Source organism: Pyrus communis, chromosome 11 (assembly GCF_963583255.1).
Source record: "Pyrus communis chromosome 11, drPyrComm1.1, whole genome shotgun sequence".
Lineage (NCBI taxonomy): Eukaryota > Viridiplantae > Streptophyta > Magnoliopsida > Rosales > Rosaceae > Pyrus > Pyrus communis.
The window spans coordinates 6,245,368-6,309,328 of NC_084813.1; the positions used below are offsets into that span (position 1 = coordinate 6,245,368).

The 63,961-nt window shown below is 37.2% G+C and overlaps 6 protein-coding genes across 10 annotated transcripts; 1 reads left to right on the top strand and 5 right to left on the bottom strand.

Annotated features, from left to right (window-relative positions):
- Positions 1–839: 839 nt before the first annotated feature.
- LOC137708476 (uncharacterized) lies at positions 840–4,204 on the bottom strand. The gene is made up of 5 exons (XM_068447559.1): positions 3,869–4,204; positions 3,390–3,522; positions 2,431–2,651; positions 2,064–2,237; positions 840–1,255 (listed from the first exon to the last, which is right to left on the bottom strand). The coding sequence occupies exons 1-5, from the start codon at positions 4,058–4,060 to the stop codon at positions 1,169–1,171; spliced, it is 807 nt and encodes a 268-aa protein (XP_068303660.1). The 5' UTR covers positions 4,061–4,204; the 3' UTR covers positions 840–1,168.
- Positions 4,205–5,151: 947 nt separating this feature from the next.
- LOC137708944 (uncharacterized) lies at positions 5,152–18,216 on the bottom strand. The gene is made up of 6 exons (XM_068448101.1): positions 18,190–18,216; positions 17,922–18,105; positions 7,562–7,694; positions 7,102–7,253; positions 5,897–6,434; positions 5,152–5,629 (listed from the first exon to the last, which is right to left on the bottom strand). Exons 1-6 carry the CDS (start codon positions 18,214–18,216, stop codon positions 5,461–5,463), a joined length of 1,203 nt encoding a protein of 400 aa, XP_068304202.1. The 3' UTR covers positions 5,152–5,460.
- A 4,311-nt stretch (positions 18,217–22,527) lies between these two features.
- On the bottom strand, positions 22,528–26,522 carry LOC137707768 (protein KINASE OF THE OUTER CHLOROPLAST MEMBRANE 1-like). 5 transcript variants are annotated; one of them, XM_068446685.1, is made up of 5 exons: positions 26,397–26,522; positions 25,143–25,528; positions 24,909–25,000; positions 24,355–24,828; positions 22,528–23,743 (listed from the first exon to the last, which is right to left on the bottom strand). In XM_068446685.1, the coding sequence occupies exons 2-5, from the start codon at positions 25,518–25,520 to the stop codon at positions 22,789–22,791; spliced, it is 1,899 nt and encodes a 632-aa protein (XP_068302786.1). In that variant the 5' UTR covers positions 25,521–25,528; positions 26,397–26,522; the 3' UTR covers positions 22,528–22,788. The 5 variants fall into 5 exon arrangements, with proteins under 5 accessions (XP_068302786.1, XP_068302787.1, XP_068302788.1 ...); XM_068446686.1 differs by having other exon boundaries at positions 25,143–25,542; positions 26,397–26,490; XM_068446687.1 differs by having other exon boundaries at positions 25,143–25,525; positions 26,397–26,436.
- A 660-nt stretch (positions 26,523–27,182) lies between these two features.
- LOC137709320 (uncharacterized) lies at positions 27,183–30,140 on the bottom strand. The gene is made up of 5 exons (XM_068448403.1): positions 29,566–30,140; positions 29,160–29,247; positions 28,979–29,078; positions 27,958–28,046; positions 27,183–27,701 (listed from the first exon to the last, which is right to left on the bottom strand). The coding sequence occupies exons 1-5, from the start codon at positions 29,780–29,782 to the stop codon at positions 27,386–27,388; spliced, it is 810 nt and encodes a 269-aa protein (XP_068304504.1). The 5' UTR covers positions 29,783–30,140; the 3' UTR covers positions 27,183–27,385.
- A 1,308-nt stretch (positions 30,141–31,448) lies between these two features.
- On the top strand, positions 31,449–36,139 carry LOC137708945 (U-box domain-containing protein 35-like). The gene is made up of 11 exons (XM_068448102.1): positions 31,449–31,644; positions 32,417–32,508; positions 32,836–32,963; positions 33,087–33,256; positions 33,365–33,395; positions 33,724–34,009; positions 34,196–34,297; positions 34,372–35,532; positions 35,636–35,721; positions 35,827–35,937; positions 36,049–36,139. Exons 1-11 carry the CDS (start codon positions 31,449–31,451, stop codon positions 36,137–36,139), a joined length of 2,454 nt encoding a protein of 817 aa, XP_068304203.1.
- Positions 36,140–36,142: 3 nt separating this feature from the next.
- On the bottom strand, positions 36,143–46,749 carry LOC137707827 (pre-mRNA-processing-splicing factor 8A-like). Its single transcript, XM_068446750.1, has 15 exons — positions 46,338–46,749; positions 45,546–45,669; positions 45,337–45,429; positions 44,814–45,204; positions 40,811–44,223; positions 40,422–40,675; positions 39,353–39,969; positions 39,168–39,274; positions 38,817–39,071; positions 38,228–38,701; positions 37,787–37,948; positions 37,453–37,650; positions 37,069–37,347; positions 36,685–36,927; positions 36,143–36,576 (listed from the first exon to the last, which is right to left on the bottom strand). Exons 1-15 carry the CDS (start codon positions 46,577–46,579, stop codon positions 36,385–36,387), a joined length of 7,044 nt encoding a protein of 2,347 aa, XP_068302851.1. The 5' UTR covers positions 46,580–46,749; the 3' UTR covers positions 36,143–36,384.
- Positions 46,750–63,961: the final 17,212 nt, after the last annotated feature.

The window sequence follows — 63,961 nt, forward strand, 5'->3', positions numbered from 1 at the left end:
AAAGGAGAGTGACAGAAAAGTGAGAAGAAAGGGGAGAGAGGTATTTATTATTATCATTATTATTATTATTATTATTAGAGATATCTTAAAATCACATTTGAATTTTTTTTATTTTTTTATTTTTAACAAATGATATTATCGGGAGAGAAAGTAGGCTTAACCTCACAATGAGCTAGCAATAACTGAAAGCGTAGGTTCGTTGTTGATTAGTTTGTGGCTATCACTTGGCAAAACACAAAGAAAATATATAAAGTCCTTGGCTGCAAGGCACATAAAAATGACGTAGCATAGACTTAACCACTTTATGGCACAATCTCTTGATAAGAAGCTTGATTTACTTGTGGCGCAAGTCAAACGATCTAACAATAGCATAGTACAAATCAATGTGTTGTTCTGGAATTTTAATAACCACAGTATGTATTCTGAGGTAAACCGTAAATCAAAAGAAGTGGGGTAATGGAAGCGTTAACGTCTAGTTTTGAGAGTTTGAATTACATGCATTTTTTGCCCTTAAATGTGAATCGGAATGTCTCATGTTCAGGCTCGGTCTGCGCTGAATCCGAGGCGTTACACGATCCTTCTTTGTTTCAAACTATACCGGTTTTCAAGACGGGAAAATTAATCAGATGTCGTTTTACAATTAAGTAAAAAGTACGAACAAAACGTAACATAGAATCATATTACCATGCCAAACAACCGTTAAAAATAAAACATATTTCATTGATAGTATCTTTCAATACTTCAAAACTGACCCGACCTGAGAAATGATAGCATCTGCCTGAATCTTGTAAGATAAACAGTGCTAATTGGTCTCTTAGGTCAATACCGGAATCACGGCATTAGAGGAATGCAACTCAACTATATCCACCAACGGTAATCATGTTCTCACTTTTACGTTAAATTCCATTACAAACTTGATAGAAGCAAAATACAAATTCACCAATATAAACCAAGGTATTCAGTTGCGGGATTTCGGTTTGACAAATTTCCACTGACCTGAGACTGGGAACATTAAAGACATAGAGCAGCAGCAATCTACAAACGCTACACGTACTTGGACAGACAAACTTTCAAACTTGGACGGACAACTTTCAAACGGCTCAAGACGCAGCATGTATTGCTGACTCTATATCATCAAGATGCTACATTTTATTTTTATTTCTTCAAATTAAAAGATGTCGGGGTGGAAACGTCCAGGGATGGAGTTGCTTTGCTCTGCCTGCTTCAGACGGATTGTCAGAGCATAGTTGTTAATCTGTCATGAAACCACAAATGAATTCTTATGATTAGTTAAAATGCCAAAACGTGATTTTCTACAACGTTACAATGAGATAAAATGCACCTTCTTTGCTTAGTCTAGATACAAAGGCAATGTTTTCTCGCCAGATAAGATGCTTTAGTTAATATGAATCATTGACCATGTGGATTCTTCCCTGAACTTGTGGTTCAGAGATTGGCAGTCTAGCAGGACTCTATGCAAGATAATCCCTTAGGACAAATTCCACAGCTTTCTCCTTTTTTGTCCTTAATTTCTGTCAACTGTTTTCACTTTTATGTTTCGGATCTCTTACTACATCAATCTTAAGACATAGGAAATCTAACAGTGATTAGTATTCATGGTCAGTAAGGTTTCTGTAAATCGTTATCATTTTTATGTTTCAGATCTCTTACTACATCGTTCTTAAGACATAGGAAATCTGACAGATATCAGTATCCATGGTTGGTAAGTTTTCTACCACTACCTTCCTCATACCGGCTTTAGGAATTAATTTTCAAATCATTCACAATAGAGGACCCAGCAACAACTTCTACTAACCAAATGAGGATTTAGGAAATAAATCATGCATCTTCAGATATTTTAAAAGTTCTACATTCCTTCAAAAGGATATAAATTTCAACACACTCAAACTTCTTATGTTTTGAACCAGGATTATGGATATTATATACCTTTTATGTGCTCCTGATATTAATGCCGCTAAAATACTTTCACTATCATGCTTCTAGAAAATATAAAAACAGTATAAAAAAAAATATTTGCGCAGCCATAAAGTTATGATTCTGACCTCTAGTGTTCTACACTGCTCCTGATACTGAGAAACTAGCTGCTTCAGATGCTGTAATTCCTGGTTCCTCTCTTCAAATTCTTTCTGACGTTCATGCTGGATAGCTACAGCACGCTTCAGAATGGTATTCTCCCTTACCAATCCTTCAATTTGTTGTTTCAGCATCATATTTTCCTAATAATTGTAAATCATAAACACATATCATTATAGAGAAAGATAATCATCCTTCATATAAGCATCTGATCTACACCTGTTATCCAGAAGCTACAGGTTTGGAGCAAAAGCATAAATGACACATTGATCAATTATCACAAACATGGCCAACACATACCAGAACAAGAAAAAGAATAATAAAAGATATACTCGCCTTCTGAAAACTTTGGGCTGCCTCAGCACCAGCACGTTCACTGATGGATTTTTCTAAAACCTCTAAAACTTTAGCAGCACGGGCTCTAGCATCATCCACACTACTGGCACTCATCATTTCCCTTACAAACAACTCAACCCATTCTGCACCATCTGCAGGAAGGTTGTTTTGAACCAATGGATTCTCAGTAGTGGCTGCAGCTCCATCATTAGACAATAGACCTGCAAAATTAGAAGGCAACAATAAAAGTCGTACCCTTGAAAAAGATTAGTTAAATGCAGTTTGAAGTATACCATTGGCAAACAATAAAAACTGTACAATAATTGATAAAAGAATGTTCAATCTAATGGAATTAATTTCAGGTAACAACATTCAAATTTTTAAGGAACAAGTTGAAATGACAGAAATAGAACAATATTCCTATGACTTTTTTCCTTTTTCTTTACTATCTTTTTTATAAGAAATACAACAAGCTGAAACATAGAATACTGCTTATAATGTAGCAAGATTTGTTGATTTAGAGTGATGTTTATTACCCTGCTACTAACAAAATAGATGAAAGGCATAAAACAACTGAAAAAGTGTTGAATTCAAAATAAAAACACGAAGTAATTCTTTAGAACGTTGATATAAAGAAACAATAAACGATTTATAAACTCCATTCACTATTCCACTGAGAAAGAACTTGACTGATTAGCAGTGTAGTAATCACAATAAATAGCAATACCCCTCACAACGAAAATATGCACAAGCCATTCTGCATCTTCAAGAGAGAAAGCAGTACGAATTAACCACTTTTACAATTAAGGCAATCATGCTAATGAACTTTCTCATTTATCAGTCCATGGTGGACCTTTTATAGCATCCCATCCCATATGCAGAAGCAACCACGAACTAAATCACAAGCCTAAACAACAAAACAAAGTATAGCACCAGAAAATGCACAAATGATATCATACCGTTAGCTACGGCATCAGCTGTTTGTTCAGCAGATGCAGAAGTTTCCTCCGCAGATCCTAGGCAAAGTTCATGCAGCCTCTTGATGGCAGCATCCATATCGTTGCCACATTCTTCCAATGCTCTCTCAAGAACCTAAGGATCATCAATGCAAATCCGTTATTGGTTTCCCAACATACAAAATGCTGAAATTAGATTTTGAAACTTAATTCTACATTGCTCAACCTTGTAATGGAAAATCAACCTTTATATAAACTGGACGGTCTAAACTTCAGGCCTACCGTGAATCGGAGAAAAAAAAATCCTTTTTATACCCAACACCATGAAATAAATCTAAGCCACTCCAAAAAATATAAACAAAATCCTACAACTCCAAAATTTCCAACCTTTCTTTTTCTCAGCAACCAAACAAACAATAGAAATCGAAAACTAAACGCAGCATCGAATCAAAACACAAGCACAAGGCAATATCTATTGATACCTGAGGGTCCATGTGAGGGAAAAGAGAGCGAAGCTGCTCGAGAAGATACGGAGCAGCGAAGCGAATGGGAGAGGTAGAAGACGAACGGCGCTGCCTCTTTGTGAGGACCGGCGACGGAGGAAGCCTCTGTGCGAGGGGCGGCGATTGATCTTCGAAGAAAGACCTCTTGCTTCCGCACACCGCCGCAGACATCCTTCAATCTATCTCTCAATTTCGAACGAATCAACCAGACCACCGATTTGAATCCGATGATTTTACAGATAAATTAGGGTTAGGGTTTTTTGAGGGATTGAAAGGGATTTCGGGTGCGAGAGGGTTTTGTCTTTGGGGATGGGTTTCCTGTTTGTGCTTTGTTTGGTTTGGCCTTGACGAAATACTACGCAACTTTACGTATTTATATATTTGAGTGGCGGAGGAGAAGGAGAGGTACTGCACGCGCTCTGTAGGCGCGTCTTAAGATTTTTGGTTTGATTATTTGAGAACTTTTTCATTGTGACGGGAATATGAGTGATGCAAGTGGTGGGAAATTTTTATTTTTAAGTTATTAACTTTTTAACACACATAATCCCACCATTTGTATGATGACACGTGTGTACCACCGTGTTCTGATCACAATTTGTTTGGTCAACAGTAATAGGGATCTGTTAGGAATTAGGCGTTAGACAATTGAATTAAAATTTTCGGGAAAGAAATCATATTTTTAATTACTTATTTATTGTAATTAGGGAAAGAAATCATATTGTAATTACTTATTTTGGCTAAAATATCTATTTATTTGTTTTTGGGTGATGATTCTTGCATTTTATTTCTTTTATCGTTACATGTGTGGTTTTGCCAAACTTCTTTCTTCTTAATGTAAAAATATCGATATACTAAAAAAAATAAAAAACAAGAACGTAAAAATCATTTACACTTGATAAATTTAATTATGATGTGGGTAAGTTAAGGTCAAAAACTCAGAATTGGACACTTGAATGGTTAAACGAATATGTAATGTTTTTTAAACCATAGCAATCTGACACTTATTTATTTTATTTTTTTTAATGCGGAAAAGGAAGATCGAACTCAACCACGAGTACAAAAGTGAACCTGCATAACCAATAAAGCTTAAAGCCGTTCACAACAATTTAACACATTTTAGTTCTTTCACAATCCAAACTAATCTCAATTTGTAATTTTTGTACAACACTATCGTACATGACATTTGAACTCCGGATCTCTTCTAACAAAGTAAAAACGAAGTGCGGCTATATCAAATGGTCAACGACAAACCTCATGTCAAATTTGAGAATGTATTAAACTATCTTCATCTTACAAAGCTTTATACATTCACTACAAATATAATATGTTCAACTTCCAATCATAGCAAATGCAAAATTCTCTTTCGAGTTTCCGCAAACAATGTTTAGACAACACAATATTGTCGCACAGGATTCTGCTCATCTGCTTCATTTCCGCCGGAGCTGACATGATGACAAGATATCATACCCAAAAAAACAGGTTCAGTAAAAATGGTAAGTTGGAAAGGTCTGTTATCTCTTCTTTCTCTGTTTGTTTCTGATTTGGCTAGAAGGTTTCACATCTCTTTGTTCTTAGCTAGACCCCAAGGACTTGACAGGCACCGTGACTGGACCCTTTTGGAACCTCTGGTTTGCGGCAAACTGGTGAATTGCTTCTTGAATTCCCTCGAATGCAACCAAGAACTCTGCCGCATCAGTTTCATTCAGTACCTTCTTCAACACCAACTCCAGTGCCTTGAACCTGTTATGCAGAATCACATATCTTGTAATTAGTTATAATGGCATGTTCATTTTAGAATTGCATATCAGGTAGGAATGTAAAGAGGGAAAGCCGAGACACGAAAACAAACACTAGCAAGCACAGCAAGCAGAAACCCTACAGCACATGTTCTGTCACGTATATTGTACTAGACTTGATACTAACTTAACAATGATCGAGTCTATCATGTTTCTTAAAGTCGTAACAGTTAAGTAATTCAGAAAAATAATCAAGGGAAAGTAAACAAACCTAAGTTGTTGAGCTTTTGTGATCACCCTTTCGATCTTCTTGAACTCTGACTGAACAGAAGCCAAGGCAGCTCCACCTGATTGGATGTTTGCCGGAGCAAATGGAAGGTAGAAGATACATGTTGATTGAATTTCAGCCATTTCCTCATCAATTATTGCCTCTTCAATCCGAATCTCATAAATGAGCTGCGATAAGAGCTGTTCAGTGCCACTAGAGTTCGAAGAGGATGATGATGATGAGCAGGAACAGATGGGCAAGCTACGCACAAGCTCCAGAATTGCAGAGGGACGCCAATCACCAAGCCAAGCTGTGGAGATCAGCTCATCAGGTGGAGTCCAATTGGGCATGAGCAGTTGAGCAACATCCTTAAGCCGGGTTGGGACCATATCCAAGTTGTAGTGGGCGTGGAACCTGTTCAGTTGTTCTTCAATAAGCTCATCAAGTTCCCACCTTATCCTGAGCTGTTTCTCTAGCCTTGCAACTCTGCCCTTCTGCTCTTGCTTCCACAGACATTTCTTCTGAAAAGAGAGCTCTTCACCTAAAGGTACATAATGTATTTTTCAATTTTTCAGTAATCACGAAAGCTGTCTTGTGGATTGAAAAAAGATACACCAAAGAAAACGAGCAACCTTTGCAGGCAAAGACGTAGAATGCATCATTCAGTGGAAAGTGTATATCGTGATGGTCTTCCAGGATGTGGCTTTTTTGGGTTGAATGCGTATTTTGGTTCTTTACAGAAAAGACTCTAAACTCTCCCATTTACCAAAAAATCGGGGTCAAAAGTACAAACGGGCCTTTAGATTGGAGACATTTTACCAAAAAATTTCACTTGATGTTCCTGATTCAATGACTCTTACTCATCATTTTTGTTGGACAATGTAGACTTTGGACAATGTTTCCAAGCTTACCACAACTAGGGTTCTAGTTCTAGTTATTCCAAGCAAGTACAAACACGGAATGCCCAGAAATCTTGTTTTTGTTTTCTTAGTCGAGAAAAGGTTTCTTTTTTTTACTGTCGTGGGAACAACGAATGTACGATTTTCTTGATCTAGCTTTTCAAATGTTCAGCATCTCTCCTCTTTCTACATACAATTTTCTTGATCTTCCCACACATACATGAGAAGGAAATTTATTGGCTTTTGTCTACTTTGATTCAAATATATCTTAACATCTTGATTTCGGACAAAAATAGCAGGGAGGGTTACCTCGTTTGGCAGCGTCTCGTTTGTGAATGCTCATGCACTGAAACTTGTCTGCTATACCATCAATTCCACGGCAGCCTTCTACCATGCCTCTCCTCAACAATCCTTCATTTTCTTCTTCTAGTTCGTAGTAGCCGTCTTCATTAGCGTAGTTCCTGTACAAATTCCAATTTCTTAGCAAAAATAATGAAAGAAAATAAAAGAACGCTTCAATTCTTCGGCTTAATTGTTATTTTCTTGGCAACAGAAATGAGGCAATGCCCATTTGTCCTTTGGTCAAGAAAACTTGAAAGAACATCTGGGTTGTCATTAATCCCACATTTTCTTTTGTCTTAATTGTTATTTTCTCGGGAACCAAACAGAAAAAAGAGTTTAGTTCTTCAGCTGTGGTGTTTGTGGAATTTTCTTTTCTTGATTCAAAAGAACCAAACAGAATGTGAGACGGAAGGAAGAAACTACTTACATGGAGGATTGAGATGGCATCATCCCCTTCATCGCTTCCCTTTCTGGTATATTGCACTTCTCTGCGTCGATCGATTTCTTGGACTCTCTCTCTTCCTGATCCGGGAAACTGAACCGTAAGCCTACAGTGACCACTGGAGGGAGAAAATGTAAAACCAAAAGAGAAGGAAGCCTTATAATTTATAACAAAACCAGGGCTAATTTTGTCATTCACTAGATAAACCGTAAAAGTCAAATTTGAGGTTCTAAACTTACTCCAATTTGCTCCAACCCTTAGATAAATATGAGTTTTAACCTAAAATTCATTTATGGGGCAAATTTAGCTCATAATTCTTCTTGGTTGGTGAGGCTGGCTCACCATATTTGTATTTTTTATTTATTTTATATTTAAAAATTCATAGAATCAACAGCTAAGAACTAATATGATCAAATCCAACCGTAAAAATAAAAAGATCCAATTGTCCAAATTTAAATCCAACGGCTAAATTAATTAAATTTTTTTATTTTATATGTTTCATATTCTTTCATAATGTTTCACGAGTTTCATGGTGTCAATTTAATAATTTTTTAATATTTATCGAAATCTAAATATTTTTAGGTTAAAATATTGATAAAAGGAGGTACGTGTCCAACTTTAGTTATGAACTAGGTTCATAAAAGGAGGTACCTGTATGAACACAAAATACAATATACAACTAAGTGTAGTGGATTTTGGTTGCTTGAGGAACTCAAGTGTGAGCACTCCGAGACTATGAAAGAGAGTCAGCAGTTCAAAGAAAAGAAATAAAATATTGAATCGTTAATGTCCAAAAATGGGCTTCATGCCAATAATTTTGGATGTCATATCAAATTAATAGACTGCTAGTCACTTTTAATTAATTCCATAGATCGAACAACACGAGGTCGATCGTAGAAGTAAGATAAAAAAATTGTCTAGGCCCATATATGATTGAATGTGGGAGGCAGGCCACACAAGAAAATCAGGCCCAAATTCGGCTCAGGTAGGCTGCAATTGGCAGCCCAATAATATGCAAAGCAAGCTGCTTGCTGCAATGTCACGGGCCAAGAAAATGAGCAGCCCAGCTCCAGGTAAGTAGGCCGAAGAAAAAGGAAAAAATAAGCCTAGTTGGGATTTGGGCCGAATGAACAGAAAGCCCAGAAAAAGGTGGGTTATCCTGAGATAAGGGCCAGCGAAGCCGGGTGTGGGATTGCCGAAAAAATTGGACGGCGCCGCCACAATCGTAGTGGTTTCAGACTGGAAAACTAGCTGGAGATATATGGATTCTCGACGTTGGTGGTGTTCTAAAATCAGTGAAATTCCACAAAATCTCCAAATCATCAGTGAGATTTCTAATTGAATCTCGAAGTTTCGAGGTCGGGGACGAATGAACAGAAAGCCCAGAAAAAGGTGGGGTATCCTGAGAGAAGACCCAGCGAAGCCGGGTGTGGGATTGCCGAAAAAATTGACGGCGCCGCCCGAATCGCAATGGTTTCAGACTGGAAACTAGCCGGAGATACATGGATTCTCCACGGAGAACCTTCTCGACGTAGCTGGTGTTCTAAAATCAGTGAAATTCCACAAAATCTCTAAAACATCATCGAGATTTTTAATTGAATCTCGAAGTTTCGAGGTCGGGGACGACTTCCAGTCATTGTGTGTGTGTGTGTGTGTGTGTGTGTGTGTGGGTTTTTGTTTTGAGGTGGTTTGTGTAGGGTACCAAATAGAGGATTAGGCGACACAAAAGTATGATGCAGATTCGGGGAGGCCTATATGAGAACGGTGGCTATGCCCAGTTGGGTTTGGGCCGCCCAACTTTCAGCCGCGGGATGCGGGCAAAATGATGAATCTCTATCCCATCCAATCCACCGACAAAGAGAAGGAATCACTGAAGACGGAGAACATACCAGATTCGTCCTTGTCATTTTTGCAGTGAAGTGTCTCGTGGTCAACGTAAGCATTACAAACTACACAAAATGTGACAACAGGATCCTTGAGAATAATCAGTTGTCCCTTTTTTGGTAGCTTTGGGGTTTTCGCTTCTGTGGTAAAAGCAATGTTTTAAAAAGCAAAGGCATGGCCGAGATGTTTCATAGATAGCACTGCATAAGCGAAAGCCTTTAGGCGTGAGGTGAAGTCTCACAAGATTTAAAAATTTTAAAATATATTATATAAGTTATATTAATTGTCATTCAAAAATGCATAAGTCGTTGACAAGTTTAACTCTCAAAAACAAATTTAATCAAGCAATCAAATTAATCAACAATCAAACAAATAGTCACACATTTAGAGTCTTAGGTAGAGTCTTAAGTAAGTCCCTATTTATATATGAGAATTTTGAGCAATATGTGGGCAGGATATATGTAGTCTTAAAAAAGAGAAATTAGAATAATATAATGTTTCTTTAAGAAAAGAATAATATTGACGTAAAAAATAATAAAAACAAAAAAATGTTTATCTTTTTTTTCTTGGGTTGTCATGAGAATATCTAATAAAAGATACTTATCTATTTTAAAACTAAATAAAAACAAAAGCAAAAACAAAAAAATGCTTATCCATCTACCTTGTATAGATTTGAGAAAAAACAATGTAAAAATTAAAAGAAGAACAGAAAAACATGGAGAGATAATAAATGTTAGTAAAGGGGATCCGTTTATATTTTAAAGGGAAAAAATTATAAATAAAAAAAACCAAAAGTCACAAAGAAAACCCAGCTCTGCAACTCAAAAAATTACAGATTCTGTAACTTCAAAAAGGAAAAAAGGAAGCCATTCAAACGCCTAGAGGCATGCCTCAGCAACCTAGACGCGCCTCGACCACGTCTAGGCATGTTTTCGCCCACTCCCGCTGAGCAAAGGCGATTTCATGGCCGCCCCGCCTCCGAAACCACCTAGGCGCGCCTCGGGACGAGTTTTTTAATACACTGTTGATATGACATGAAAATCTGGATTAATTGCAGTAAAAGTACTATGAGAGGATGCTATCCATATGTTTCGTTTTGTTTTCTGTTCAAGTATTAGTTGAAGTAGCTACGGATAGGATAAAATTAATATAGATCGAATTTATTTTCTAACCTTGCTGATTCAGACATGTACATATTTAAGTTTGTATTGTTAAATTCTGTAAAGTTTTGTTGGCTATTCAATCATTCAAGTGTCCCAAGTATAGCATAACTGATCATGTCGGAGTCTACTAAGTTTCGTATGTACTTATACAAGTCTGGCATAGTTTTAGACCTCTATAAAAGGCGCTGTTTACTACTAAAAATGCATAGACTATCATTTCTTGTCTATATGTGGTGCAAGTCATACCCGCTTTCCTATTTTATTAATGAATGCTTCAAAATTATTTCACTTTGTCCTTCATATTATTTTCTAATTTACGGGTGTTGTAGTATCAAGTTGGGTTATTAAATTGGTCAACAGTCTATCCTCATTTTCATGCAAGATGCATTGTTAAAGTAAACTTGTTCTTGTTTATATGCATAGATCCGCTGCTTGGTTTATGAGTTATGGGTAACAATATTGTTAATTATATTATTGCATTTGACATGTAGTTTGGGCAAGATTGAATGAGTTTTAAGCAGTGTTTTAAAAAACTCGCCTCTAGACGCGCCTAGGCGGCCTTGGAGGCTGGGCTTCACCATTTTTGCCTCTGTTTTGTTAGAGTGGGGAAATACTCGCCTAGGCTCGTCTGGGCGCGCCTAGGTGCCTAAGGCTTCAATTGGGCGTCCGTTTTTCATTTTTCGGTTGCAGAAATTTGAATTTCTTTTAGTTGCAGGGTTGTTTTTGAGTTGCAGACCAAGAAGCCAGCGAAGGAGATGAAGATGACAGCTAGGGTTTTTTAGGCTAAGTTTGTTTTTTAATTTTTGTCTTTAATGCTTTAAATGCCCCACTTTGTTAATATTTATTACCCCACTACCTTCACTTATTGACATTTATTACCCACCATCTCCTTACTCTTCACTTTTTTAATATTTATTTCCTTATATACAAGATACATATTAGATAATCGTTTTTTTATTTTTATTTTATTTATTATTTTCCTAAATATGCTTATTGACACACCTCGACCCGGAATGTTTGCTAAGACTCCAAATCGAGATGTGTTGGCCAACACCTGAAAGGTGACAAAGCCATAAAGTGTAGTGATGTGGAAAATATGAATAAATTTAAACCTAAAAGTGCCTAAATATAAGAGTGTGCTGTGAGCGGGAATGAACCCATTTCACACGTGATTACAGAGCATAAGTGAAGTACAGTAAGGTAAGATAAGGATTATACCATCATAGATAGCCACCTATACTGGGATATGTCAAGAATCCTCTTCGACACGAAAACTCAGCTACTAAAACCTGGAGGGGCGAAAAACAGAAAACGTGAGTGGGCAAAAACAAATCTTTTTTAAACCATTTCTCTTTCCAAAAATAATAACCCCTCATTGTAAAACCTGTATAATTTTCCAGAAAATAGTAATACATATGTATGTAGAAATCATGCTCAAGAGTAATGAAAACCAAGTATAGGTCATGTCAAGTATCTCAGCAATGCAATAAGTAAGCCAGGTGAAATAAATCAATGTAAACTGATATGTCAACCGGAGTCACCTAACGTGACCTGTACGGCTAAGCCTATAGCTCATCAATTAATTCATGTACACGAGTCGGAACCACTTAATGTGGTCTATACAACAGGTTGTGTGTAATTAGATACGCTTAAGTGCTACAATCACGTAAAGGTTGTGTGAAGTATTGCAAGTCACCTACAAGTCGAAACCACCTAATGTGGTATGTACGACAGGCTGTCACCTGCCTTGGATACCATTCTGTCATGTGGTGCGAGTGTACTGACGAGGACGTCGAGCCCCTAAGGGGGTTGGATTGTGGATTGTAACATCTCACATCGTCCAGGGGAGTAAATCTTGTAAGCCTTATATGTATATTCCTATCTCTACCTAGCACGAGGCCTTTTGGGAGCTCACTAGCTTTGGGTTCCATTAAAACTCCGAAGTTAAGCGAGTTCGTGCGAGAGCAATCCCATGATGGGTAACCCACTGGGAAGTTCTTGTGTAAGTTCCCATAAACAAAACCGTGAAGGTGTGGTTGGGGCCCAAAGTAAACAATATCGTGATAGGCGGAGTGGAGCCTGGGACGTGGGGGAGCCCGGGTCAGGATGTGACACTTATATTAGCAGGTAAAAAAAACATCTTTTTATTATAGTTTTAATGTTTTATTATTCTTTTTTTTTTCAAGTCTTTATATTTAGGGAACTTTAACGAAAAGTTCCAAGTACTGTTCACTTTAACGAAAAATCAAAATTTTACACTAAAAAGTCAATCCTAGTACTATTCACTTTGTTTTTTTCATTAAAACTCAAAGTTTTCAAGCCCTTTTTATTAGTTTTACTTTTTATCCTTATTTCTTTCTTTTTTTCTCGTTATAATATATATATAATAAGGACACTCTTTTGACCGTTGGATTACCTTTAATAAAATTGTGTGGTTGAGATTAAATCACATGCCACACAATTTCATTAAAATCAAATCCAACGGTTAAGAGGATGTTTCCATTTTTTTAGAAAAATAGGGATCCCTCTTGTTAAAGGATTCATATATATATATATATATATATATATAAATAGGCATTTACTTAAGTAGATGCTTGAATATTGATTAAACTTGGTCATGTGAGTTATACTTGTATATAACTTGTGCACTTTTGAATAACAATGAATGTTTGTTTTACAAAGTATTATAATATATACATATATATGGTACAAAAATTAAGTCTCGTGAGGCAAACACCTAGGCAGGACTATCCATCAAACGCCTCGTCCATGCCTTTTAAAACATTGGTTTTAAGTCACATAAGAGTAGTTTACTTTGTGCAGAACATGTTGATAGAAACTAGGTTCTGTAAATATGAAGAGAACCTGTTCATTGTTTGGGTTTTGTAGAGAAACTGTGCTGAATCTTTCTTTTTGGATTCATTTGCAGCACAAGCATGGGACTACTAATGTTGTTATAGTTGTACAAGGAGAGCTTATTCTTGCAATTGATTCAAGAGTTGCCAGTTTCCTACTCGGACTTGAATCCCATGAATGGGTGAATAAAGTCCGTTGTTTCACACGTAGCAATCTATTCATGACTTTGTGCGGAGATAGATGGACAGCCATGGCTCTATATAACTTTTTAAACAGGGTATTGAATACTTTATAACCTTGTGTTTTCTTTTGAAATAGTCAGTATCTTTATTTTATTAATTCTAATTATTATTTTTTCAATTTGACCAACAGTTTCATGGCCTAACTCCCTTAACTTCCGTGATACGAGCTCGAAGTTATATTAGTGCAGCAAGGAGATCTAGTTTAATTAGATCAATTACAGTGGAAACCTTGTTTGTGAGCTTTGCTGGAGGGGTATGAGAATTATGTCTTACTTTTAACTGTAAACCTAATTCTATTACATTGGTTAATGAACTTTATTTTGTGTTTGTAGTTCCTTGAAGTTTATGTTGCTACACAAGGGTTGCGAGGGTGACTACTTTTGAAGTAATTGGGTCTGATTCTCCTCACGCCTACAACATCTTGGCTCCTGGTTACAAGATGGATTTGAGCAGGGTTCAGAGCTTCCTTACCGAGCTATGATTAATACATCATTGGGAGATAGATGTACATGAGATGTTCTGAACTGCATATCAAATGGCTGCAACATTGATACATCCATTCATTTGGTATTGGATGCATACCTGACGAGATTTCTGGAGTTACGAGTTCTTAATCACAGTGCGTGCGTTGTATGCACTAGTTCATTTGATCTCAAACTAGTACTCTTTATTCATATATATATGTATTTAGTTTTGATATATGTATATACATGAATTAAAATGCATGCATTTCAGAGACGTCTTGTATTCCCATTGCCTCGAACTAGTGTGTGGAAATGCAGGACAACGATGTCATTTGCTTCGGATTGAGTTCGTAGACCAACGAACTGCCGTCTGCCAGTAGACTTTATATGATGGCAAGGAGTCATCTACGTCCTCAAATGTTGAGGAATGATGTGCAGTTTGGCTTGGATAAGATAACTCACTATGTTGAAGGCACACTGAAGAAAGATACGAATGGCAACTTCCATATTTAGTCCACGATGAACGATACTGAGTGCAGAAAAATTATCCCTACTAATCCTACAAATATGCATTCTGAATGGATTAAAAGGGACAGAAAAATTACCCCTACTAATCCCACAAATATGCATTTTGAATGGATTAGAAGGGACAACTCTTTTAGTCTTTAATTTCATATGTTAATTTGTGAATTGAGTTTATAGTTATTTCAGTTTCTTTTTTGCCCTCTGTTTAATGGAAATTACAACTTACAACCTAACGGGAATTGAAAATCAATAGAGTAGTGTAAGTATTTAACCCTAAACGAAAGCAAGTTTTTTAAACTCCAGATTGATAATCTCTTCCCAACAAGAGTGCACCCAAATCAAATCGGAAATTCCCAAATTGCAATGGGGTGACTGGAATTCCAATTATTTGGATTAGGAATTCCCAAATCCGAAACTTTTAACACCTAATGAGTAATCACAAACAAAAATCAAAAGCATAAATAAAAGTATGTCTGACTGGGGCACTTACGAGTAACTCGTAGTCCCCTTATCATCTGGTGTTCCACCATCGCTGTTAGATACACGCACAAAATTCAAAATTCAGGTATTAAATCAGACCAAATTCAGATTCCTCACAAACCCTAGTAAAACAAAATTAAAAATCGAAAGCATACCTGTCACGCCCCGATCCCGACATACGTCCAAGATCGACACGTGACGTCACCCAATTACAAGTATATCTCACATACCCCATCTCAGGAATATGACAAATCACAATTCAAGAATCAAATTGCAAAGAAATTTTTCGTTTATCTTATGGCTGCATCTAACCTCCTCGTTAGACTGCCTACGTACCCTCAATAGGGATCAAGTCATTCATAATTCACTATCACAAAATCAGACGTTTATTTCATTAAGTTCAAGCAGAAAAGCATAGTATTCCTCAATCATTCAATATAACCTGACAACATGTAATTCCTAGACTCAGACTACATAACCAATCCCCATGAAAACATGATTTCTCTCCCATTCAACATATAAATCATTATGTCTCATCATGATATTGCAATTCACAACACATATCATATTTAAGAGCCGACTAAACACAAAATCATCCTCTAGCCGCATTAATTAATTAATTTGATCAAAGTAATAACAATTATTCCCATATCTTCTAAATTCATACCTTATAAAATCATAATCGAATCATAGAAAACCCCGAAGGAGTCACTCAGACGTCCAACATCTTTTCTAACTCAATTCACAAGACTCTTGAAATCATTGACACAAATATATATATATATATATATATATATATATATATATATATAACTAAGGCTAGAGTGACACAATTAGGCCAAGCCTACTTCTCCAAACAATGGGATTTTAGGCCACTCCACGAAATTCAACAATATCGGGTTCCGGACCACTCAACGGAACCAAACCAAATATGATCGCCCAAAATGTACCATATACAACTAATCATCATCACCTCTAGAATGCGTATGGTCGCCCATCGCGGATATACCAAGCAAGACCATAGGCATAAACTCATCGTGCAGGCAGTGATCACCCATCGCGGATATACCAAGCATGATCACCTCTGAATACTTATGGTCCCCCCATCACGGATATATCAAGCAAGACCATCCATGTACCACAACTACGTGGTGCAATCTCATCATCACACATTAAACATAATTATACGCATACATGCTATCGATTCCACATATCGACCAGCATCTAGTCAGATGGAGCACAACACAAGGAATTCCCTTAATTACTATTTCTACTAAAAATCTAATAAAGTACCTAACTCATCTCCTGACTTCCATCTCCATCTCATGCTAGGCAATAGTGCCAAGTTCAAATAGGTATTCAGTTGACAAACATATCCAAATAATTATCAAACAATATTTAGATCCCATAATTGTCATAACATTCATCATAATTATCATTCACATTATTAAAAAGTCAATTAAACACATATATATCACAAACATCAATAATACACAAGCCAAATCATAGTTAATTAGCATAGGTCTATGGCTAAATATATAAAATTCACATTTCAATAGAAATCATAATTATAAGACCAATTCATATTCACAAATGATACCAATATAAAAATTTAAGATAATAATCATATTTCATATATTCCAGTCGTTATCTAACCAATATAGGCCCACTAGATTTTCACCAGTAATTCCCTAAGGTCCGTAAACCATATCTACAATAACATACTAAAATTTGGTGTCAATTCAATGGTAAGATCGTCAATTGTTAGAATATTCAAGTGGTGGACCTTATCGAAGATATACTCAACCAATAGCATTTCATAAATTGAATGTTACATATCGGAAAATTCAACTTTTTCCAAAAATTCTCAAATTTTACAAGAATGAAGATCTCAACAAGTAGAGTAAACTTTATACCTGCGGCCAAGGCCAATTTGGCTGGAAAACACTTCAAACTAGCCACGAACCACCAGAAACCTTAAGGTGGGTGTTCTTCAATTCGACTTCCTCGGTGTTCCAACGCCCCTACAACCTGTTGGGTCAAGTTCTTAGGTCCAAGGGAAGTTGATTAAGGGTGATGGTGAATGGTGATACTCTCCAGAACAACAATTCGTTGTCAAGAACCCCTGGTTTCTCCTGTGGAGTTCTACCCAAATTAGGCCTTAAAACCCTTGATTTTTTGTGGAGATGGAAGATGGAAGGTGATGGAAGGTGATGGAAGATGTAGCAGGTGTGATGGTTGAATATTACCTGAAAATATGGTGGAAGATGGCTGAGTTTGGACCGGCTGAAGATGTGGTGTTGTGGTGCCCAGTTAGCCGAATGGAAACAAATCCCCCCATCTAATTTTTGCCTATTTCCATTTATAATGGCCAGTCCTTTCATCCCAAAAAGTGTTTGGGCCTTTTTATCCCTAAGTGGAAATTAAAATAATTCCCATAATCTATAGTTTCACAACTTCAAACGTCCGTAACTATACCGTTATAATTCGGACTTGCCAACGGCTTTTGCCCATGCGCTCGTGGCTTCGAGACTTATTCGAAAACGTTACTTGTGACCTCAAAGGGTCAACGAGTAAATAATAATTTTTCAAACTTCACTCTTCATAACTAGTTTAATTGAAATCTAATTTTAAATAAACTAATATAAATTCTCAAAAAATAATATAAAATCTTAATAATACAAATACCTAGATTATAACAATGAAATCCGAAAATGGGATTTCACAATACCAGCCATCTGAGCATTAATAATTGACTCATGGACAATACTGATGTGGTTCTCTCCGAAATCGAATTCTTCCTCGTCAATAGCATCGTAATCAGGCAAGTAAGGCAAGTAGGCGTCAAGATCGTCGTAATCTTGAAAGTTGCGGTCGTCCAATGGGGGCAGGTCACCTTGGCTGGTTCCTGCTTCCTAGTTGCCGAGAGCAATGTTCATCCCAAGAGAGGGCAGGGGACCATGGGTGGTTAGCTTCATGGGTTCAAGTTTCTTCCATACAAGGCCCGTTCTTGGTTCCTGGATCATGATCGCGGGGAAGGGGGAAAGAGATGGCAGCGGTTTGGTTTAGGGTTTGGTCTTTGGTGGCGAAAGAGATGGGCACAGAGAGGAGAGGAAAGGAGAGAGAGAGAGCGCAAAGTGGATTTGTAAAAAAAAAAAAAAAAAACTGAATAAAATAAGGCCTTTTATATTAGCACTTCACATAATGCTGAAGGCTAAATAGCCAAAATGGTCCCTAAGATTTGCATAACACATTATTTTGGTCCCTGAGATTGAAAATCAATAGTCATGAGATTGTCCACCATCCATCATTTTGGTCATTCCATTAAAAACTCTATTAAGTATCCTAGAGCTTTTGGCCAGAAGTTTAGGCAATTTTCAAAGCTTCGTAACTCAATCGTTTCTTAACCAAATTCGACCTATAATACATCAAAATGAAGATAGGAAATTGTAGAACAAGATTATATCATTTGGAAGCCCAATGGTTACTTGGAGATGAACATAAAATAGCCTCAAAGTTGACTGGTCCGTTGGAAAAATGGAAAACTCGACGGAAACTGGGTAAACTTTAAACATTCATAACTTCTTCAATATTCAACAAAATCGAGTGATTCAAAAACAAAAATCATACTTCTCAACGAGAAAAAGAGAATGGTAACTTCTTTATGGCTAAATCGTCATGGTTTGGCCAGAAAATGGCTTGAAAGTTGCTAATTCATTTTCGAGTTAGCCAATTTTGAGCCGTTTTCCGACCAAACCACGACGAGTTAGCCGTCGAGAATGGTACCTTTCTCTTCGTATCGTCGAGAAGTATGATTTTTGTTTGTGAATCACTCTATTTCGTTGAGTATTAAAAAAGTTATGAACGTTTAAAATTTACCTAGTTTGCGGCGAGTTTTCTAGTTTTTCCATGGACCAGTCAATTTTGAGGCTAATTTATGGTCATCTCCAGCAACCATTGGGCTTCCAAATAGGTATAATCATGTTCAACACTTTTTTATCTTCATTTTGATATATTATGGGTCAAATTTGGTTAAGAAACAATTGAGTTACGAAGCTTTGAAAATTACCCAAACTTCCAGCTAAGAGCTCCGAGACACTTAACGGAGTTTTTAACGGAAGGACCAAAATGATGGATGGTGGACAATCTCATGGACCATTTCTATTGATTTTCAATCTCAGGGACCAAAGTGATGTGTTATGCAAATCTCAGGGACTATTTTGGCTATTTAGCCTAATGTTGAATCTATATTAAATTTTAATATTAAATGACTTATGTATCCTACTATGCAACCACAATTTTAACCTTATTAGGTATTAAAAAAAAAAAAAAAAAACCAAATCACTTTTAACGTATTATTTATTTTCTTTAACTATCAAAACTCATTTCATCTTCTATTGTTGAACAAAACTCTAACCAATGAAACTACAAACACGTTGATAGAAAAAAAAAAAATTTGATGAATGGAACACGAAATCGATGTTCGGAAGCTTCACATGACGTAGGACTTCATATTTTTCATTCTTTTAGTGATTTCATCGACATCAATAATTATTTTAGCCTACTTTTGCTAGATTATTTAAGCTTCTCCATTCTTATTCATCAAATCCCAGTTGCTTTATTGATTAAATCCCAATCGCCATTTCTTGTTAAAATTAAAAGCTTTATTGATTAAAGCATAAGAACAACAAAGCATAAGACTAATGCCCCTCTTTACTAATTAAAGTATAAGACTAATATTGATCTTGAGTTGTAGATTCTTAGCCAATCATAATTTTTCATATGAAAAATGCCTACAAATTCGTAAGAGCATTTGGTTTCATTACACAGGCTAAATATTGCTTCGTAAGATACTAAAGCAAAGCACAACTCAAGAGTTCACATGTATCAGTATTCCAATGAAAATCAATAGGCTACACAAGTAAGCCCTTGCTAGAACAATAGAGTAGAATGGAAAAAACAATATCATAAGACGTTTAATTTCTAAGGTGATAGAGCGTGATTCGAATGGTGAAGCAGTAAACTCGAGTCACAATTCAATGAGCCAACTAAACCGTTTAAAAATGAACGAAAAACAATTGGGTAGAACCAAAAATAAAATCATAAGACATTTAAAAAGGAGTGCTATAAGATTTGAAAAGTGTGGGGTGTATAGAAAAGGTGGGATGTATGTAGAAAATGTAATGTGTATGTTGAAGATGTGGGGTGTGAGGGTAATATAGGGTAATATAGGGAAGTATATGGAGTGTATTAAGATAATTTTTAATTAAAAAATCAAATGTAGGGTGTATTAAGTATGTGGAGTTTATTCAACAATATATGGGATGATAATATAATAAGCCTAAAAAAATAAAGGTGGTGTTGTGGCCTTACAATTAAGATGAAATTGTAGCAGTAGTCCATCAACTTTAACCTAATTAGAGTAATGATCCATCAACTAAAAATTCATGACCATTAGTCTCTTAACTCTGTAAAACATGCATCTATGGTCATTTTTTTCAATTCCGTTAGAAATTTCGTCAAATTGAGTCGCATTCCATGCACATGAGGCTGAATTGAAGGGTAAATATGGAAAACCAAATGAGAGAAATTGTAGCAATGGTCCCTCAACCTTAACTCAACTAGAGAAGTGGTCCCTCAATTTTAACTCAATTGAAGCAATAGTCCCTCAATTTTAGCCCAATTGTAGTAATGGACCTTCCAACATAACTCATTTTGACGAAATTCTAACAGAGTTAACGTAAAAGACTACATGTGCACGTTTTGATGAGTTAATGAACCAATGATCATGGATTTTTAGTTGAGAGAATATTGCTACAATTTTTGCTATAATTAATTGAGGAGAGGGAGATGGTGCACGGCAGAGGGGAGAAAGAGAGGTGGACAATAGTCAATAGGCTTGAGGAATTGTGTGTGTTATTCACCAGTGCCCTTAATTTATAGTATTGCCTTTCAAGTAACACAATCCTAGAGGAAAAAAATCTTCTAGTATCCTAAATACATTCTAATAATGATTTACATAATCACACAACAGTTAAAAGTATATTCATAACAGTCCCCTTGAGTGTGTAAATACTAAAATGGCTGGTGCATCAGATCTTCAAGAAAATGTAGAAACAGTTGATGAAGTCGTCTCGTCAAGTCGGCACAAGTAGCAAATGAAAGTCTCAAAACAAACGGAAGAATGTATGGTGACACACCCTGACACTAATAACACAAGTAATGAGCCCAAGATGTGATGACCACCACTAAATTGACCATATGACCTTATCGAAAGACATCACAAGCCAACTTGACAACGAAAACCATAGTAAGATAATTACAATGTGAGTGAATTTGAAACAGAACCTTCATTATTAATAAAATAGAAGCTGCTACAAAGTTGCCTAATCCACCTGCCTACTTTGAGACACATGTTCGAGGATTAAACCCTATTATTATCATATCACATCAGAGCAGTTAGAAGTTTCACACAACAGTAAACATATAAAATGTCAATGCTTTACATAATTGAAAGTATGATTATGCGATTATTACAAACTAAAATAAACCGTAGTAAATGAATCATCACCCAAAGTCCAAAAGATAAATGTCTCGCTGCCACACCCACTCGTCAACTCTGGGGTTCTCCTTATTCTCGTTACGTCTTGATGGGTCGAAAAACAAAACATGAGTGGATCAAAGTTTATCTAGTTAAAATCATTCGAATACATTAACCCCCTTTTGAAATCACATATACAAGTAAAAACTACATACATATAATACTACAATAATAGTAGTCAAGTTCACATCACATCGCTCGTCATATCAAAGAAAGTTATATGAGTCAAAATATTCAATGTAATCCAAACATATAGCAAGCAGGTGAAGCAGCATTTACCTGATCAATGATTAGCGTCTACTAGAAAACTAAGTACCTGCAAATAACGTAAGACCATAGCTAGCTGTGATGTGTATGATGACCATGTGGTGAAAATAAATCACCAATGGTCTCGAGATATCAATATAATTTTAAGTCTCCTCAAAGACAAACAGTAATATTCATGCGCATCCAGATGTAATAATTTGAAAACATTTAGTTTTGAAGTGAACCACACTCAGGTAAGCAGAAAGTCCTTCCTTGATAGGCTCCTTAGCCTTATTCATTTCATTCAAGCTATGAAAAGTTATTTAAAAAACATAAAAGCATAATTACCCTTTTGCGCATCGACCAAACTTGTTAGATCTGAACTTGTTGCGAGCCGATTTCTAACCGCCACCTCGTTGATTTGTACGGAAAGAGCAGGAAAAAAAGAAACAGGAGCCGCAGAGAGAGGTGACTGGAAGAGTGAAGCACCACCCATTTTACAATTGTGCATATAATAATATAATTTCCACAGAAATATTTACATTGCAAGCAGAGTAGCAACTGCAGATTTATATATACACACACACATATATCATCAGTTTCTAATTACACAGATTATTTTTGTTTTCGGCCTAACCAGATTCGGACCATCCATTTTCGCTGGCGCTAGGTACATTTGGCCTCGTTTCATACTTCATTTCTTGACCGGATAGGTATAGCAAACGTACCACGGCCACATGACACCGGTAAACTACCTAGCGCCTGCAGTAGGAACGCTTTCTTTAAAAAGAATATTCGCAACTGTTGGAGGAATCCAACCTGCACCGCCACCACTCTGACCATCTTGGTTATTCCCATCCTTCCGTGTTGATCTTCGACCCTTCAGCTTTGCACCTACATTCTGTCCAACAAATAAGCTCACCTTCATGGCTGTAAATAGGCCAAACGCAATTGCAAGAGGCCTCACTGCCCAGTGAAAATCCTCGATGTGTTGATATTTTCCGATCACTCCAGGACATGTATCAAAGGACACTAGTTCTACTTCAGCTGGATCCGCCAAGAAGCTATTAGATTCATCTCCGAGTACAAATCTTCCGGGAAACCTCACAACCAGACAGCCATTCGAAAGGACTTGTGAGATCCTTCCAGACGCCCATGCTCCTCCATTCTTACGAGGCCACTCAAATCTAGGAGAGAACACACTAGCCTTCAGCCTCACAAAGTCTCCGACAAAATATGAATCTGTCATTTGAAGGTCGGATGACTTCCCACTCCATAGAGTCTCTAACCCAATAAATCCTACTGCAACACTACCATCACGCTGTATCGAATGAAGAACTCCAACAGGAGAGTGCCTCCTGCCTTCACCCTTCAAGCGCACCCAATCACCCACTGCTAAGCCAGATGTGACTCTCTCCACTGTTGACACCAGCACTCTTACAGGGTTGCGCACTCCGGGGATCTTCACCAGGGCAAAACCTTCTCTATCGGAATCAGTCTCCAGACCAGCGACAGTTCCTTCAGGGATATCCATAGCTTGAGGCTTGCGTGCATTTAGGGGCTTTCTTGAGCGAACTATATCTCCAACCTGAAGATGATCTTTTGAGAGATACCATGTAGTATAACCACCGCTATTATGTTTTCCAGCAACTGTACTGCTCCCTAAACCAAGCCACTCGCCTTCACTTTGAACATCATTCTGTGAGCTGCACGTTCAATTGCAAATAATCAGCACAGAACAATATTTTGTTCAACAAAAAAAAAAGCATAGGACGATAAAAGAAAAGGCAGGATGATCAAAATGCTGAATTCTCATTTTGGGTACAGAAAAGGCCAACAAGGAATCAAAGGTAAAAATCCGATTAAGCACCACCTTGAACCAGAAACAGTAATTAATAGGGCATGAAAAAGAAGTCTGTAATGCAACAGCTCCTTAGGGTTCTGTTCATTAAAAATGGATTCAAGGTTTGTAGTGTGTAACAAAAATAAAATACAACGATGGGTTCCGCAGAAATCTGAAGCAGCAGCAACTTCTTGACAGCAACAAAAGAATGTAACTGGTATCAATGGGTTCACTGATAGCTCACTGGTAAAAGTAGCAGTAAACTCCATGGATGAAGCTCAAGACTAGGGAAAATTTCAGGCTGGGGTTATACGATGTATAAGAAGACTGTAGGTTTTGGCATGGCTACAACGCTGGAAACTTAGGCTGTGCACAGTCGACTACACAGGGAAAGTAGTTTTTGTGTCTCCAGGTTGTTAAGTTGACGAGAAAAGGTTTGTAAAGTGAGATCAGTAGATAAATGAGAGTGGATACCTTTCAAAAGCATGTATTATATCATCCATTGAAGGCCGATTGCGGAAGTCATACTCAAAGCAACCACTTATAACATTCTCAACTGCAGGAGGCAAGCCGCTTGGAACAGGTGGTTTTTCTTGCTTTATCACAACTGAATGATATATCTCTTCAATTGACCCCCCAAACCATGGTTGAATGCCAGTCAACATCTCCACAAAGCAACATCCAAAACCCCAGGCATCCGTTTCTAAGGATACAGGGCCCCTCACTTCTGGTTCCCACTGTTCGGGAGCCATGTAGTTTGGGGTTCCAAGTCTGAGAGCCATATCTGAATTAGACAATGAAATCCCAAGAAGTAGATACGGAATCCCAAAATCTCCAAGGACCGCCTGGTCATGTTCATCTAAGAGGAAGTTGGAAGGTTTCAGGTTTAGCACCAGAATCCCAAGTGAGTGCAAGTCTAAAATTCCTTTCGCCAACTCAATCCCATACCTGTAAACATTAGCATTATTGGGTCAGTAACAACACTTTTATGCATCACGAAGGAAGATATATGTTCCCGATAACATAACCTTAAAACATCAGAAAGTTGAAGCTTTCCGCCCTTCATCCGAGCAACTCGATCACCAATTGATCCCTCATAAAATTTCATAGCAATGCAGACCTACCACAGCATTAGAATGAGCACTAATCAAGATATATCCATACTAGAGTTAAGCAAGGTAAATAAACAGGATAATCAACACAAACGAGTATTTTCAAAATCAAAACAACAAATAATCCAAAATTATTTTCCAGGCAGTCACCTTCCCATCAATAACTGAGATGCCGTGAAGCCAACAAAGGCCATAGACTCTGCGGAACTTGAAAAATAACCTTTCAACCTTATGCACAAACTTCTCAGTGTCTTCCTCCTTCAAAGGGTGCAGCATCTTAACAGCTACCTCATGATACTCATCATAATCATCTGCAGACTGATGATGAGTTGCTAACCAAACATCACCAAAGGGGCCTCGCCCAATTCGGTATTTGAAGTTCAACGAATCAGGGCTGATCCATGGATTAGTAGGAGTAAGTGTTGGCGTGAGTGTAGCCACTACAGTTCTTAGGTGGTCCGGATCTCCCTCAAAGAGCTCATACTCAAAAGAGACTGCCGGCTTTGCTTTTCCCATTTGCTCATCCATTTTCCCTGCTATAAATATATATCTCAAAAAACAAGCTCAAGTCAATAATTCGCACATCCCTAATACGTCTATATCGAAGAACATGGTCAAGGCCCTAACTACAGAAAGAGAAAGTAACAATAACGAGTTGGGAATTTTCACAAGGGCTTTTGGCAGTAGCAAGAATCGATATTCCTTTAACATAATTCGTGATTCCTGCGAAGCCTTTAATTGGAACTTCATAATCACTAGGTCAAAAATCAATTGGAGACAACTGAACAAAAAGTTACTACAACAGGCACGATCATACGAGCTAGACAAATGGACAGGTAATTAGATGATGCAATGAACTAGCTCTACGTCTAGCGGTACTTCTCTTCCCAATATTGGAATGGAAGGGATCCCAAGTTCGAATCCCCTCCCGTTGATACAAATTTGCCGATCAAGGGGTTAGAAATAACCCCAAGACACATCAAAGGTCATAATTTCAGCAGTTTAAGGCTTTCAACCAACTTACTTCCTAAATCAAATTAATCACAACTATCATGAAAAAAATCAAATTAAACTCGCTAATTGTTCACAATTCAAGTGTGATTGCAATGAATTAGGTTGAAAACTCATCCAAAATTCATATCACTCGGTTCTGATACAAATAGAAAACAGTAAATCTTTACAGCTATGCATCCATACAACACATCAAAAATGGAAATATATATTAAAAAATCACCTGGATTAACCTCGATTATTGTATAAAGTATAAATACTGTTTTCATATGTCTTCTGTTGTTTAATTCAACAAAGCTAGTGAGAGTAAAAGCGAATAAACAGTTTATTTTCCTTCTTATTTTCCCAAATTTTCTCGGCAACCAAACACGTACAGAAAAACACAAAACTTACTGGTTGGGGAGAGAGACTCTGTGACGTCCCACAACGACACTCTTCTATTTTTTATAAAAGGAAAAAATTAAATTAGATTTTCTGATAATGTGCAATCAGTTGAAGAGGGATGCAGCAGAAGAAAACAAAATTGGAATCGTAACGAGAGTGGATACGGTATCTTCGGTGCGGCCTGCCTAATCTTTTGCCACGTCATCAAAATTTCAGAAGTGAAAGCTGTCTATCGAGACACGTGGCTTGAAGGCAGCGTGCCTCGCGTTAGAAACTGGATCAATTATCCAAAATCGTGGACCACCCCATAGGTTGAAGAAGATTTTAATTGTCGGGCTCACAAATTTTGGTGACTGGTTTCAGATCGTTGAGAGTCTCACATCGGTCGGAAATTGACGTTTTATTTTTAGGAAGGAAATGATTTAGGGTTGATAACTACTTTTGAACGATTGAAAAAGTTTTTAGAGAATTTTTTTTGAATTTCAAAAACATTATAAGTGCTTCTTGATAAAAATGCATGTTATGTACTTCTTGCTGAAAGCACTTTAAGTGCAGAATTAACTTACATTTTTATTATGGTTTGGTTTCAAAAATATTTTATCTAAAACATCTTTCAGTCGTTTAAAAACACTTGTCAAACAAGTTCATATAATATAACCAGTATCAATTCATTGATGATAAGTAGGAAATTATGTGCATCGGTTACGAAGAAATTCGAGTATGAATTCTTACTCATAATTGAGTAGCCAAATATTTGGTTCGAGCACATCCCCTTTTTGTGGCGAGTGTTTAATCTGTCAAATACCTTATTCACGTGTTTTGTTAGAGTAGCGTCCGTGTAAAAGGGCGTGTTGAGAGACGTACAACGGAGGAGTCAAAATATATCGAGAGAACCCAACTACCATTTACAATAAACTTAGTGCTGAACTTGTGGAACATCTTGAGGCCTTAGCATGCAACAGCTTCACAACACACAAAATGTGAGTCAACAAGGCATTCTACATCGGCTTCCTAAGGAAAGTAGGCTGAATTTCGATGGACGATTCCTGCCTTCGGATCCCTTTTTTGAATCCCCCAATGACCTTCGAGTACGAGAGCCACCCTTTCAAGAAGTGAACTACCTTGAATTCGGGCACCGGACCTGCCTCCAGATCTTCTACATTGGGATAGTAATTGGAGTTGTCCTCCTGTATTGCTGCATTGCTGCCATTAACCTCCACTCCACAATTTTCTTCGTCCTCGTGCACGAATTCAGGCACATGACCTGCCTCCAGATGATCTTCATTGGGATAGTAACTTGGCCCATACGTCAACCTGAAGTCAATATCCATGCTTAAGTTCCCTATCTCAGTTAAATATACATGAATCAACTATAAAGAAATGGAAAGTACGAGAACTATGTGCCGAAAGCTCTGCCTATTTTAGTTTCACCGTTTCCCTCAGAAGCTTCCAACTTTAGGTAAACAGTAAATAACCCATAAGGCACAGGTAAATAGGCTTACTGCAGTGCAGCTTTGAGCCTGACGTCCTACCAAATTAAATCGCAAGGAAAAGTATGAACGATTCTTACATAGGTTGCTGTTTGTATGGAACACTCTCATTCTTCGACCCTTTTTTCAATGGTGAGTTGCTGATGGACATATGCCTAATGAATTCAAGCTGCATGCGCCAGAAATAAACATCAGGAATTTGCTGGCAAGAACATGACAGAATGACCTAAAAAATACGAATATATGCACTCATGGAGCTTCTATATCAGCTGTCAGGAAAAGAAAGAAACACAGCAATGGCACAGTCTAATACTTGAATACGAAAGCCCCACTTATACAAAAATTGCCTATATTCTTACAAGAGATCCAAACTGAGCAAGGCAACAACAGAAATCATTTAGAAACTAAAAAAGATTAGCCAGATTGAAGGCTGTTATAGAAATTCTAATGAGGATGAGGGAGACAAGACGACAATTTGGGGGTTCATTAAACATAAATGAAATCAGTTGGCTAAGGTGAAATAATTTCACTACAGCGTGATAATAAGTTAACAAATTTGGACGGTATGCACAAAAATAGCGACACTAAACATTTCTCTTCTTTCAATGAGAGCATAAACAGATGAAATATAAAAGAGCTGAACTGTAAACCAAACATACAACATGTATGCTACGGGCTTTTCACCTAATGCCGCCACATAAAATTAACTCCCATGCCCGCTTAAATCATTATAATTCACTTAGAAGCATAAATTCAAATTAATCTCCTGTACAGCATGTCAACATGCATCCCAATCCCATTTAAGGGTTCTTTTATTTCATATTATACATAACTAAAGTTCCACAGAAAAACCAAGTTAAAGATGGAATGGTATACAAGTCGCTCATTATATGTGTTCCAACTTAATTCCACCGTATATGTTCAGATAAATATGTTAGACACAACAGTTTCTAGCAACGTTGAGAGTTGGGTTTCGGAGTTTGAACAAAAGGGAGCTGCCATACTATCCATTTCGATGAGTGATAAGTTTTTGTAAAATCAAAGCACAGGAAAAACAGAGATACTACAAATTTGATACTTGAAGGGAAAAGAGACACATACTTGATCACCGTCCTTAATTCCGAAATTCCGAATGTACGCCCTGTCATTAAGCAACTTCTGACCAACATGACACAAGCAGAAATGCCCCCAAACCAGTGACCTGAGTGCACAAAATCAAACAATCTTAAATTAAAACACAAGTTTTTCATTTATGTCAATTTTGCAAGGCAAAGGGATGTACCATGGAATCTTGTCTTGGGAGGGACCAAAGAAATCTTCTACTGCTTGTTTGAGCTCTGCTATTGTGGCAGTCCTCCCAACCTGAATTTCTGCACAATTCAAATTCACTACTGAAATTTACATGGGATCCCAATAATTTTGATAAAATTAAATTTTACAGAAACAGAAAAATTAGGAAAAAAGCCATTTAGGGTAGTAATTTTAGCATATGATCAGATTCTAAAAAGCAGCACCACTATAACCAAACTAGCTTTCCAAAAAAGCAGATTTTCTATAATTTCTTATAAAGGCATTTTCTAACCGGGATAGCTTTTCCAAAAGCACAATTATTCACCAATTCGAAAAGCAGAACCTAAAGAGAAAGTCAAAACGAAAAAATGGAGGTAAATTTGAAGTGAATTAATTACCGAAAACAGAGCCGTCGAGCTTGAGAACGGAGAGCTTGAGGAGCGGAAGCTGAACGAGCTTCTTGTACGAGCTGTGGCGGGAGGAAATCCGCATGCCGTTTTCGCGAAGGTCGTCGTTTCGCTTGAGCGGTGCCAAACACCGCCTCTCGATCAGATTCAAAACCCTCATCGTTGTACTAGTACCAGTGCCACCACTACCATTTTTCCTTCGCATCATTACAACTATATATACATATATACGATCAAATACTTTAAATTTGAGCTCACAGCTTCCGTTTGCAAAGTTTAAAAGCCTGATCAGAACCAAATTTAAAAAAAAATTCAAAAATATTATGGAAAATTCGGAATCGATCAGTAGAAAGTTGAAATTCAAATCGTGCTGTCTGCTACAGAAATTGAATGCACTGTGGCTAATGGTTTGTTGGGGTTTAGAGTGATGAGTGAGAGTTGCAGAGAAGAAAGAGGAAGACGGAGAGACCGTTACGGGATTTGGGGAAGAGGGATTGGTTTCGGGTGTGGCATGGCAGCGCGTGTCTTTTGAGAAAGAGTGTGGGGGTGGACTCCAACCGACCAACGCCAACGGTTCGATTTTCCCTCTCTTTATGGTGGATCTTCAATTTTTATTCCTTTTTTATTTTTGTTTTATTTGGGATCAGATTGTACTTTTGTTTGTTTGTTCACAACAACTTGTATTCAAACGAGTTTTTTTACTTTATTTTAATATCACAACAACTCGTAAACGAGAGGTTTTATAATCGAATCACGAAGTTGGCAAGTTTTGATGCCAATGTAGTATGGTTAATTAAATAGAATGATTGAATTAATGTTTATGAATCATAACATATATCCAAATGAATCGAAAAATTAAGTGTTATTTATAGCCTTTTATCGGCTTAGCAAGCGAGAGATAAACAAACTCAGATCGATAATATTTCATGCATGGTAAGCTACCGCCTTTCGGTCTTCATAGTTACCATAAAGGCCAACAATCGACAATAACTCTTCCCGAACACAACTTACAAATGAGAATATTTAAAATAAATAAAAAAGTTTGACGGGGTGAAAAATGGGGTTGATAGGGAGATAAGTTGCATAAATTTTATCTTTATTCGAGAAGTGATATCAAAAGGCTAAAATTACACCACAATTAGGGTTTCGGATTCTTTCACAATTAGAGGGTGTCTTCATGAGATTTAGGTTATGGCCGTCGATCATCCCCATCATTTTACGCTCCCTCAAAAGCTAATCATCTTTTATCTTAAATTTTGATTTTCGTATATATACACGCTTATATCTTAACTCGAAAGTTCCAACCAAATATTTTCTGGCACCTCCCCTGGAAATTATGAAACAACAGCTCAACAACAATGCGAAAATAGTGGCAAACTCCTTAATATATATCATATCATCTAACAATAATATTGCACCGTGTTTGCCTATTTGAGAATTAATTCAAAAAAGCTGGCAAGACTCTCTCTGTCAGCTCAACAGAATTAGGTTTAACCATGATAAAAATGGTTAATTAAGGGAGTAGCACTGGTAATTCTCCATGCATACACATTAATTTATATGTTAACAGAATTAACCAACTCTCTTCTCTTTCATTATCTCAACAGAAGTAACCAACTATCTCCCTCCTACGCACAGAAACAAGAAGAAATAAAAGAAGAAAAAGGAAAATGGTTTGGATCCCTCCTGGCCTCTACAGGACTCAGATAGAGCGAAACACAGATTTCCGTTGTCGGTTTTGTCAGTTTTTATCTGAGTTTTTGCGGAGCGAAGAGATGGATTCTTGATGATTGCGATATCTGCAGCTAATTGGTTTCAGTTTTTGTTTTGTAGAAGTTTGTTGTTGGGAAGTGCTTGAGAGAGGAGAGAGGAGGATGGGGATGAGAGGATCGAGAAGGGAAGGTTCAGAGAAGAGAGAGGTGGCAGTGGCATTGGCAATAGACAAGGATAAAGCAAGTGAGTATGCAATCAAATGGATTGCTGATCATCTTTTTACCAAGCCTGGACAACCTCTCACTTTGCTCCATGTTCATGTTAAACAACCTTCATCTCCCCTAACTTCCACCCAAAGTAAGTACCATACCAACTTTTTCTCTCTCTCTCTCTCTCTCTCTCTCTCTCTCTCAAGAATGAATGAATGGTGTACGTGGATGGTTTAGAAGTACTTTTAAAATGATTGAAAACGTTTTTGGTAAAATTGATCTTGAGTTCTAAAAGCACTTCAAGTATTTTTCCATGATCCACTTGAATTTTTATTAAGAATTGGTTTTAAAAACATTTTCAACAAAATTATTTTCAGTTATTTTAAAAGTACTTCTAAACGAACCCATGGTTAATATTTTTACAAAAATAAGATCTTATACCATGTCGTTTTAAGGTTATGACTTTTTGTACATTGGCACAAGGATAATGCTAGGGAGACCAAAGTTTTAGACCAATTTTGCAAACTACATGATGCATAGATAAGAAATAAGCACATTTATCAACGCTTAAATAATAATCAAATCAACAATATTCACATCATTTAGTTTACAAAATTTGATTTAGAAATTTGGTCTCTCTGCATTACCCTTAGCACAATATCAGTAATAAATGTACACCTCGTGAGACACCTTCTTTTCGTAATGTTGAAAAATGTCTCAAATTCGAATCTCCTTATCAAACGATTAAAAAGGCGACCATAATAAAAACTAATATGAGTCTATGATTACCCACATTTGCTCCCAATGCTTTCTAGCTATATAGTAAATTCCCCCATTTTATTTCTTAAATATATAAAATATTGAAAATTTCCCCATTTTCCTTCTGTTTTTTGTTTCCCCTGATATCTTTTAAGTTGCAGGTGGGGAATTGGCAGAGGTGAACAAAAATCAAAATGAAGATCAAGCCAAAGACTTGTTCCTCCCATTCCGTTGCTTCTGCACCAAAAAAGCTGTGAGTCCTCCATTTGCTATTTTCTCCTTTTAATTGATTAATTAATTAGTTAATTTTGTATCTAAAAGATCACGAGTTCGAGACTTCAAATGGTGAAAACAGTTTCTTTGCAAATCAATACTAAGCCTACATACTATAGACGTTCTTCACCCTCGCAAATCTGGGAGCTTGTGGGCTTGGAATCGCCTTTTTTTAATTAATTAGTTAATACAACCATCATTTTATTCTTGTTTCAGAAAATTACATTCTCCTTATGATATATGATTTGGTCATTAGTCAAATTCAATTAATCTATCATGTTTATTTAATTGTATTGATTTGTTACAGATTAAAAGCAATGAAGTGATAGTGGAGGATGCTGATATAGCAAAAGCACTCATCAACTATGTTGCCGCTAATTCTATTCAAGTTTTGGTGCTTGGTGCACCATCCAAAAACAGCTTTGGCTTCTTCAGGTGCTTTTGATGTGAATTTTTTATGCACAGAGTATTTCTGTATACGAAGATGTATGCATATATATACCTTAATTACTTAGTTAATTAGAATCCTAACGTCAATCTTGTTGTTTTTACAAAAAGATTCAAAGTGAAAGACATCCCAAGCACTGTGTCAAAAGGGGCACCAGACTTTTGCACCGTGTATGTCATTGGCAAAGGAAAGATCACGCATTGCCGACCAGCTACTGCCGAACTACCCTCAAATGGTTCGAGAAATTCGCAACACATGAGGCTCCACCAGCACTCCAGAGGTTTGTTTCTGTAGCTCTAACATCAATGTATGCATGTTTATTCCTCACCACACAAGTATATTGGTTAGTTTTGGTCATTGGTTACTGAGCTTTCTTTAATTGGCACAGAACCGGAGAGCGCGCTGAAGAACAAGTTCAGGTAAGCTCTGATACTGATTCAGTGAAACTACGTCTTACCACATTTTTGAACTACTTGTAATCCAAGTTACTAGTAGAGACGAGACCCGCCTAATTATGGGTCAACGGTACCACCATTAGAGATGCGATCCACACTGTGGTCCGAAAATGTGATCCCTCCAGTGTTGGCATTACTCGAGGTTTAGATCAGCAACATTTTCTTCCACCATGTTTGAGTTCAAACTCTCGATTTTAATCTTGCTTTCTCCAAGTAGTCTCTACGTAAATTTTCGACCAAATGTGTTAAAAACTTAAAACGGTGAGAATTAACCTCTGATAAAAATATACAGGCCAGCATTAACAAGAGCAACACCTATAGTGAAGAAATCATATGAGCCCTTGCCTGACATTGATTTACCGCCTGTGAGCAGCGAAGTGCAAACCATGGATCGCATCTTAAATTATGATAGCACGCCGTCGAAAATGACCCATCAAAGTTCAAGCGGCTCAGAGTTGGACAGCGGAAGCTCTTTGTCATCTTACTCCGGAACCAAGTTCATTGACATGACATCTGCGCCGAATGGTTTTTCATCATCCTCATTTGAAAGTGGAAGGTCATGGTCATCACAAAACAGGGTAAGACATTGTTCCCAGCATAGTAAACTTGAAAACACCACCAACTACAAGCTTTGGAGCATGCCTCCAACTATTTGCGAATTTTTTTCACGACACAGTGCATAAAGAAATGCGTTTACAATAACGTACGATTCATCCAGAAAAGTTCAAAATATTGATATACTAAGTTTGCCTCGAAAATAATAGGATGACATGGAAGCTGAGATGAGGAGGCTCAGGCTAGAGCTCAAGCAAACAATGGAGATGTACAGCATGGCTTGCAAGGAGGCAATCTCAGCAAAACATAGGGTATGGATGCGATATGTTATTTGACTATATACTTTGTTTAAGATAGGCACATTCAAGCATAAAAATCTTCACAGGAAAAGGAACTTCAACAGTGGAAATTGAACGGAAAGCACAGATTAGAAGAAGCACGACTCGCTGAGGAAGCTGCATGTGCACTTGCACGGAAGGAGAAAGCAAAAAGTAAGGTAGCGATTGAGGCAGCACAAGCAGCTGAAAGGGTTGCAGAACTGGAAGCAGAAAGACGGAAAAACTCGAAAATGAAAGCTCTTGAAAAAGCTAAAGGAAAGAAGTCGCTAGAATCAAAGGGGTACGATCTGAGGTACAGGAGATACACAATTGAAGATATTGAAGCGGCGACAAATTATTTTTCACAAGCCTATAAGATTGGAGAAGGAGGCTACGGTCCGGTCTACAGAGGTGAACTAGATCACACTCCAGTAGCAATAAAAGTTCTGCGTCCGGATGCTGCCCAAGGGCGGTCGCAATTCCAGAAAGAGGTTGAAGTATTGAGCTGCATTAGGCATCCAAACATGGTTCTCCTACTTGGAGCCTGCCCAGAATTTGGTTGTCTGGTCTATGAGTACATGGCCAATGGTAGCTTAGAAGACCGTCTCTTCCGGAAAGGCCACACCCCGGTGATTCCTTGGCAGCTAAGGTTCAGAATTGCTGCAGAAATTGCCACCGGACTTTTGTTTCTTCATCAGACCAAGCCAGAACCCGTTGTACACCGTGACCTAAAACCCGGCAACATCTTGCTAGACCATAACTATGTGAGTAAGATTAGTGACGTAGGTTTGGCCAGGCTTGTCCCTCCATCAGTAGCCAATGCTGTCACTCAATATCACGTGACATCAATGGCCGGAACATTCTGTTATATCGACCCAGAGTATCAGCAGACCGGAATGCTTGGGGTGAAATCTGACGTTTACTCACTCGGGGTCATGCTTCTACAACTAATAACTGCCCAGCCGCCAATGGGTTTGACTTTCAAAGTTGAGGATGCTATTGAGAATGGGACTTTCGCGGAGATGCTTGACCCTGATGTTCCCGACTGGCCTGTTAAGGAAGCATTAAAGTTTGCGCAGCTAGCCTTACAGTGCGCTGAAATGAGGAGAAAAGACAGACCGGATCTTGGCAAGGTTGTGCTACCGGAGCTAAACAGATTGAGAGCACTCGCGGACGAGAGAATGGATCCTTTCAGGCTAGGTGGTAATGCACTACACTCACCAAGACAAGTAAGTTACATAACATAAGCATGAAAGATTTTCTTTGTTTTAGCTTTTTCTGCCTATGTTCTCATAGTTTTTCGTTTTGTTTTGTTGTTTGGTTTCAATGTAGGATGTTATGAGCGACCGCCTCTCTGGATATAGCCGTTCGAGCACATCGTCATATGCCGAAAGAATTTTCTCCGGTTCCGATGTCAGGCATTAGCTTAGAATTCCAAATACAGCCCAGAAGTAGCCAAATTTATGTGTGAATAGAATTTTGTATTGTCAAATTGTTACTTTTTATAATGTCATGTTTGCCAGACTATTTGATTCTGGCCAAAGACAAAGCAAGGCAATGAACAAATACAACAGAAAAATTAATGACGTGAACCGGCTGAATCGCCTTCGCATGTTCCATAATCTTGGTAACAGGTTTATGGGTTTAAATTTTAGACACAAAGAAACCACCCGAAACCCTAAACCGTAAATTGAGTTATAGGCCGCATCAAATTTTACGAGACTTGTAACTCAAGTAATTTACAGGCCGCATCCTCAAGAGTCATTGCTAAAAAATTGTGAATGCTTGAACTACAAGCATTCTACTTTCTACCACTTCAAGGAGGAGAGCTTATGAGTATGACTAGGAAAATTCATCTTTCAGCAACAAAACTAGTACTTTGCTACAAAATCAAATATTTACAGGCCTCGTCTGAAAACGCAAACATACTAACGTCACATGTAGCTTTACAGGTGCACAAGCATTTTCATCCACAAATGGATTCTTACAACAAAAAGCTCCATTATAATATAACAGATTTGGTTTTTCTGAATGCGAAAGTACTCCTCTGTCACTTTTGCATTACATCTTACGACACAAGTTTATGTGAAAGTGTCATCGCGATCTCCTTCCACCGTGTCACCCTCCTCCAGGTTGCTGAACTCAAGGTAATGGGTCGGCCTGTGGTCCTCGTGATAGTACTCCCTGGGTGTTCCGAGCTTGATGCCGTACTTCATGCTAGGTGTATGCTTCACCCCCATGAAGTTGTAGTTCCATGGACCAGTGTCCGGAATCTAAAACAAAACGGAAAATGAACAAATTAGCCCGGTAAAAGTAGAGACCCTCCCACAATATTAGTGGGAACATAAATAGGCCGAACAAAGGGAATTAACAAATCTCACCATATAGAAACCAAGGAAGCGGTCGCTGAGAAGCATCTGAACCTTCTCGTAATGAGTGGGAAGGTATCCATGAGGATTGCTTCCTGTGTCTTTATTGACACGTCCCCATTCATAACCAGATGGAGTAAGTTTGTATGCGGTTAAAGAGCAGGAACCTGGAGTGAAACTGCAGGTTAAAATGATGCATTTCTCCCCATCCCATTGCTTGGTGTTCTCTAAAATCTTGGCATGAGAAGTGAGATCCTGCGGGAGAAAAAAAAAAGAACAAAACGAGTTATTTTCTTGTCCACCACATTCCTCCATAACAGAAGGCAAACCCCAAACAAACAAGCATAACAATCGATCAAAGATCAGAAGGATTGATAGATTGATTGGGTAAAATACCTGAGGAGAAAGCTGAGGAAGCTCATTTGGCTGCGTGTGCATCCATCCCAGAGGCTCCAAATCGTTGAGGAAATCATGATCAGGAAGAGCTGATGGAAGATGAACTTGTTGGTGGGTCCCCCATTGTGGTGGCATTGCAATGCAGCGGATTTCCTTGACCTGAGGGTTGTCAGGTGGGCTTATGCCATACAAGTAACCAGCTATTTGCGTCCTCAGATCCGCAATGCAGATGAACTTTTTCAAAATGTTCTTAGGCATAATATAGGTGTAACCCGTTTCCTGTAGCACCATTCATGCTCCCATGTCAATGAACAAATAAGGATAAGAAAAGATCAAAGCACAAAAACTACATAATATCATATTTATTAAAAAATAGAACCCTACCTTTATATCTTCTGAATTCACATATATATGATTGACACGAAGATATAGATTTGTAGCTGATATTGCTCTCACACGCCAATCAGTTTTGGAGCCAAATGCACTTTGCTCATAGGGACTTGTAGTGGTGACAATGAGTTCATCACCATGCACATTTGTAGTCCTTGTTGTGACTGCTGTCAGCTGACTGGCTTCTTTGGCCTAAAAATGCAAATTGAACAATATAAGTTAACTCGTAACAAAACCACGTATATAACTGAGTCAGGCAAAACAAGTCTACATGCAAGTGTGGGTGTTGTGTGTATCAAAATTCAAACCACCAGAAGAAAAACATCACCTGTTTTTCTATTTCTGCAATTTGCTGTCTCTGTTGAGAAGGTGGGGTGATCTCAGCTCCGAGTATAATGTCACGGATCTCAGATTGTGTTAAGGCTGATGTATTCACATTGTTCTTTTTTGCGTAGTCTGACAATATGAGATCCCTTAGAGCAACCTCAACCTGTACCATGCATCGTATTCAGAAACATTATTAGATTGACAGATGCACGCAATTATGAAAAGTTAACAAAATCTACAAAAGTTCCATTCGAATAGACCTTCTTAACCTTTCGGAGTACAAAAAATCAAAATCATTTTCAGATTTCTGGACAGATCAATAAAGGTAACAGATGATGACTATAGGTTATCATAGCAACTCTGACTAGTGTGTGTGTGATACCAAAAAGATGCTAGCAGAGCAACATTTACTTAAAGGAATGCACAAACACAATGGCATTACCTTCATCCATTGATCATCAGAAAGAGAAGGCCAGATGTGATGCGGCTCGGTAATGACCGTTTTATCAGGCTTCAGTAACATCTTTGCCTTCTCATTGTTCACATGAAGTGCACGAAGAATCAAAATTAACCGAGAGAATGCAGTGTATGATGAAATACTCTTCAACCAGTCATCATAAATATTGAAAAGAACCATCTGTGGTTCAGTAGCCTTCAATATCAGATCGCCAAATTTCTCGATCTTTAAACAAGCTTGGAAAGGAAGCTGCAGCTCACTTCCTTTTATGACTATGTTGGGGAAATCGAGCAAATGAACCTCTAAGGGATCCAACATTCCCTTACGAGTCACAATAATTTGTTTTGGCTGTTCTTCCACTGGCAAAGAACGCACAAGTGCAGCAACTTCTTCTGCAGTTTTCCACTTAGCCAACTGACCAAGACGCTTCTGTCCCGCCCACACACTTGTGTGGATAACCTGCAAAATATGAACTTATGACATGAAGTTCAAAACCTCCACAGAAAGGTTAAAGAAAAGAGAGCGAGAGGGAAAGAAAGGCTAATTTCCAAATATCACAGAAACAAAGACATACCTTCAGGAATAGCTGCCCCGTCCTTGGATTGAATATGAAGATAGCACCATTGATTGGTTTCGTAGTGAGATTTCCTTCAAATGTCTTATGGATTGTAACACGATACACATTGGTATCATCAACAAACCAAATGATTTGATTGCTGAAGATCTCCCCATAGTTTTGGGATGACAAATATGGCTCTGTAGGCTCGGAAGAATATAGCTGCAATCCTTTCCTTATACGCTCCCTCAGGACATACAAGGCTGGATTTGACTGCAAGAACATGAAGAATAATTAGTTAGCTGCTTCTGACAAATTTTAATCTAATAAAAGTACATCATAAAACTTCAATAGTGACAATTGACATACCTTCATGATCTTGTTCATTGCCTGTTGAAGCAGCGGTTTTGAACCAGGAAACCAGTTACCAAATGCAGAATGCAAATTATATGCCAAATCAAGACCAATCATCACCCCTGCGTGAAACAAGCACGATTACATTCCCAAAAAAAATGAAAGACGCAAACAATAAGGCAACCAGAAAAACGACAAACCTGTGGGAGATGGATAGATGGACATGTTGTCAGTGGTATAGTCCATAAACTTAGCTCGGGTGTAACGCTCAATATCGTGAGAATCATAATCTCCCCAACGGAGTTGTACATCTATCCAGTACTTATTGCTCGCTTTCTGGTCAAACACATCCTTTGGCTCAGCAACAAGACTAGGTTTCGACATTGGCCATCTATGGGCAGCAAACAGAAGAATGTCAGCACAAGAGCTGTTCATTTTGTAACTCTTCCTGGGATGTATCGTTTCCTTCTGCACGGTTTCAATTTCCAAAGCATCCAACTCTTGATCCAAAACCTGACAGAGATCCATGACAACACTTTCATGAATCTTCTGCCACAAGTGAGCACGGAATATCTGAATCAGTGATATCTTCAAGGTTGGAATCTTCCCGTGCATAAATATTCCAGTTAAATCTAGCTGCACTTGGAAACCAACATATACATTGGCCCGATTTATGGTAGGTGACCACCAGAGAGTAAACCTACGATTGGGGATTTGATTGAGCCCAGATCTCTGTGCATTTGTCAACTTTTTATACTTCATCGACTCCTCAAAACCAGATGCTTTCTCCCAGAAGAGCCCCTCCCAGGTAGGAAAGCTGAAATTAGAAAGAGTTCAGTAATGTGCAATAACTATCTGAATCAACAGTAATACAGACACTTCACAGAACTTATTTGCAATCCATAACATGATGTGAGTCACTAAAATATGAAAACATATGTTAAAAATGATATTTATGTTTTCCACTATCATATATAAGTTTCACATTTGATATAATTGAGAACACATAAAACAAATGCTAGATTATAGAAAGCCCACAAAGATCAGCCACAATATGAATTTTATTAATTCGATGTAATGATGGGTTCTGATTAGTTGTATGTCAGCTGCACTTGCATAGGTCAATATCTTTCATTCACCTATCACCTATGCAATCTGTATCTACGCAATAAAGGGTAGTATAATGTTCTATAGGCTTATGGTCTGGAATAACTTTATAAAATATTAAAAATTGATAGCTAACTGAGCAACATAGAGTAGCAAACTTACTATGTTCCTTTGAATAACGTATGCTCAAGGATTCCTTCAACACCTCCAAGGGCTTGAATCACATCGGTTCGGTAGTTGTTTAAGTTCCACAATTTCCCATCATGCCTCTGGTGTGTCCACCAGAAAGGATTTTGTTTCAACACTTGGTACTGCTTAAAATCTGTCCGAACTCTCCAACCTTTGTCATATGCTAAAGTATGCCGGTCCTTTTGGAACAAAGTATTTATGCGTGGTATTCCCCTATCCCATGAATCCTGTCAACCAAATGAATAAGTGTTTAGAAATAATGTACAGCCTCAGATAAAAGCAAAGGAAAAGAAATTTAATTTTCACAAAAACAAAAAGGATATAACAGGGCAACAAACACTAGGCAATAACAGAATGCTCACTTCCAAATCTTCAAGAGTCAGACGCCTATTTTGTGCCTGAGCTTCCTGCCTTTTCAGTGCATATTCTGCCCAAACACGTTGTGAATCTATAAATTCACTCTCCCATGGTTGTATGTAACGGTAAAGATTTGGAATCAGCTGGTCCCCTTCATGACTCATTCCACTCCTAAAATGACTCACACCAACATCAGTCTGCTGACTGAAGCGGAGGTCACTTTGTGGAATCAATATGTGCCCCATAGATAACATGCCAAGCCCTCCAATTTCCTTTGGCGTGTAAAAGATGACAGGTGGAAACCTGCTAGGCATCTTTGAATTCAACCCAATCTTAATACGGGTCTGAATCTTATTTTCACATTTGACAAGCAAGTCCAACAGTTCTTGTGTATGAACAGTTGCTTCACGGAAGTAAGTCATTAGACCAATAAGCGCTGTATTCCACTTGTTGACAATTTTTGTAAATGTTGTAGACCCTGAAGACATAAGAATCTGCCTCACACGATTCTCAAACACCTTCATGTGTTCATCATCAACACGTAAGAAAGCAACTGCAGTCCTCTCCTTTGTTTGCTCATTCTGCAAATTCCAAACCCCATCCCTAGTGTTGCTGAATGCTTCTTGACTCATTCTTATCTTGGGAAGTATCCGAACTTCAAATCCACACATGCTGAAAAGCAAATTTGGATTATCCTTGCTATAAACAGAAACAAAGCTGTTCTCCCACTCCAAAGTTGTGATGCTTCGAGGGAGACGGTTCTTCATATCCCAGAAAACACTCCTCCCAAGATTGACATCATGTTTCATGAGCCTCATTCTAGCATCTCTTGGCCAGCATTTCTTATTATTGTATCCAACCATATTTTCATTATTGGGGTCCGGATGCTCGGTAAGATATCGCTGAATAAGATCACGAGCCTCCTCGTGGGTGAAGCGGAACAAGATATGCACCCTGTCTATGTATCTAGAATACAGCCTGATAGGATGCCGTGTCTCAACCTTTGTGTCCCAATAGGTGATGAATTCATTTGGCATCTGGGGTGGACCGGCAATTTCACTGGCCCGAGTCAACCCAAGAAGTAACAGATCCAACACAAGCCCATAATATTGCACTACAAAAGATGCAAACTGAAGGCCACGTATGAGACCATACGAATTTGTATGACTCATATCTTTGTAAGACAATACCACATTGTTCTTTGCAGTGACATAATCAGCAATATTATGGTCAAGAACAAGACGCAGGAGCCTATTTAGCATTGTCAAGTCAATCTTTTCAAAAAACTTCTCAAACTTCGTTTGAAGCATCACCACACACTGCCCCTCACTCGTGTCCCATATGCTCTGTAAATTGTTTATTCCTTGACACCATTTATAAACCAAGAGTGGAGGTGGCTCTGAATCTGCAGGCTTGATCCAGTTTGGAAAGAGATGACGTTTGTCACCCTCATACCATAAATATTGATCAAGATATGCATCTGTAATCTTCTCAAGAGGTTCTATCTCATAAACTGGAATCAGATAGCTATACAAATCCATGAACTCTATACCAACTTCTTTGAATGCACGCTGAGTGAGCAAGTGGCGCTTAATTCGTGACAATGCCTCGTGAGGATTGTCATAGGCTTGTTCAATGAGACCCAACTCTTCTCTTTGAAGCTGGTTCAATCTTACAGCCACACTATAAGACTCCTTTAACCTCTCCAGAGCAAGGATCAGAAGCTTGGTGTCATGTTTGTATGACAATGGAGGGAACGGAATGGGTGTAAACTTTCTTGATTCCAACCAGTGCACGGTTGTGGTGTAAATTGCAACTGCCTCTTCTGGTGTAACATATGGACCATCTTTCAAATAATTGTGCTGACGCTCCTGCTCTGCCTTTAGCCAGAGACGAGTTAATCTTCCTAGATTCTTCCGACAAACTGTCTTATCTACAGTAGCACCTCTTCTTATACGTTCACGATTGTAGTGAGCAACATTTGTCCACCAGTCCGCCTTCGACTTCACATAACGAAGAATCATATTTTCAATAGGAACAGGCAAACCAGGAACCTTCCAAGGGATGTTAGCTTTCCAGCAGCGCCATGCCTCACTGAGATGTTGCAAGATAGTTCTGGCTTTATTTTGCTTGATACCCTCTGGCATGGCATCAAGAACATCATGCATCACAGCAGCCCGAAGCTCCAAGTCAAAATGGCTTTCAACACGCTGCTTAGTAACAGTCTTTGCCACTCCTTTTGAATGGCGCCCTTCAAACTGTCGTGCAAGTAAATTTCCCAGCCACCGTTCCAGAAGAGGTACTATGCCACGAAGGAAGAACAACCACACCCTCCACATTGGTGCCCAGAACCCACATCCCGGCCCTTTTCCCACAGGCCCAGTATTGAACCGGTAGTAAATCAAGTGCTTCAAATCTTTGCACATTCTAATCTGCCTCATCAACCTATACTTGTAACGGTACATTCCAGTCAACTGACCAACATGAGAAAACGTGTATTGTAGGCCATCAGCCAATTGAAAGGCATCAACATTACCCAAACGGAACTGGATATTGGCATCAACTACAAGCTTTGTCAACCGCAAGATTTCACGGCACAGATGAAAAGCATTACCAAACCGAGATTTCTTACGCTCTTTTGTTGTCAAAGTCTTCACAGGCTTCAGATTGAAATTATAATCAAGGTGAAGGTAATTCAAATTTTTCCTGTGGATCAACAGATTAAGCATGTTATAACCCTGCTTACAGACTTGAAGACCCGCTTCAGCCCAATCAAGTTCTGTAGTTTGGAAGAACTTGGTAGCTTGAAGAGATCGAAACAAATGTTTCTTCTTTTGAGCTTTGGGTGGTCTATGATGCAGCTCGTTCAATACAAAACACTTCAGCAATTTCTGATAGCTGACCCGAACTTTAACTGGATATGAAGGAGGACAATGTTCCTTGTACCACTCAGACACAAGGGGTATATCTTCTGCTCGACGGGTCCGACCAGATCTCATGTTAAAAGGGCGTGGGGCAAACAAAAGAGAAATTCCGGCAGCTGTGGTGTCAGTATAAAGCTGAGTATCTTTGAGGAATGGTTCCACCACATCCGGCAATGTAAAGATATCATCTTCCTCCTCATCAGAAGTTTTCTTCTCACGCCTATCCTTATTAGTGCTGGGTATTGGGTGTATCAATGGATCATAATAAAACGCAGGTAGATCAGGATCCTCGGTTTTTATGTACATCACCATGGGTGTGTGATACACACAAAGCTTGACCTTCCTGGGTCTATTGTTGTAGAGATGAGGGAATGCAATCCTGTACTCCGTTCTAAGAGGTGACCGAATAATGAGTTTGTTGATGTCATTAAACTCATTCCAGTCCTCATCCCCTTTCTCCATATCCCGATACAATGGTTCAAATTTAGGTCCACCTGCAAATGGTATTGCAAAACAAAAGAGGCGCATATAAGTTCAAAGCCAAATACACAAACTGAACAACACACATAGATACAACTTAGCAGGTTAATGGGCCTTTTAGTTACTATAGGCTTTGGAAGTAATATTTTGCCTAAGGAAAACAATGACCAGCTGAGCACTATTTAACCATAAACATAACCCTGGCCTGGCCCCAGTATCCAACATGGCAAGTGAAAAATTAGAAGGAACCACAACTGCACCCAAATGTTTGAAGTGAAGAATTAAAGCATAGAATAATGATCGAGACACAATAATGTATGTGCCCAACACAATACTCAAATGGAGTAATAAATTGATACCATAATTTCCCTAGACTGCATATTCAACATCTTAAATTATGCAATGTGTGAAGATATAATGTCAATCAGAAACTGGAAATAACACGATTCCGCAAGCAGACCCCTTGGAACTGACAACAGTCTAATGCACAAAAGGCTGACACCAGAAAGACACCACTAACAAACAAAGAAAAACAAAAACAATGAAATAAGAGTAATTTTAATTTCAACAAGTGGCAAGCCAATAGAGAGAAAAATACAGATACCTGGAATGCACATATTGAGTGCTTTGGCTGTGAAAAAAGACTCCATGTCAAAAAGGTAGAAATAATTGCGGTCAATAAGATCAGAAAGCAGTTGTCCAGCTAGTCGATGAAGAGTTGCCATGATCGGAAGCGACAGATGCCACTTCCTATAACTTGGGCCGTTTATGAGCTTTGTCTTAACAAGAGGTTTATGGTCATAAAACCATGTATACACAGCAGAATCTTCTTCTTCATCCAACTCCAATTGAATTGGCTCTAGGGGATCAACGTCTAACAGATTATCAGCATAGTCTAACGGAGGTTCCTCATCATCAAATGGTGGAAACCGCATTCTTTTGAAATGCCGACGATCCCTCTTCTCCCTTCTCATCATAATCCACATTGAACCCCACTGTAAAAATAAAATACACCAAATCCACTAAATATCATCCAAAGGAGGAAGAAAAGACTAAAAACTTAAAGAATTGGATAGCACAATATATAAACTTAAGCAGCATATAAATGATATAAGAGAGATAAGCACCTGAGCCAAATAGATGGGTTCAACAACCCAAGGTATTTCATTTATAAATGTAATTGCCCCAGTTATATGGTACAAAACCTTCACATCCCGGACCTGTTACAGAAGTAATTGATAAAATCAGTGCCACATCGGTAAAAATCACACAATGGATAAATCTAGACATCAAAAATGAAAAGTTTGCAAGGATATGAGAGACATAGAACAAGTACCTGCTCCCATGGCATTGGCATGTTCTCAAGGAGCTTGTAAACGGCATGGGGGACAAACTTAAGTGCTCCGAGATACACTCGTTTATCATGACGAAATTTCTTTGAGGACATATCTCCATGGTCCCTGTCAAAAGACACCAAATTAAATACTATTCCGGTCAAGATCTACCTAATGCAGTAAAGTACAAGCACATTCATTATGTGAAACCATGAAAGGGGGCAAAGGACATCAGTGAGAAGCGTGAAAAAACACATATCATGTCGATTCTAAGTAGTGATAACAAAAAAGAAATCATACTGGTGAATTAAAAAAACATTCTAATGCAGCAACATTTGTCAAACCGAATATGTATAACAGAAATTAAAAGATATCTCCAATGAGAAACTGAAGCTTCTCTATCTCGCATATTCCACCAAAACAAATCCAATTTTATACTGCTTCTTCTAGTGTTCGAAATAAATTGACAAACGCTCCGAAGATTTTCTCATACAAAACAATCAGAATTCAACAATAACCATAAATATTAAACGCCTAAAGCAACCTAACCTCTTCAACAACCTCATACTTAACCTGGTTCCATACTTTCGACTACGATACACTAGGTCTTAAGCAAATCTATTCTTCACCCTTCTTCGTATAAATTTTCAAATCAGTTCATTGAAAAAATAAACACAAAAAACCCCAAAACAAATCCATTATCCGAAACCGAACCTACAGATCTTCGCCGCCGAAATTAAAACGAAAAACCACACAAAGATATATACATCATAGTGGAGCAGAAGCAAACTAACCTAATGATCTTCCTGACATGTTCAGGAGGCATGTCCTCCTTCTGCGACTCCACAAAGCCGAACTTGCGCTTATCGCTATACCGCTTGGAATTAAGCTGCTGCCATTTCCGGGCCTTCTCTTCAAGCTTAGCCTCGGCATCAGCTGGAGAAGGCAACACCGTGTAAGATGGCTGAGCCGCTGGCGGTGGCGGAATCGACGAACCGCCGGTGCCAGGCGGCGCAATCTGGCCGTTGTTCCACATACTGCGGAACCAGAAACCGAATCGAATGCCAAACCCTGCCCAAGGCTTGTGACAGAGAGCCTTCCTGCTTGTGTTTCCGCTCGAAGAAGCTTTTGAGGAGCTTCAATGGCGGTTCGCAGTTTCTAGGGTTTTGCGGGCCTTGGCTCTGGTCTCTTCTCTCAGACCGATAGAGAGAGTGAGAGATGTAAAAACCTCAGTGTGGGTGTTGAGATGTGATTTTATAGTTGGAAGTTTGACCAAAAGCCTCTTCAGTACGAATTTTTTACCGAAAAATTATATTTTTATATTAAAAAATTAAACATAATACTATACATTAATTTTATATATTCTTTATTTTATTTTTATTGTTAAATTTTAAATCTTTTTTGTATTTTTGCTAGGGAGAGAGAAAGGCGGTCGCATCGCACGTGACGGTAGTGAGGGGTGAGGATCAGAACGCCTTTCGGGATGGGCTTGTTTCGGTAGTTGGTGTGAGCATTTGAACGACCCAAATTGTATTTAAGCCCACAATCCTTAATCCAATTTTACTTTTTAGTCTGAACCCAATTATTTCGGGTACGACGCACAATAGATCTATCATATATGAGAGTTGAATTTAAAATCTCGTACTTTCTTATAAAGGAAGGATAATATTAACATATTAAAGGAATAGTTGCATTTTAGGAGTTAGAGCATCTCCAAACTTTCACGTCAAATTTTAAATTAAACGACTAAAAAGTTATCTTTGAAGCTCCCTATGAAATTTATAAAGAAATTTAGGTAAAAGCTTACTTCTTATCACCTATTGTTGTAATGCACTAGAACATAATAGAATTTTCAAAGAAAATGTAACCCACGTGAGCAAGGAAGATGATTGCAAAGGTTTAATCGTTACAAGGTTCAAAGTTGAGACAAATTAAGATTAGGTTGTCACATGTAAGTGATTGAAATTCAACTAAATTTTAATTAGTTAAATCTTAACTCTTCACTCATGAAAAAAGGTGAACCGTTATTTGACCCCTTGAACTAGTACCCTAGTTGAAACTAACCCTATAAACTATAATTTTTTTGGTAAATTAACTCCCTTAACTATTTGAAATCAGCCAATTGACCCCTTGTTGGTAGATTCCATCACTATTTCATCAAATTTAAAGGAAAATTAATCTTTCCTTCATCAATTCTTATTTGTTAACTATAACCACCAATGAACTTATGATATTTGAAAACAAAATAATGTGGGATGGTCTATTATGCAAACGTTTCGTTTTTTTATGTTTTCTCATTATACTATTTGTTTTTTTAATTATTATGTGTCCATGTGTCAAAATTTTATTGGTGATCATAGCTGGCAAGTAACAATTGATGATGAAATGGCTAATTTACCCTTGAATTTGATGGAATTGATTCTCTTATTTTAAATAGTTCGGGGGGTTAATTTACCAAAAAAATAGTTTAGGGGTCAAATTTAATGGGGTGATAGTTCAGATGGTCAAACCACAATTCACCCCATGAAAAAAAAATGTGTGGATAGTTAAATCTCTATAAACTAAACAAAAATCTATTAATTTAGCAAATATTAAATAATTAATAAATTAATGTTGGAACCAAATTCGCGCATTGCCATGAAGAGTGGAAATGCATAAACTTGAGTAACCTGTAAAAGAACAAACAACCATAAGCAACCAAAGACTGGGGGTGTCGGCTAAAGGCTTTCCTACGATCAAGTTAGTAAACAAATATATAGGGGTGGTTCGGTATGGAATCCCAAACCGAAAATGGGATCCTGAAATTTGAGATGTGGGCTAAAATTTGGGGTTTTGGCCTAAAATTTTGTTCCCAATTTTATATCAATTGAAAATTGGGTTTTTTACCTCATACTTCAAATTTTATACAAATTGAAGTACCAATTCGTTCATACCAAATCAAATTGATGTTCTAAAGTTCCAAACTACTTAATCTCATACTTCTATTTCAATAGAGTCTACTATCAAACTACTTAAATTCAACATTCAACATGCATGCAACCAAAACAAACATATATTTTTTCGATTTGGTTCGGGGTTCCCGCACCATTGAATATGTAATCCTAATTTCCGTACCAAAAGGTTCAAGATCGTTTCGGTATAGATCCCGAAAATTTCAATATTATCAGTTTAAGAATTTTTCGGTATGGGATCAAAAAAATTTTGGTATGGTATAGGATTTTCGGGAAAATTTTCTAGCCCTACAAATATATGAGACATAAGTAGTAAGCAAGATAGAGACCCAGATATGGACCAATACTCACCGCTCCAATTTGGCCAAAGTTCTGGGACTATTGTTTCATTTTCTCCTAATTATATTATCTCATTTGAAATGTAGTTTGCGCAATTGAAGATTGAATGAGTTTTAAGTCTTAAGAGTCAATTACTTTGTGCAAAACATGTTTGGAGAAACCAAGTTTTGTAAATGGGTAATGCTAGAGAGATTAAATTTTGTAAATTAAATGACATAGAAGTTGATGATTGTATTATTACATAAGCGTTGATTAACATGCTTAATTCTTATTGGTGACACATTATTTAGTTTGCAAATTTAGTTTATAAATTTAGTTTCTCTAGCATTACCCTTTGTAAATATGAAGAGAAATTGTTCATTATTTGGGTTTTTGTAGAGAAACTGATCTGATTCTTTGCTTTTTGTATTCGTTTGCAGCAGAAGCACGAGACTACCAATATTGTTATATTTTTACGAGGAACGGTTATTCTTGCGGTTGACACAAGAGCTACAAGCTACTTATTAGGACTTGAAATGGGTGAATAAAATTCATCATTTCACACATAGCAACTATGTTTAACTTTTTAAATAGGGTAATAATTATTGCATAATTAGTTTATACATTTAATCTCTCTAGTATTACCCTTTCTTTTAAATAGTCACAATCTTTATGTTACTGATTTTAATCATTATTTTTTAAAATTTAACCCAACAGTTTCATGGACTAACTCCTTTAGAGCAACTTCACCCGCTAAGGCAATTATTGCTCAGGCTATTGAGTTAAGGAAATTACTACCTTAATAAACAGTAACTGCTCGAGTACATATCCACCCCAAAATGAATTGCCCAGTCAATTGGTATTAAAATATTATTTTTCATAAAATAATAAAAGATCATTTTATGTTTAATTTCAGATAGAATTTTTAACCAATCTCATCACGCCACGTGTCATTGTCCAAAAATACAATTTTGTGGATATATTTCCAAGTAGATTTTTAACCAATATTGTAGTACCACGTGTCATGATCCTGTAAGAATTTTGTGGATAGATTTCTGATAAGATTTTTAACCAATTTTGTTTCACCATGTGCCACTGTTTGTTCAAAATCCTTATGGATAGATTTTCGATAAAATTTTCAACCAATCACAGGATGCCATATGGCATTATTTACAACTGCATCCTTTCTTTTACTCCGTATAAACTCTACATCCAACCTAAACTCACACACCAAGTTCAAAATCACTCTCAATCCTTCTTGATGGTGTATAAATTTTGAGTTTTTACCATGTCAGCCTCGCGTCGTATTGCCTCAAGCGGACGTGCGGGTGAGAATGGTCCGATTGCTAAGTATGGGGTTGGGCCCATCGAATAGTCCCACTAGTTTGGTTGGGCTGAAGCTATTTTGTTAGGGTTATGGGATTGAATCACCCAATTGCACAGGGATTGGGAAGGGTGGAGCTGTTCTTAGCTGGAGTTCGAATTTATATTATTGCAAGAAGTAGATGTAATTTGGGAAGAACAATTACAGTAAAAAACTTTGGCCTTGTTGCAGAGGGGCCAAATAAATAATGTCCTGAGGTATTTGGATGATAGCATCTGGAAAACAAATTGGGATTTAAATCCTTGTGTTAAAGTTGGTTAGAATTTATGTTCAAAACTTAAACTTTTGTCATTTTTTTGTTACCCTGAACGTTAGGTTATTCGCCCAAATCACTGCGTCCTATATCCTCCTTTGTGCCTCTAATTCGCCTTCATCGTTGAACAAAATTGCTTCATGTTCTTACATTCTAACCCAAAACCCCAATTTCCATAGCCTCTTCAGATTAGCGATGATCACCTAACACATAGAGGTACGCTCTCAAAAGCGATTCCCACTACTCTATTTGTTTGGTTCTTCAATTGTCATCGTTTATTGTTGTGATTGAATTCCTCTTTCACGAATTCTAATTCTTGTTTTTGTTTTCAATTGTTGTTGTGATTAAATTTCTTGGGGTATTCTCTGATTTGGGTTTGTAATTGTTTGGTTCGAGAAATCGAAATTTAACTAAGTTGGGTGTTCGATTTTGTTTACGATTTGAACCATTAAATTCGTGATTTGTTCTATGCCAATTCAAATTGACCTTGAATTTAATTGGTTTGATTCAGTTATTGTACCTAATTTTTTTTTTTTTAATGTTGTTAAATTGTGCCAAGAAAATGTGGGTTTGGCACGAATTTGGCCTAAATGTTTGAGAACGTGTAATTGGATCCCTAAAATTTTCAATTCTTTGATTATACGTGTGATGTTAATTTGGTTTTGTTTCGAAATGTTGCTTTGGTAGCAGTTTTTCAAAAACAACATGCAGCTAGATACAATTTTGTTTGTACCGAACACGTGAACCTGTATCTTAAACGCTACAAAAATTGTGTTTGCTTGCTTTCCAGTTTTGAGATGTCTCCAACATCATCTAGACCTAAGTCCAAAGACAAGAAGACCCGCAAATAAACTTTCGACTGGGCCTGCTATTGCAAGTAGTGAGATCCTTGCTAGTGCATAAAATCTAATTTTGGGATCTTTCACATGCAGGCCAACGGAGGAATGACTAAAGTTTAAGTTTTGGGAATAAATTTTGATAGACTTTACAACAAAAGTTTAAATCTAATTTTTTATTTATCATCTTATGACCATGGGAACCATTTATCTAATTTGTCATTAGAAAGATATTAGAATAATGTCTTCACTTGAACTGTAAACTTATCCAACTAAATTGGTTAATAAACTTTATTTTTGGTGCAGTTCCTTGAAATTTAAGTGGCTACACATGATCGGTTCACAAGGGTGAATACTTATGGAGTACTTGGCTCAGGTTTTGCTAATGACTATATCATCTTGAGTCAAAGTTACAAATTTTATTTGACCCCTTGGTTAGGGTTCAGAGCTTACCATGCTTTTATCAATGCATCTTTGGATGACAAATGTACTTGCTATGGTCTCATTGTCTACCGCATTTTAATAGCGGTGAAATTGAAACATCCACAAATTTGATATTGCATGCATATATGACAAGATTTCAACACTTATAAATTCACCATCACAGTGTATTGTATGCTCTAATTCTTGAACGTTTGCATCCCACAAGTCAAGAAATGCGTTATCCATTCAGGTAATATATATCCATTCAGGTAATATATTGACCTTAAATTAGTAAAGCTAGAGAATTTTTTATGTAATTATCTATGTTTCGATTGATAAATGGCCCAATGGATACTTCAATTAATGAATGGCCTTTCAATAACTTTACTCATTAAATTATGCATTGTGTCATTCATCAATTGGAATATAGATAGTATGCACTATTTTTTTCATCAATTGGAATCTTTATTAATTAATGAAACCTTCTATGTCAACTAAAAAATGGTGAAAATATTACTTAATCTTCTATCACACAAAAAAACATGATGGGCAATAATGTAATTTCACAGGTCTAAATTTTACTGTTTTTTATTGAAGCCCCACATTCTCTCTCTCTCCCTTTCTCCTTCTCATTTTCTAAAAAAATATGTTCGTACACACAAAGTGTGTAAGCAAATATTAGTATAAATAATTATATCAAGCATTCTCTAGCTTTTGGTGCATCTAAAGGCTCTGAAGGACCTCAAAACTCCCCATCTATTAAAAAGATAAATGTCAAATCACATAAATAACATTATTCTCCCCCCAACTCCAAATTGCACCATGATTCGTCCTCACATACATTTAAATTATATTGGCAATTGCTTGATTTCTAAATTCAATCCTCAAATAAATGTTATCAATGTCTCACATTTCCATCGATTAGTCTCGGGCAATGAGAATATAATACATCTATGTAAAGATTGCATACTTAATTCACATTTATTAAAACTAAACATGTATATGAAAATGAAAAAGTAAAAACTACCGATATAAGAATTACCTAACTAAATAACGGATTTCTTGACTTGTCGGATGCAGATGTTCATGAACTAGAGCACATATTGCACTGTGACAACGGATTTGTAACTGCTGAAATCTTGTCAGATATGCATGCAAGACCAAATCTGTGGGTGTTTCAATTTCACAGTTATTTAAAATGCGGTAGATAGTTAGATCATCCCTATGCATTTTTCACCCAATGATGCATTGATAAGAGCATGGTAAGAAAGCGAATCTTCACCAAGGGTCAAATCAAATTTCTAACTTGTGCTCATGATGCTATAGGCATGAGTAGAACATGAGCCAATTACTTTATAAGTATTCGCCCTTGTGAGTCGATCATTTATAGCTAGATAAACTTCAATAAACTGCAAACAAAAAATAAAGTTTATTAACAAATTTAATTCATTTAGGTTTATAGTTCAAGTCAAGATATTATTCTTATACATCTCCAATAAGGCCCACAAAGAAGCTTTCCATTGTAATTATTCTTCTTAAATTACATCTTGCTACAATAATAAAGTTTACTAACCACTTTAATTGAATTAGGTTTGCAAATCTGTTGTCAGAAATTTCTCTTGATGGTTTTCTTTGTTTTTGAGCCCAGCATCTAAATATGTAAAAATTTTGGAATTCAACAGTGTGGTTTTTAAGATAGTGAAGGAAACTCGAGCAAAGGCTAGAAGAAATGTTCAAACTGAGTTGTACGAGAAGGATATGTGTTTTTCATTTTTTTTTTTTCTATATTCGATGATATTTTTTTTTTCTTTTAGGTCACATGCTTACTTGAATTGGTTTCTTTAGTGAATCATACTTCATACGTGATACTTCTCATATTATTTTATATCTAAATTCAATCCGAAGCAAATCTCATCGATGTCCCCCATTTTCATGGACTAGTGCCAGGCAATAGGAATATAAAAAATGTCTTTGGACTAGTGCCAGGCAATAGGAATATAAAAAATGTCTTTAATGACTGCATATTTAGTTCATACATATTATTACTAGGGATGGGCAAAATACCCATGAATTTGGGTAACTGCGGTTATACACTCATTTAAAGTTCACGGTTACGGTTATGAGTAACCGTTTAGACAAACAAAGGGTTATAGGTATAACCGTTTATCCATGAAATTTACCCGCGGTTATAACGGGTATCCATCGATTATGAGTATTACTTGCAGTTATAACGGGTATCTATTTACTCATTTAATTTAATATATGTAAAATTTAACAAATGGGTGTGTGAAAAACCATGCTCTGTGATCACTTACTTCTGTTGAATTCATGCTAATTGGTGTAGGTGTTCCTAAATGGAATACCAATTCAATTTATACATTTCTTTTGTGACCTCTTTTGATGACAAAGAGTCGATGAGACTTTGTGATTGAACGTGCTAAAGCCTTAGTGTTCGAAAGTGTTTAGTTTTGGAATATTTTGGAGTTTTGAATCATCTAGTATTCAAGATAATGACTACTTTTTGTTTTTAGAAGCTTTACTTTGTAATCATATGGATTATAATTAAAGACTTGCTTGGGTATAGCAGAAAAATATTGTTCGTAAACTATTATTTCAATTATTGGAATTGTATGAGGACTTAAATGATTAAAATAGGAAAACGCATGCTAAAATTTACCTATAATGGTGTTTAATTGTCAGAAAATGAAAATTATCACAATTTTTTCTTTTGTAATTTTCAAGTTATTAAAAAAAAAAAACATGTAGACGGATGAAAAAAAGGGTAAATGGATAAAAAAAGGATAAACGGTTAAATGGGTACACGGTTATGAGTATGGTTAACTATTTATAAACTGTTATGGGTATGGGTATGAGTATAACTGTTTATGCAATTACCCAACAGGTAAACGTTTATACGGGTATGAACATAAACGGTTATGGGTAAATAACCACGGTTACCCACCCACCATAACCGTTGCCTATCCCTAATTATAACTAAACATATAAATGAGAAGGACAAAAAATACTGCCAACTTAAAATAAAAAATATTACTGAAATGATAACGCTATTTTTTACTTTCGGGATGCAGATGTTCTTTGCTTTTTGTATTCGTTTGCAGCAGAAGCACGAGACTCCCAATATTGTTATTAGAAAATGTGATTTTAATCCTTGGCTAAGTTTATAGTTAGAAAAATGTCTTATGCAAGATTATATGTTGTTTATAGTCCTTTGACTCTACATCCATGTCAACATACATTATCCACATCAGCTTTTATTTGTTTGGGTGGTTTTCTTGATTCTATTTTTCCTACATTGCCCTTATGTGATGTTGGGAAATCACCATTTTTAAATGCCTAGTTATGAGTGTTGCATTTTCCATTTTAAACGCGAAGGTTTAGTTGTATGAATCTCTCATTGCCCCTTTCTATGGTGTCGTGCATATTTGCTTCTTTGTCTAGCATTTCCACTAAAATCGTGTGGATGTTTTTTAGGATTTAGTTCTGTGGTGGGTGTTGTAATTAAGTTTTTAGTACGTTGAATACATGATATATTAGTTCGATATTTGTATATGATTTGCATATTTATACTGCACATGGTACACTAATCTATATTTTGGCACACTGTAGAAGTGAGGTACACTAATCCAACATAGGTGCCATGGTTTAGGTACATTAAAATTCTGATTAGGTCCTTTTAATTTGGAGGTACCATGTATTAGGTATACTATGATATAGTTATCATGATATAGATACTGTGATATAAGTACCATGGTTTAGGTACATAATATTACTTATTTGGTATTATGTATTCATTAAAATTTGATTTCTTGAGTTTTGTTTCTTGGTGATATATTTTTTTTTTTAAATTCTAATCAATAATTACATTCGTTTTTTTAATTTGATATGTAATCGAATTTCTTATTTGGTGTCTCTATTATTTTTAGATGTATCTTCATAGGAGGAAATGTGACATCCCGTCCCGGGATTATTAAAACGTACTAGTGAAATGACATTTTAGCCCCTAGTTCATTTCGTTATTTTGTTGGTGGGTGGTGTGGTGTTGGCATGTGTTGGGCCACACACACACACACACACACACACACACACACACACACACACACACACACACATACACTGTCCCTATCTCTCTCCCTCTGTCTTCTCCCTGTCTCTCTCTCCCCCGAGCTCCCATTTCCATTGTAAACGTACGGACACACACCAAGAACCATTATACCGTAGCAGATCGAGGAAACCAAGGGTGCAGTTGTGATCGTGAGGTCGAGGGGAGCACGAATATACCCTTTTCAGGTAAGAACATCGACGTTTTCACGTCGATTTCTTAAACTCCGATTTGAGTACTGTTCATGCAACATTAATTTACTTAGTTTTTGGACATTTGAAGCTTGTAGATGTGTTGGTGAGGTCCCAAGGAGCTTGGGAGTGCATCGTTGGACGGATTTGGACGTCGAAATCACGAACTGTAAGTTTGGCCGAATTTTCATATTTTGGAAAGTTTGATTCCGTTGTTTTTAGGCTCTAAAACTAGTCCAACGTGGTAGTTGAGGTTTAGGGCTTCATTTTGGTATAAAATACGTGAAAAATGGATGAAAAACGACGGAGAATAGTGAGTTTTAAACTTTCCCAGTTTTCCGGTGGCCGGAGTCCGGCGAGGTTAGATCGGAGAAGAAAGGAGAATATTCCGTTAAGTTTAACGGAATATTCCTAACGGCAGTGACGGCGTCAGTTAGGTTTAAAGGAATATTCCGTCAGTTTAACGGAATATTCCTGACGGCGTCTGTTGACACCGTCAGTGTGCATGGCACGTGGCCGCGCGTGGGGGCGCGTAGGTCCGTGCCTTGGCCGGCACGTGGGGGCGCGTGCGGCGGAGGAAAATTATTCTAAAAATATGGTTGTGATCTTGAGGTTGTGTAGAGCACGTTGGTATATTCATTTGTCCATTTTGAGCAATGTATGAGAAGTTATTACAAGAAGTTGGTTATGTGCTTTAAAGTTAACGTTTTTATAGTTGTTTCGCATCTAGGTGACACGTACCCCGAGGACGAGCGTGCACACGCGAGGCAGGGGGCTACGACCCTTCTACATACCAGTGAGTGGGCTTTTGTTTTCTGTATATACCTATATACATTTATATTCCCAGAAATTGATTTAAAAAGGGTTATTTGCCTTATGCCATGCATGTTATTATTATCGTTTATGCATCATTGCACGCATTAGTAGTGGCATACATATATATATACATATTGGGTGCTGTGGACGCACAGGTAAGTGCCAGGTAAGTGGTATTCATATTTACTTTCAGCAGTAGTTTGAGAGACTTAGAGAGCTCATAACCTGCACCCCCGGTGTTAGTGCTCCCGCCCAGAGTAGGGCACAGTCCTTCACGTGATGTTCATCTCCCGCACCACACGCTCAGCTTGGATCCAAGTTAGGTGCATAGGTCTGTCGTACAGACCACATTAGGTGGTTCCGACTCGTAGGTGACTCGCGATTATTCGCACAGCCTTCACGTGATCGTAGCACTAGAGCGTATATATATGTTACACCCAGGCCTGTCGTACAGACCATCTTGAGTGGTTCCGACTCGTGGGCAGGTTCAGTTATAGAGTTGAGATTTGAGCTCTAGATGCAGCTGTACAGGTCACGTTAGGTGACTCCGGCTGCCAGATGTTATGATGTTGATATGATTTATACCTGGGCACTTACATTCATTATGAGGCTTTGGCATGACATATCTTGAGCATGATTGGCATACCCTTGAGCATGTTTATACATACGTTTATATGTTTATTTTATGGGAAGTATACAGGTTTTACGGCGAGGGGTTAGAATGTATTTTGCTAAATGGTTTTCAAAGAGCTTTGTTTTTGCCCACTCACGCTTTTGTTTTGCGCCCCTCCAGGTTCTAGTTGCTTAGCCGTTGCGGTGGTTTCCCCTGAGGGCTTTTCGGCGTTTCTGACAGACACTCCCCATTGTAGGGTCGCCTTCGGGCGTACTACTGTTGTCTTTTTCGTTTGGGCTTCTATAGACCTGCTCTGAAATTGTATCTCACTTACTAGCACTTGTTTTAGTACCTTGTATGCTAGTTTTTAATTACTCGTACTTTTATATTACTACTTTATTAGCTTCCGCACGTGCACATGGCTACGTCACCTTTGTGTGACGGCCAGCATGCTCCGATCTCGGTCGGGGTGTGTCAGGAAATGAGGCACTCAAACCAACCCCTAAAAATCAGCAAGAAAGTCATATATTTAATTGTGGGGTATTTTAGGAACTAAAATACACATAAAAACATTAAAACCAATAAAATAGGAGTTTTAATGTTAAATCTGAGGTGGACATCCAGTCAAAAGGACTAATTTAAAATTTTAATCTTATACCAGGTTTTTATCAAAAGCTGATATAATCCAAGGATTAAACTCTATTTGCCCCTATTGTTATCTTATTAGGAGAAACGGTTATTCTTGCGGTTGACGCAAGAGCTACCAGCTACTTATTAGAACTTGAATCCAATTAATGGGTCAATAAAATTCGTCATTTCACACAGAACAACTATGTTTAACTTTTTAAATAGGATAATCATTACTGTATAATTAGTTTACATATTTAATCTCCCTAACTTATCCTTTCTTGTAAATAGTCACAATCTTTATGTTAATGATTTTAATTATTATTTTTTAAAGTTTGACGCAACAGTTTCATGGCCTAACTCCTTTAGAGCAACTCCACCACTAAAGTACTATATTTGATCATAAATTAGTAGTCTTTATTCTTTTCTTTTTCATATATATGTTCAGTTTTAATATATGTGAATTAAATATGCAGTAATCATATAGATGTTTTATATTCCCACTGCTTGGGGCTCGTCCATGAAAATGTGGGACAACGATGATATTTATTTTAGATTGAATTTAGAAATCAAACAACTTCCAATAGAACTTATATGTATGCGAAGGCAAATCATCGTACAATGTTGGAGTTGGGGGCGGGGGAATAATGTAAATGTGTCGTTTGACATTTTCTGTTTTATAGTTATGAGGCATTCCACAACTCTTACATGCACCGAAAGCTAAAGAATTTTTATGTAATTATCAGTCCAATAATGCCTACAAAGAAGCTTTTCACTGTAATTATTCTTCTTAAATTACATTTTATTGCTGCAGTAATAAAGTTTACTAACCAATTTAATTGAATTAGGTTTGCAAATCTGTTGTCAAAAATTTCTCTTGGTAGTTTTCTTCGTTTTTGAGCGTAGCATTTAAGTATGTAAAAACTTTGGAATTCCAACATGTGGTTTTTAAGATAGTGAAGGAAACTCGAGCAAAGACTAGAAGAAATGTTCAAACTGAGTTGTACGAGAAGGATGTGTTTTTCATTTTTTTTTTTCTATAGTCGATGATAATTTTTGCTTTTCTTCTAGGTCACATGATTACTTGAATTGGTTTCTTTAGTGAATCATACTTCATACGTGATACTGCTCATATCATTTTATGCACATAGCTTGGCAATTGATTGGTTTCTAAATTCAATCCAAAGCAAATGTCATCGATGCCCCACATTTTCATCGACTAGTGCCAGGCAATGGGAATTTAAAACATGTCTTTAATGACTGCATATTTAGTTCATATATATTATTGAAAATATGACTTTAGCCCCTAAAATTTAATTCTCTACATAAAATCTGACACACCCCGACCGAGATCAGGGCGTGCTGGCCGTCACACGAAGGTGACGTAGTCATGTGCACGTGTGGAAGCTAATGAGATAGTAATATAAAAGTACGAATAATTAAAAACTAGCATACAAAGTACTAAAACAAGTGCTAGCGTATGTGAGACACAAATTCAGAGCAAATCTACAGCAGTCCAAAAGAAAAGATGCGACATAAATACACCCGAAGGTGACCCTACAATGATGAGTGTCTGTCAGAAATGCCAGGACGCCCTCTGGGAAAAACCACCGAACCTGCTAGACCACTAGAACCTGGAGGGGCGCAAAAACAAAAGCGTGAGTGGGCAAAACAAAGCTCTTTGAAAACTCTTTAGCAAAATACATTCTAACCCCTCGCCGTAAAACCTGTATACTTCCCAGAAAATGAACATATATACGTATGTATAGATATGCCAATCATGCTCCGAAATATGCCATTCATGCTCGAGAATATGCCACATCGGAATCTCATAATAAAATGTAAGTGCTCAAGCATAACTCATATCAATAACATATAATCTGGCAGCCGGAGTCACCTAACGTGACCTGTACGGCTGCATATAGAGCTCAAATCTCAAACTCAACAACTGAATCTGCACACGAGTCGGAACCACCTAACGTGGTATGTACGACAAGACTGGGTGTAATATATATACGCTCTAGTGCTACGATCACGTGAAGACTGTGCGAATAATCGCGGGTCACCTACGAGTCGGAACCACCTAATGTGGTCTGTACGACAGGACTGTGCACCTAACTTGGATCCAAGCTGAGCGTGTGGTGCGGGAGGTGAACATCACGTGAAGGACTCTGCCCTACTCTGGGCGGGAGCACTAACACCGGGGGTGCAGATTATGAGCTCTCTAAGCATCTCAAGCTACTACTGAATACAAACATGAATACCAATTACCTGGCACTTACCTGTGCGTCCACAGTACCAAATACACATATATAAATGTATGCCGCTACTAATCCATGTGATGATGCATAAGCGATAATAATAAAGTGCATGGCATAAATCAATTAACCCTTTTTAATCTATTTCTGGGAATATAAATGTATATAGGTATATACGGAAAACAAAAGCCCACTCACTGATAAGTGGAAGGGTCGTAGCCCCCCTGCCTCGAGTGTGCACGCTCGTCCTCGGGATACGAATCACCTATATGCGAAATAACTACGAAAACGTTAATTTAAAAGCACATAACCAACTTCTCGTAATAACTTCTCATACATTGCTCAAAATGGACAATTGAATATACCAACGTGCTCTACACAACCTCAGGATCACAACCATATTTTTAGAATAATTTTTCTCTGCCGCACGCGCCCCCACGCGCCGGCCAAGGCACGGCCACACGCGCCAGCCACGCGCAGGCACGTGTGGCGCACACTGACGGCGTCAAGAATATTCCGTCAGATTTAATGGAATATTCCGTCACCTTCTCAGGCGCCGTCTCCAGCGCCGGAAAACTGGGAAAATTTCAAACTTAGTTTTCTCACTCGTTTCTCAACCAATTTTCATGATTCTTGGACCAAAATGAAGCTTAGGACTAGTAGAATCACGATAGACTAGTTTTAAAAGCTAAAAACCACGCGATCATACCTGTCTTCAACCTCAAAACTCGGCCAACTTTGAACCAAGCTTTCCCGACGTCCAAATTTAACCAACGAAGCACTCCGAGGCTCCTTGGGACCTCACCAAGACATCTACAAGCTTAAAAATGCCAAAAACATGCTAGATTAAGTTTGCATGAATAGTACTCAAATCAGCCATTGTCGAATCGACGTGAAAATGTAGGATTTCTCACCTGAAAATGGTATGGTTGCACTCGTACGAGCTTCACGAGTTCGATGGTGTCCTTAGTTTCCTCGATGGGTGATGTTTTGGGTGAGTTTGATGTTGGTCCGTGCGTTGAAGGAAGAAGAAGAAAGAATGGAGGACTCGGGGAGAGAGAGAGAGAGAAGAGACAGAGAAGAGATAGAGGGAGAGGGAATCACGGGAGAGGGAGAGTGGTGTGTGAGTGTGTGTATGGTCCTACAACACCACACAACTCAACACTAAACGTAAACAAACAAACTAGGGGTAAAATCGTAATTTTCCACGTACGTTAATATGAATCTTGGGACGGGATGTCACAAAACCCGACATAAGTTTTTTTCTTGAATAAAACCCATTGACTAGATTCCATATCAGCAAATTCATTAATTGTGTTTGACTTCACACATTAAAAAAAAATTGGATGCCTAAAATACCCCTATTTGATTTTTTTTTTTATAAACCCTATTTGAATGTTTGATGTACATAATTAATGTCATGCGAATGGAAGGTAAGGGAGAATTAATGATTTTACTAAAAAAAAACATTAATGTTATAAATGCATTGCCTAATATATAATAACATAAAACATGTCTAATATATGTTATTATACATGCTTAATTAAATCAATAAAATTATATTTTACATATTAATGTAGGTAAATTATTTCACACACACACACACACACACACATATATATATATATGCCTAATATATGTAAAATTCATGCAAAATAATTTACCTACAAAAAAAAAAAAATTGATTCAAATAGTGCACCTACTATTAAAATTTTAAAATGTTAGATTGCTTAAAAAAAGAAAAATAATCCACCACCCTCAAGGTAGGGATGGGAACCCGAAGCCAGTAAGCTCCCAAAAGGCCTCGTGCTAGGTAGGGATGGGAATATACATAAAGGATCACTCCCTTGGGCGATGTGGGATCTTACAATCCACCCCCCCTCAAGGGCCCGACGTCCTCGTCGGCACACACACAGCCAGGGTTAAGCTCTGATACCAAATTATCACATCCCAGCCCGAGCCCCCACCACAACCCGGGCTCGATTCCAGATAAAACTCGACATAAGTTTTTTACTGGAATAAAACTCATTGACTAGATTCCACATCAGCAAAATTCATTAATTATATTTGACTTTACACATTTAAAAAATTTCGATGCCCAAAACACCCCTATTTGAATTTTTGATTTACACAATTAATTCCATACAAATTGTAAGGGAGAATTAATGATTTTACAAAAAAAATAAAATAAATTCATTGCATAATATATAATAACAATAAAACATGCCTAATAAATGTAGTAATACATGCTTAGTTAAGTCAATAAAATTATATTTTACATATAAATGTGGGTAAGTTATTTCACACACACACACACATATATATAACAACAACAAAAACATGCATGATATACATAAAACTTCATGCAAAATAATTTACCTACATAATAAAGCAAACCCAAATATATGCAGAATAATATACCTACATAAAAAAAAATGTTATTATTTTATTCAATACTAGTTTACCTATTATTTGTACATATAATAATAAAATGTGCCCAATATATATGATGATACATAGAAAATAAAATACCTACATAATGCAGAAATGTTATTTGATTCAAAATTAATTTACTTGCAAAATAAAGCAATTGTATTTTATTCAAGATTAATTTACCTATTATTTGTACATATATCTTATAACAATAAAATGTGCCAAATATATGTAATAATACATGGAAAATAAATTACCTACAAAATATATGTTATTTGCTCATCATAAATTTAAATATAGGTAGATTAATTAGTTTAATATGTTTGATCGTATATGTAGTATTGTGCATGTATATGTATGTATGTATGTATGTGTATATATATATATATGTGAACATATAGTATATTATATATATATATATAGGGAATTGTTATTGGCACTCCAAAAATCTCATTTTGCACTTCAAACTTTCTATAATTAGAAAGAAAAAAACACTTGTGAGGAGTGTAGAATGAAATTTGTGGAGTACTAATAACAGTTCCCTATATATATATACATATATATATATAGGTAAACTATATATGTGTACATATATATATATATATATATATATATATTAAACTTGTGGTAGTAATATATACATTTGAAGTATATATGTGTGTGATAGGGGTAATAATATGTTCAATAATTATATTTTTATTGTAATTAAGGTGAGTAATAACATTTATTGATTTTATTTTAAATATTGTGGTACAAATTGTAAATATTTTGTAATAATAGGTCAATTACTTCTATACTTGGTAGTCATTTTTAAAATTGGGTTTTGTTAAGATGTTTATAACTTGGTGGGTTTTTGTCTAGGAAATAAGAGTTGTAAGGGTCTGTATCTAAAAAACCCTTTATTTTATTCTTTCCAGATCTCTGCATCTCAAGCACATCAACCCAAAAAAAAAAAAAAAACCCAATTCTTAATAAATGACAATTTGTAAGTTTCAAGGAGCAAAATGGGATCAAAATCGAGTTTCAAGGGGCGTACCTAAAAATAAGCCTATGATATTATATTTAACCCATCCACGTCAACAACTTTAACGGCTATTTGATAGAACAGAAACATGGTAAAGTGGAACAAATATTAAGTTTTAGGGAATAAAATAATGACTTTTGAGTTACAGGTGTCAAAGTGGGTCAAAATCGA

Bases quoted from the DNA above. Each gene is read 5' to 3' on its own strand.
- LOC137708476 (XM_068447559.1), bottom strand. From the start codon at position 4,060: ATGTCTGCGGCGGTGTGCGGAAGCAAGAGGTCTTTCTTCGAAGATCAA. The intron at 2,238-2,430 runs GCGAGTATATCT...TACAATTATTAG, and splicing joins CAGCCCAAAGTTTTCAGAAG to GAAAATATGATGCTGAAACA. The intron at 1,256-2,063 runs GTCAGAATCATA...GTTTCATGACAG, and splicing joins AGCAGTGTAGAACACTAGAG to ATTAACAACTATGCTCTGAC.
- LOC137708944 (XM_068448101.1), bottom strand. From the start codon at position 18,216: ATGATCCAGGAACCAAGAACGGGCCTT. The intron at 18,106-18,189 runs GTATGGAAGAAA...CTCGGCAACTAG, and splicing joins AGGAACCAAGAACGGGCCTT to GAAGCAGGAACCAGCCAAGG. The intron at 7,695-17,921 runs GTATTGTGAAAT...TTCTCCCTCCAG, and splicing joins TATTAATGCTCAGATGGCTG to TGGTCACTGTAGGCTTACGG.
- LOC137707768 (XM_068446682.1), bottom strand. From the start codon at position 26,272: ATGAAAACAGTATTTATACTTTATACAATAATCGAGGTTAATCCAG. The intron at 25,001-25,142 runs GTGACTGCCTGG...ATGCTGTGGTAG, and splicing joins TCTCAGTTATTGATGGGAAG to GTCTGCATTGCTATGAAATT. The intron at 23,744-24,354 runs GTATCCACTCTC...TTGAACGTGCAG, and splicing joins ATAATACATGCTTTTGAAAG to CTCACAGAATGATGTTCAAA.
- LOC137709320 (XM_068448403.1), bottom strand. From the start codon at position 29,782: ATGATGCGAAGGAAAAATGGTAGTGGTGGCACTGGTACTAGTACAACG. The intron at 29,079-29,159 runs GTACATCCCTTT...TTGTGCACTCAG, and splicing joins TCCCAAGACAAGATTCCATG to GTCACTGGTTTGGGGGCATT. The intron at 27,702-27,957 runs GTAAGAATCGTT...TATTGACTTCAG, and splicing joins CCATACAAACAGCAACCTAT to GTTGACGTATGGGCCAAGTT.
- LOC137708945 (XM_068448102.1), top strand. From the start codon at position 31,449: ATGGGGATGAGAGGATCGAGAAGGGAAGGTTCAGAGAAGAGAGAGGTG. The intron at 31,645-32,416 runs GTAAGTACCATA...TTTAAGTTGCAG, and splicing joins TCCCCTAACTTCCACCCAAA to GTGGGGAATTGGCAGAGGTG. The intron at 34,010-34,195 runs GTAAGACATTGT...CGAAAATAATAG, and splicing joins CATGGTCATCACAAAACAGG to GATGACATGGAAGCTGAGAT.
- LOC137707827 (XM_068446750.1), bottom strand. From the start codon at position 46,579: ATGTGGAACAACGGCCAGATTGCGCCGCCTGGCACCGGCGGTTCGTCG. The intron at 39,970-40,421 runs GTAAGTTTGCTA...TTCTAATTTCAG, and splicing joins ACGTTATTCAAAGGAACATA to CTTTCCTACCTGGGAGGGGC. The intron at 37,949-38,227 runs GTAATGCCATTG...TGCATGGTACAG, and splicing joins CTGATGATCAATGGATGAAG to GTTGAGGTTGCTCTAAGGGA.